Source organism: Nyctibius grandis, chromosome 5 (genome assembly GCF_013368605.1).
Source record: "Nyctibius grandis isolate bNycGra1 chromosome 5, bNycGra1.pri, whole genome shotgun sequence".
In the NCBI taxonomy this organism is placed as follows: domain Eukaryota; kingdom Metazoa; phylum Chordata; class Aves; order Nyctibiiformes; family Nyctibiidae; genus Nyctibius; species Nyctibius grandis.
Genome location: NC_090662.1, coordinates 8,928,192 through 8,999,602, shown reverse-complemented (window position 1 = coordinate 8,999,602; position 71,411 = coordinate 8,928,192). Strand labels below are relative to the sequence as shown.

The 71,411-nt window shown below is 44.1% G+C and overlaps 2 protein-coding genes across 2 annotated transcripts; one reads left to right on the top strand and one right to left on the bottom strand.

Moving 5' to 3' along the window:
- The first annotated feature begins 26,547 nt into the window (after positions 1-26,547).
- Positions 26,548-58,802, top strand: DMTF1 (cyclin D binding myb like transcription factor 1). The gene is made up of 17 exons (XM_068402225.1): positions 26,548-26,697; positions 33,509-33,625; positions 34,125-34,244; positions 35,207-35,301; positions 36,050-36,164; positions 39,254-39,330; positions 40,753-40,910; positions 41,735-41,767; positions 42,931-43,040; positions 45,438-45,666; positions 47,353-47,504; positions 48,995-49,210; positions 51,573-51,658; positions 52,337-52,495; positions 53,248-53,631; positions 56,490-56,637; positions 57,455-58,802. The coding sequence occupies exons 2-17, from the start codon at positions 33,517-33,519 to the stop codon at positions 57,562-57,564; spliced, it is 2,301 nt and encodes a 766-aa protein (XP_068258326.1). The 5' UTR covers positions 26,548-26,697; positions 33,509-33,516; the 3' UTR covers positions 57,565-58,802.
- On the bottom strand, positions 58,662-69,032 carry TMEM243 (transmembrane protein 243). The gene is made up of 4 exons (XM_068402226.1): positions 68,955-69,032; positions 61,437-61,487; positions 60,441-60,545; positions 58,662-59,298 (listed from the first exon to the last, which is right to left on the bottom strand). The coding sequence occupies exons 1-4, from the start codon at positions 69,030-69,032 to the stop codon at positions 59,176-59,178; spliced, it is 357 nt and encodes a 118-aa protein (XP_068258327.1). The 3' UTR covers positions 58,662-59,175.
- Positions 69,033-71,411: the final 2,379 nt, after the last annotated feature.

The following is a 71,411-nucleotide window of genomic DNA, read 5'->3' as shown; positions in this document are numbered from 1 at the left end:
GCAGAAAGATGCCTCTCTAACCCCAAAGACGATTACAGAATCACAGAATCACAGAATCAACCAGGTTGGAAGAGACCTCAGGGATCATTGAGTCCAACCATTGCCCTGACACCACCCTGTCAACTAGACCATGGCACTAAGTGCCATGTCCAGTCTTTTCTTAAACACATCCAGAGATGGTGACTCCACCACCTCCCTGGGCAGCCCATTCCAATGTCTAATAACCCTTTCTGAGAAGAAATTCTTCCTAATGTCCAACCTGAACCTCCCCTGGCGAAGCTTGAGGCTGTGTCCTCTTGTCCTATCGCTAGTTGCCTGGGAAAAGAGGCCGATTCCCACTCCACTACAACCTCCCTTCAGGCAGTTGTAGACTGCAATAAGGTCACCTCGGAGCCTCCTCTTCTCCAGGCTAAACAACCCCATCTCCCTCAGCCGTTCCTCGTAGGTCAGACCCTCCAGACCCTTCACCAGCTTGGTCGCCCTCCTCTGGACTCGCTCCAACACCTCAACATCTTTCTTGAAGTGCGGGGCCCAGAACTGGACACAGTATTCAAGGTGCAGCCTCACCAGTGCCGAGTAGAGAGGGACGATCACTTCCCTAGACCGGCTGGCTACACCATTCCTAATAGAGGCCAGGATGCCATTGGCCTTCTTGGCCACCTGGGCACACTGCTGGCTCATGTTTAGCTGGCTGTCGATCAGCACCCCCAGGTCTCTTTCCGCAGGGCCGCTTTCTAACCACTCTTCCCCCAGCCTGTAGAGCTGCATGGAGTTGTTGTGGCCGAAGTGTAAGACCTGGCACTTGTTCTTGTTGAACCTCATGCCGTTGGTCTCGGCCCATCTATCTAACCTGTCCAGATCCCTCTGTAGAGCCTTCCTACCCTCCAGCAGATCGACACTCCCACCCAGCTTGGTGTCATCTGCAAATTTACTGAGGGTGCACTCAATCCCTACGTCTAGATCATCTATAAAGATATTGAACAGCACCGGCCCCAGAACTGAGCCCTGGGGAACACCGCTAGTGACCGGCCGCCAGCTGGACTTTGCCCCATTCACCACCACTCTCTGGGCTCGGCCATCCAGCCAGTTTTTAACCCATTGAAGGGTCCACCCATCCAAGCCCCAGGCAGCCAGTTTGTCTAGAAGGATGCTGTGGGAGACAGTGTCGAATGCCTTACTGAAGTCTAGATAGACTACATCCACAGCCCTGCCCTCATCTACTAAGCGGGTCACTTGGTCATAGAAGGAGATCAGGTTGGTTGAGCAGGACCTGCCTTTCATGAATCCATGTTGGCTGGCCCCAATGCCCCGATTGTCCTGCATGTGCCATGTAATGGCACTCAGGATGATCTGTTCCATCACCTTGCTTGGCACCGAGGTCAGGCTGACAGGCCTATAGTTCCCTGGATCATCCTTCCGACCCTTCTTGTAGATGGGCGTTACATTTGCTAATTTCCAGTCAGCTGGAACTTCTCCAGTTAACCAGGACTGCCGGTAGATAATCGAGAGTGGTTTGGCAAGTTCATCTGCCAGTTCTGTCATTACTCTGGGGTGAATTCCATCCAGGCCCATAGCCTTGTGGGTGTCCAACTGGCACAGAAGGTCACTAACCTTCTCCTCCTGGATTACGAGGGGTTCACACAACCACCCGCACCTGACTTCAGGCTCTGGGGGCCGAGTCTCCTGAGGACAACCGGTCTTGACATTAAAGACTGAGGCAAAGAAGGCATTGAGCACCTCTGCCTTTTCCTCATCCCCTGACACTACACTACCCTCCTCATTCAGCAAGTGGTGGAGGCTCTCCTTGACCCTCCTTTTGCTGTTAATGTATTTGTAGAAACTTTTTTTGTTATCTTTGACCATAGCAGCCAAATCAAGCTCTAATTGAGCTTTGGCCTTTATAATCTAATTAGGAACCTCAGACATAATTTCATGCATTTCAAAATAAATGGCTATGCCTGACTGCAGAGGCACCGCTGTGACCTTGCAGGGATTTCTTTGACCATGGCAGGACATGGCCAGGGGAACAGAGGACAAAATCTGGTGTTGCTTTAGGCTGGGTCAGGACACTAGACAGGATTATCTCAGAGGCTGAAACAGGACTCAGTCAGGAGGGTGAGGCAGTTCACCACGAAGGAGATGAATTAGGAGTGAAGTGGCTTCAGAGACCAATGGTCTGAGACAGCTGCAACAAGGAGCCAAGGCAGGGTCACACTGGCAGGGCTGACACCGGTTTGTGGCAAAGGCAGGGAAGAGGAACCACCTTAAGAAGACTCAGCAGGACCTTGTTTTTGGTGAAGCCCTCCTTCCTGAGCATCACCAGCACATGCTGCTGTGCTTGGGCTGGTGTTGTGGCCCAACAGTGCCCTTCTGTAAAGGGACTGTGCTCTAATTTGGGCTGCCCATCCATGTATGGATGGATTTTACTTAGGGTCTGCATTATGGTGGAAATGTTTGCTGTTCCCTAGGATTCCTAAGGAAATGAGAGATAAAACAGTGATAAAATCCATTACTTGTACCCCAAAAAGAAAAAAGAACAATGGACGAAAAAGCTAACAAAATTGCAAAATACCAAAATGTATTCCAGAGCAAGTCATGGCACACATTCCTTGTAATCTTGTTTATCTCAAATCTACTGGCAAGATACATTTGTGCCCTGTTAAAAATACTCACTAAAACCTGCATGATTTGTATGTGTTCTTGTGTTTCACAGTATACATCAAAACACATCAAAAACTGTAGTGTAATGTTGAAGCTGGCAAAGTCCCTGTCCCTTTCTGTAAAAACAATTAATTCCTTTTTATTATTGTTGAAAACCATTTTTTTTGTTCAGTAAATTATGTAAATTCTGGCTATATCAGTTTTTATTATCTGAAATTCAAAAAGGCTTCAGAAAACATATTCTAAATTACTAAAATCCCAGGTTCCCAAAACTTTAATATTCAGATTTCATATATTTTTCTGGTTTTGTCTGGAAAATAAGGAGTTAAAATCAAACACATGTGTCCTACCCAACTCTGGAACAAATAAACCTTTTAAAGGAAAAGAGCAGTTAATACAATTTATTCCCTTTACCCAGTTAAAGAAAAGCTAAATTAAATTCATTTGCTAGATGAGTTACAGTGAAAAGCAAATGCCAGATGGTTTTCCCCAGGATTTGTTAACCTATACTAAGTAATAATTGAAATAAGATGACTTTTAGATTATTCAGGCTATCTTATTTTAAAAGCATGTGGATACGAGTACAGTTTAAATCTTCGAAGATACGAGCAATCCTCCCCTTTCGCCTATGCACGATGTGCATGATGAGGAAGAAATGGCCACCCCTTTAGATTACAATGGAAATGAGATGTCCAGCTCCTACCTTCAAAATATCATCTCCAGTACCGTTACCACCCTAAATACAGGCATTTTCAGTCATAGTCATTAATGTGATGGTTACACTCATTAATGTGGTGCTAATGTGTGCGGTCAACACGCTGGAGGGAAGAGATGCCATCTAGAGGGACCTTGACAGGCTCGAGAGCTGGGCCTGTGCGAACTGCATGAAGTTCAACAAGGTCAAGTGCAAGGTCCTGCCTGTGGGTCAGGGCAATCCCAAGCACAAACACAGGCTGGGTGGAGAATGGATTGAGAGCAGCCCTGAGGAGAAGGACTTGGGGGTGGTGGTTGACGAGAAGCTCAACATGAGCCAGCAATGTGCGCTTGCAGCCCAGAAGGCAAGCCGTATCCTGGGCTGCATCACAAGCAGCGTGACCAGCAGGTCAAGGGAGGGGATTCTGCCCCTTTACTCCACTCTCCTGAGACCCCACCTGCAGTGCTGCATCCAGCTCTGGGGCCCCAACATAAGAAAGACATGGAGCTTTTGGAGCGAGTCCAGAGGAGGGCCATGAAGATGATCAAAGGGCTGGAGCACCTCTCCTATGAAGAGAGGCTGAGAGAGTTAAGGTTGTTCAGCCTGGAGAAGAGAAGGCTCCGGAGAGACCTTATAGCACCTTCCAGTACCTGAAGGGGGCCTACAGGAAAGCTGGAAAGGGGCTTTTTACAAGGGCATGCAGTGACAGAACAAGGGGTAACGGTTTTAAGCTGTAAGAAGGTAGATTTAGATTAGATATTAGGAAGAAATTCTTTCCTGTGAGGGTGGTGAGACACTGGAACAGGTTGCCCAGAGAAGCTGTGGATGCCCTCTCCCTGGCAGTGTTCAAGGCCAGACTGGATGAAGCTTTGAGCAACCTGGTCTAGTGGAAAGGTGTCCCTGCCCATGGCAGGGGGGTTGGAACTAGATGATCTTTAAGGTCCCTTCCAACCCAAACAATTCTATGATTCTATAAGCCAGCAAAAGCCCAAGAAAAACACCCTCTGAACCATCCACCTGCTACAGCATTTAATACCCAGATATCAAAATATCACAGATCAGGCCAGAGTAGTTTTACTCCATTTCTTTCTTTCTTTCCCATTTAATTGGTACACTTGGCACTCTCTCAGTATTGCCCACTTTGCAGCTAGTTTGTACAGTAAAAATTACGCAAGGTGTGCGTATCAGTGAACCGAGGTGCCTGGATTGAAAAAGTCCTGCGTCCTTGCCAAGACAAATAAGCTGATCAGATGTAATCATGAGGAAATTTTTAGGAATGTCATCTTTAATTCCTATGAAATATACCTTTGGGTTTCCCAGTACACTGAACGCCTTCCTATAAAAGCCTCAGGGAACACACAGAAAATGCTGAGGTTATTTCAGTCTATAAATGACTGTAGCCTCATGAAGACAAACTCCCTGTTTTCATTTGCGCTGACTGCAGAATTGCTTCCCAATCTGCCTGGAATCTAATAAACCATTCACATCACCTTTTTTTTCAGTAGACGAATATTCATGGTGATGGTTGGCAATTATAATTTGTAGGATGTTAAATTTCTGGCAAAGTTTGCACAGAAACAACTGGTTCCTTTTTAATTTTAATGATCACACATCTTCAAGGCACTTGTGGAAACTGCCTACAGGAATTCAGAAGAGCACTGTCAAGTAGTGAAACTCAAAGTATGCAGAGCGTGTTGCTACGAAAGATGCAGGTGAAAGATTTGATAGGAGAGAGAGAAAAGGTTAGAGGGGAACTCCCTCTTCAGTTCCTCAGTTCTTTTTATCTTTCATTTTGTGTGTCCACAGAAATCGATGCAAGCAAAGTTTGGGAGTAGGCAGAGCTGAATTGTCATCTCTGGCCTCTTTGTGTGTCATTCTGGCGCTCCCGGCTGTGCAAGCTTTCCCTCATTTGGCAAAATAAAGCCTGAGCCATCTTCTCCTCTGGGAATAAAGCACAAAGCTGAACATCAGGCTTGGAATAGCTGCACACCAGGCATGAAATTTCTCTTTGGTATGAAAGCTAATTTGTGTAGAGGGAGCAGCTGTTCAAAAAGCGATTCTGCCCATCTCTAGTCATTGGAGCATTGACGATGTGAGTTGGGTGATTCAGTCCTTTGCAGATGAGGTTTCCAGTGGGGTGCCAGCTCTGTAGATAACCTACAGCTTCCTCGAGACCAGCTCTGCTGTAATCCTATTGAAGTTAGTGGAGATGCACAACACTGAAAATGACCCTCCGATGCCACTGTCCTGAAGAACCTCACCTGTTCCCATCTTATTCTTATGTAGTCTTATTTAAGTGTAATTACATTTATTACATTGGAAACTTCCTCATTAAAAATTAAAATAATGCAATGGGAAAACAAGTACACGTGCTTTTATTCGGGGCTGATTTTTAAATCTCAGATCTCCTTTTACAGATCTGAGTATCACAGGGCTTTTCATGTCAGCTCAGGTTCTCCATGATTTTCTGAAGGCCGAGATTTTACCAATATTTTGACCCTGTAAAACATCCCAATGGCATTAAAACACCTATGAAACTTAAACAAAAGTAGTGAATGAGTTTTCTTCCATTTATCCAGTATGGCCCCTTCAGGTATGTCAGGGCTCTTACAGGATCTGGATGGCTCATACTCAAAGATCAGGTTCAAACACAAACCCGCCTTTTTTTTTCCCCTTCTTTCCCTCCCTCCTTCTAAATTGCTAATACTCTAAATAGGATATAAACGTCTGGACTGTGAGTGTTCACTTCAGGGTTTGACACAAAATTAAACTATTTTGTCTGCCAGCAATAGAGTGACAATCCAGCCATTTTTTGCAAAAAGGGGAAGGGAAGGGGAAGGGGAGGGAATGGTAAAGGTAAGGGTAAGGGTAAGGGTAAGGGTAAGGGTAAGGGTAAGGGTAAGGGTAAGGGTAAGGGTAAGGGTAAGGGTAAGGGTGGGGAAGGGGAGAGGAGAGGAGAGGAGAGGAGAGGAGAGGAGAGGAGAGGAGAGGAGAGGAGAAGAGAAGAGAAGAGAAGAGAAGAGAAGAGAAGAGAAGAGAAGAGAAGAGAAGAGAAGAGAAGAGAAGAGAAGAGAGCATCATGTCATTAACTTTCATCAGCATGCATAGGTATTGTTGGCTAGGAAAGCAGTTTTTAGTGCCTAAAAGTTTGAAAGTTGAAGTAAGATGATGCATTACCGCAAAAGTTGCTTGTAGAGCTCACGACCATCTTTGCTCCAGATTCATGAGAAAAGACTTAGTATTTTCAATAGAAATCCCTTGCTGGATATGTGTCCTGGAAATGGAAACCAAATCACTGTCCTTCGGCCAGCAGGTACGACTGGGTCAGGTCACAACTGCCTGTGACTGGTAAAGGAAACAGAGGCAATTGTGCATGAAAGATTGTCAGGGCAGAAATTAGCAGGGTATAGACAGAGCACCAAAGAGGCTTTGCAACTGCTTGTTTCCCATTTCTTTTTCTTGACTATTTAATACTTTTCTGAAACCCTACATTGACAGCACATTGAATTATTTAGCTGTTAACTATTTGTTCACTTGACAAATGTATTGATGTAACACGTCCTAAGTCAAACCATGGGCTGCCTGGAGCTAAAAGAGATCCTGCAGGTCTCTTCAGGTCTGTCGAAGGAAATGGAAATGTGCAATTGCATTCTAGCAAGGATATTCCTGACGAGATAGATTGATTTCTCCATATACAACTAACAGAACTCTAATAAAAAAGGAGTGGCATTCTGCAGCTCCTGAAATCACAGCTCTTCAAGTTAATTCTGATTCATCATGGAGATTACTTCCTTAATCAAGATGAAAACCATTTCTTTTAACGCATAGGAGCCGCAGTGCTGGGTGTCCCCAATTCTTCACGGTTATAAAAGATGTATGTGTAAGGGTTTGTACCCTTCCACAGAATATTTATAGGGTAAAACTCTCAGCTCAGCTGTAGACAGATATTTTCTGAGGTTGTGAAATGGTGGAACTGAAATGCAGGCACCTAAAATCCCAATCCTATCTGCAACTGAAAAAAAATTAGACACGTAATTAATCTAAGTAAGTCTGGAGAGCATGGCTCGCAGCAAGAGGGAAAAGATACCCCTTTTCCTCCATTTATTCAAAGAAGGTTAAAAGGCACTTTGTTCACAGGTGTCTCATTCACAGCCTGTACGAGAAACCTATTTTGGTTTCTAGGTGGTTCCTTCCCCCCCAAAAAAGGCATAATGAGAATCAGCTCCAGCTGGAAGCTGATGCTAAATGATTACACATTAAAAATAAGATAAGGCATAGAAAGGTGACAGGAAAGGTGGGTCATGGAACAACATGTGTCGGGTTGTGTGGGTTGTATATTACCAGAAATCTTTAAATCAGGGACAGATATTATTCTGAAAGGTGTGCTACAGCTGAAACAGAATTTCCCACTCCATGCAGAAATTACTGAGTGGGATTAAGAGGTTTGTGCTATGCAAGAGGTGAGTTAGCTAGAGGCAACCACGGGCCCTTGTAGCTAAAACCTGATTTTGTGATACTGCTGAAAGTAGGTGTGCATGCAAAATGATACCGCTAACAACTGGCACATGAGGCCTCAAAATCTAATCCATAAACTCTCATGGAGCAGAAGATGAATCTCAGCACAGCATTCACCCCTCCAGGAGCAAAAGGCTTGGCAGGGAGAATAAGAAACCTGCCAGCAAAGGCTGTTTTCAGCACACTGGATACTGTATGTTATGGTGACTCTTTGCCTACATCTACAAGTCGAGAAATTCTTTCTCTCTGCCTCTCTCTCTAAGCACTGTGGAAAGGGGAAGTCGATAAAACCTCCATTGCAACTATTACAAAAAAAGTTCAAACAAAAGCCAAAGCAAACAGCAGCTGGCTCAACAAATATGAATTTCAGGTAATGGTCATAAACACCAGGCTGGAACTGTGGATGCTAATAAAGTGAGAGCAAAGGTCAAATCTTGCTTTATAACAACATAGTTTGGTTCAAAATGACAAATAAAACAAAAGCTTGGTCCACAAAAAAAACACATTTGATTCTGTGAGTAACGCAGACAACTCTTCCCCACCCCAGCAGTCCCTCAGCATGTACAGGAGTGGTGCCTCCAAACAAACCAGCCACAGAAAGGCACCTGGGAGACTGAAACTGCTGCTGATCCTGCTGACCAAACTCCCTGTTTCGTAGCATTCCTCAGCCTGTTGATTCGCATCTGCCTGCCATCTCTCCTCTGATAAACAGATTGTAAACTGTTTGGAGCATCTTTTTATTCTTTCTTTGTGTGGTGGGTCATACAAGGGGTTCTGGTCTTGGTTTTTACCCTTTCAATCTATGGAAGCAGTTGTACCAGTAACAGATAATATTTCATGCTGAATCGCTAACGTGCAGAGCCCCTGGCAATAAACAGAAGAACTCACACTGGTATCCAAGCATTGGTGTTTAGGGAAGAGATTCAGCAGTTACACAGATACCGAGGATATTCACTCATAGCAGGTCGAAACCCAGGCAAGGTCAGTCTCAGTGAGGTCACTGCTGGAGCTGGTTTCTTCCTCATCTGCTTGTGTGAGATTTCGGATGCAGCTGTGCAGACACGCCAGGGGCAGGATGCTGAGCCACACGGAAGTCGATACTGATCCAGACTCTCAGCTCCTATGCGAAGCATGAGCCCCCAGATAGCTGTAAGTAATAATAATCAGATTTCATGCTTATCACAAGAAAAATCCCATAATTGTCCTAATAGCTCTATAAGCAATTTCTCCCATTGTCTATTTCTTTGTTTGCCAGTGCAGTAACCTGAACAGAGATGGCCAGGAAATATTTTTTCCATCATGTGACATTTGGGGTCTATTGTCAGCTTGCTTTCTGCACCATGGAGGGAGCTTATTTGTGAAAAGCTAGAGGAAAAAAAACATCGGAATAGCCAAGAATTTTGTACTAAATGTATTCATTTGGGCTGGGGGAATGTGCCTCTGAGTCCAAACCAGTCTTGAAACTGGCTGCTTCCAAGGCAGAGAAATCTCTGACTGACCCAAGGATTATTTAATTGATTAGACAAAGTGTAAAAGATCTCACAGGAGAAACTAAGAAACACACCAAGGAGCCAAGAGCCGTGGTGCCCAGGGTATTCAGGAGGTGGGCTGAGGTCCGAGTCACCACTCTGGGTCAGGATTCAAGCCTGGTGCTGTCACACACCTACTCCTTCATCTATCATTTTTGTCCTGTCTCTGCCACAGGGAAATTTTACTTTTGAAACTCGGAGGCAAAGACAGCTGGAGGTACAGAAGCTCTTCTCCAGCTTCCTGTGCTCTGATGAGGATTGCAGCTCCCAAATCGTGATGGGCAAATGGTCACACAGCCATGCATCCTCCACACAGTAACCCACATGTCATTCAGCCCTGAAAATGATCGCAAACTGTTAGAGGGCAAAATTAAAGAGGCAATTTCCAATTCAAGAAAGAAATTAATACAAATGTTTGCTAATCATGTAGTTTGGGGATATTGCATCCATGTTAATCAAACTTCATGGCATTTTGAGACAGTAAATAATGTTCTCCTTATCTCAAAAATGGAAACCGTGACAGGTTCACAATGATGACAGAGAAGTAAAGAGGTGCTAAAACACATGACAATATGACAGTGCTTGGACTGACATTTAAGATCAGTCCTGCACCTTTGAGTGGAACTAAACTCTGCAATAACCGTGTTATGAAACTGTGCAAACCTGCAGAGGAGCCCAAACTGGGATATGTGACACCATGAGAACAGCTGTGTTACAGATGATGCCCCAGAGGCTGATGTATTTTAAAAGGACAGCTCAGACTTCACCTTCTTAGAGAAAGGAAAATAATAATATTTTTTTTTAAAAAAAGGATATTTTTGTTTAGGGTTTTCTTACTGAAAATAGAGCTTAAAACTTTTTTTTTGTGATCAAATCCAAATATTGTTACCAATAATGGTTTTATCAACACCTTTCTTAGAGAAAAGCCTCATTTTTGGAAAAAGGGTGAATTAAAAACTGAGTAGTTCTAATTTTCGACCAGGACGAGGCATAAGCACTTCATGCAAGGTTAAGCAGCAATGAAGAAGCGAAGCGAGGAGACAAAACTGCTGTGTGTGTGACCCTAGCACTATACCACGCTTCTTTCCACGTATTTACGGTACCCAGGGATTTCCTATATACAGATTCAGGACAAAATTAATTTGCACAGAGCTGTTCAAACCAAAAGGTAATGATGACCTGCAATGAGCAAATAGAAAATAGAGCAATTTGTAAAGAAATCTGTCTCTCATATGCTGCTGGGCTGTTGGCGAAATGTTCTTTTAGGGTTTTTTTTTCCTTGTGATAAACACACTAGATCTTGACTCACCTTTATCCTATTGCCAAAGCACAAAATAGATATTTTTGTTAATTTACTGAGACATTAATTCTCTTTGCAATTTTTTTGACACTAACCAATTTAGTGAAGTTGCATAGAAATAATTTCTGAGAAAACACATCATGCTTTTGTCACTTCTTCAGTGCTTTCTCAGCTCTTCATTCACATAATGGAGCTATTACACGCTGCGAGGTTAAAAAACAGCTGCATAGAAAAAACCTGAACTTGACTGGCAGACTTCATGAAGGTCACAGAGCAAGAGGGACTTCACACACAGCATTCGGGGAAAATATCTTCTCCTACTAAATTTAGACAGGGGTCCACATCCAAATCCCTTGATCTGGATGCTACCAAATCTGGGAGAATAATAGATGTAATCTCTACAAGTGGCCTTCGCTGCCTCTCAGCTTTGACTTCAGATATGAGCAGCTTCAAATTTAGGAAATATTCAGAGCCGAGTTTGGAGCACACTGGAAATCTGCACCTGAAACCTACTTTTTAATGCTGGAGTCTGACTTTCTTGCTACCAATTAACAGTGTCTTAGAGCTCAGGCAATTCCATCAGCCTGAAAGAGCAGGATATAACAGGCTAGATCCTCTCTAGCGTCAATTATAAGGGCTTCTATGGCCAAATTGTCATTAGAAAGGGAAAGACAGAGGAAAAAGCCATGAACCAGTGTGCAGCATTCTGCATCAGACCTTAAAGACTAACTGGCCTGACTCACAGCTGCTGCCGCAGCAGGCAGCAAACAGCTCTGACATCAAAGGCACAGTACAGAAAAGCAAAAAAGAAAAAAAAAACAAACCACAAACAACTAAATCACTGATTTCAGCCACATCACTGCATATATATTAACACATTTATTTTTTCTTTTATTAAATTAAAAACTTCAATATTTACTGTCAATTGAAATATACTTCTCTTGGCTTTGTCTCCATATTTTTCCATTTACTCTTTACAACTGCCTGTGATGTCTAACACACACTGTGGGGGTACATGAATTATTAATAGCTATCTTTTCAAGAGGCTGAGGTGCTATGAAATACCTGAAAGTGACAATGTTACAATTGACATTCTTTCAACTATGCACTCAGTCTGGGCATTTTTCTAAGTGTTTTCATATATGTAAACAGAACTGAATTATTTTCTGAAAGAATTAGGAGTTGCTAGGCTTTCTGATCATAGGGCTGTTTGCCATAGCTGTATGAGACACAAGAGACAATATTTCTCAACGGCAATTTGCAAAGAAAAGTCTAAAAGGGATTTGCAGTACTTGTGCAAGGACCTCAGATTCTGGCTCTTTAAATTCTATGACTCCCTGGATTTCAGCCGCTCTGAAAAGGGTCCTAAATACCCAAATATCGGTTAAAAAGTTGTATAGCATTGGCTCCCAAGATAGATGTTCCTGATGTAAATTCATAGAACCAGCCATGACTGAACTTAAGAATATACTTAAGTATTTACACGCCGGGAATCCTGAAGGCTGATATTTTTCTCAGCAGGACTGTGCTGAAAAAGGTGAAGATCCTGCAGATGGTGAATGCACATGTTTCCTCCTGCTCAAACAATCACAAAATCATAGAATCATAGAATGGTTTGGGTTGAAAGGGACTTTAAAGATTATCCAGTTCCAACCCCCTTGCCATGGACAGGGACACCTTCCACTAGACCAGGTTGCTCAAAGCCCCATCCAACCTGGCCTTGAACACTGCCAGGGAGGGGGCATCCACAGCTTCTCTGGGCAACCTGTTCCAGTGTCTCACCACCCTCACAGGAAAGAATTTCTTCCTAATATCTAATCTAAATCTACCTTCTTACAGTTTAAAACCTTTCCCCCTCATTCTGTCACTACATGCCCTTGTAAAAAGTCCCTCACCCGCCCTCCTGCAGGTCCCCTGGAAGGCTGTTATAAGGTCTCCCCGGAGACTTCTCTTCTCCAGGCTGAACAGCCCCAACTCTCTCAGCCTGTCTTCATAGGAGAGGTGCTCCAGCCCTCTGATCATCTTCGTGGCCCTCCTCTGGACATGCTCCAACAGCTCCATGTCCTTCTTATGTTGGGGGCCCCAGACCTGAATGCAGTACTGCAGGTGGGGTCTCAGGAGAGTGGAGTAAAGGGGCAGAATCACCTCCCTCAACCTGCTGGCCATGCTGCTTGTGTTGCAGCCCAGGATGCGGTTGGCTTTCTGGGCCGCAAGTGCACATTGCTGGCTCATGTTGAGCTTCTCATCAACCATCACCCCCAAGTCCTTCTCCTCAGGGCTGCTCTCAATCCACTCATCGCCCAGCCTGTATCCATGTTTGGGATTGTCCTGACCCAAGTGCAGGATGCTCACATCATCTTAAAGAGAAGAAATTGCAAGAAGTGGATCTCAAGACTATGATCTTAACATTGATGTCAGTCGACTTTCTTTCCAAACTAGCTGATTGATGACAAAATACTTTAATTGGCATATTGTTCGTTTGAGGGGAAAAAAATTGATTTTGTAGTTCCTTTTTCTTCTTGTCAGTCCTATAAGCAGAGATGCCTTTTTTCCCTGCAATGTAGATTTTTCTGATCCCTGGTGACATGCCTCATCAGCTGTGGAGATAAAAAAGAATTTCCTACACAGATAACCCAGACTCATCTGTTACAGGCAGGCCCAGGTGTCCTTTCACTGTTCGTTAGATTGATGGCTAAAACTGTTTTTTAAATGATACAATGCCTCATCTTCTGCCGGTAGCTTTGCCTCCTTATCAACGCTTGAAAAGGCTGTGACTCCGAGTTTCAGAAACATTTTGGATTTAGTGAGAGAAGGAGATGGAAATACAGATCCTGCTTCTAGCTGAAATGTGCCTTCCGAACTTCTTGTTGTCACCAAGTGACCTCTGCCATCACCAGCACCTCCTTCTCCTGTGTCCCACTCCTTCTAGATGACGAGTTGCACTGAAAGGTGCCCTGCCACCAACCACACACCACTGTTAAAGCTTTGTGCTCGTTTAATTTGAGAACAAATTCATGTCAAAAACAAGTGAGCAGATGAAAAGAGAAATTATAACAAGAACCAGGATGCAGGTTGCAGTATAGCAGTCACTGCTACAATACAGGAAACCAGCCATATGTTCGCGAGTGTAATATTTTGTGCTTTATTTTAATTCTGGCTGGCTCAAAGTGGTTAGAAAGCTTTTAGAAATGAGTTCAAGGAATGAGTTTGATATCTGAAACATAAATCCTGCTCACTTCACTAGTAAGAGTGGTCCTACTGGCTAACTCCATCAGTTTAAACTGAAAATCTGTCGAAAAATACTGGATAGATTCTGACAAGAGTCAGCCAGGTGGGATAAATCCCGATTTACAGCAGTATAAATCAGGAAGATATGACCCACCTGGCAGAATACAAAAAAGCACATAACTAAAAGATCTTCCAGATGCATTCAAATCCCTAAGAGGATTACTCCTTTCCACTCATAAAAGTGAGAGGATAATGTGTTTCAGTCCTATAGAAAAAACTGCCACTATCAAAATTATCATAATGAAGAAACTCACAACAACACAAATCATTTTCATACTTGAAGCGAAGTTTTCTCCTTGGATGTGATTCGATTTCCAGTGCAGACAGCATGCTGACATTTGCTAACGGATTAGCACATCATTCTGCATCACATCAAACCCACCGCAGCAGCACAACCTCTGGCCCCACACATATGGTTGCTATTTGATATTAATGTGACTTGCATGAACGCTGCAGCTGTGTCAGCCCTAGGTGAGCTGGCACGTTTGTTAATGCCTGCCAGAGGAGAAAGCTGCCCCTGTAACTCGGACTTGGCAGGGGAAAGGGAATCTCAGCCAATGGAAAAATCCTGATAATAAAGTCTAGGATTTGTTAGTTCGATCCCTTTTTGAGCTGGTTGTGAGCCGAGTCCTGCAGCTCTTAACTGGGGATCTCTTTGCCATGCTCCCCTGTATCCCAGACTCTGGAAAGGCATTTCAGTTTCTGCCCAGCACTTACTCCTGAGCTGGTCCCACTGAAAGGTGGGTGGTGACTTCACACCTTTCACCGTAACCACACGAGTTCCCAAATTGCTAAAAACATACATCACTGAGCTTAAAAACAACAACCCAAACCCTACGGGGTCAGAGTGCTCCACAAGGATGCACAGCTATGTACCCGTCCTCATGTACAGACCAGGCTGGGAACTAGAGGACAACTCGTGATTAGGACAGTCCTCGGGCCGTATGTCACAAAGCTGATTGAGATAGAAGAAAGGAGCAAGGTTGGAGTATCCACCATGCCTTTGGTGAACAGATCCCTAAAGTTGCTTTCATCTCACAGAGTGAGAGTAGCTTAGAGGTTGCTATCAGCAACCAAGCTAGACAAAGCACTGCCCCGGAAACGAGGAATTTATCTTACAGCCTGAAGTCTGTGCCTGAAGCACAACTGCATTGGGTTTGCAAGGCAAGGGTTTGGTAGCAGGGGGGCTACAGGGGTGGCTGCTTTGAGAAGCTGCTAGAAGCTTCCCCTATGTCCAACAGAGCCAATGCCAGGCAGCTCCAAGACAGACCCACCGCTGGCCAAGGCCAAGCCCGTCAGTGACAATGGTAGCGCCTCTGGGATAACATAGTAAAGAAGCGGGGGGAAAAAATGTGTAATTGCAGCTGGGAGAGAGGAGAGAGAGTATGTGAGAGAAACAACTCTGCAGACACCAAGGTCAGTAAAGAAGGAGGGAGAGGAGGTGCTCCAGGCATCAGAGCAGAGATTCCCCTGCAGCCCATGATGAAGACCATGGTGAGGCAGGCTGTCCGCCTGCAGCCCATGGAGGTCCATGGAGGAGCAGATATCCACCAGCAGCCCATGGAGGACCCCACATTGGAGTAGGTGGATGCCTGAAGGAGACTATGACCCCGTGGGAAGCCTGTGCTGGAGCAGGCTCCTGGCAGGACCTGTGGACCCGTGGAAAGAGGAGCCCACGCTGGAGCAGGTTTGCTGGCAGGACTTGTGACCCCGTGGGGGACCCACGCTGGAGCAGTCTGTTGCTGAAGGCCTGCACCCCGTGGAAGGGACCCACACTGGAGCAGTTTATGAAGAACTGCAGCCCATGGGAAGGACTCACATTGGAGAAGTTCATGGAGAACTGTCTCCTGTGGGAGGGACCCACACTGGAGCAGGGGAAGAGTGTGAGGAGTCCTCCTCCTGAGGAGGAAGGAGTGGCAGAAACACCATGTGATGAACTAACCACAACCCCCATTCCCCATCCCCCTGTGCTGCTGGTGGGGAGGAGGTAGAGAATTTGGGAGTGAACTTAAACCCGGGAAGAAGGGAGGGGTGGGGGGAAGGTGTTTTAAGATTTAGTTTTATTTCTTATTATCCTACTCTGACTTTTGATTGGCAGCGCATTAAATTAATTTCCCTGAGTCAATTCTGTTTTGCCCACGGCAGTAATTAGTGAATGATCTCTCCCTGTCCTTATCTCGACCCACGAGTCTTTTGTTATATTTTCTCTCCCCTGTCCAGCTGAGGAGGGGAGTGATGGAACAGCTTTGGTGGGCACCTGGCATCCAGCCAGGGTCAACCCACCACAACATCCCTTCACCTGAGCTGGGGGATCATTGATGGAGCACAGCCAAAGGGCAGGACTGAGCTGTACTGAAGAGCTGAAAGACTTCTTATTGCTGAAAGTTGAATTCATGGTCCAGTTTCTCATTTGATAAATCCATAGCTGTCAGCTACAGACACTTCAGGGCAAATTCGTTGCATAAGAAAACAACGTGCTGTACCCCCAACTCTGACCTTGGCAGATAGAAACGTGAAGAATCAATTTCTCACTCCTTTGAAATGTGGATGTCTGTAAATGCTGATTGTAAACTCATTTTCCATGAGATCCATGTCCTCATCCTTTCCCTCCACTATGTAGAAGAAAAGTATCCAAAATGCAACAGAGAGGAAAACTGGTTATATGGTACAGGTAGGATGTACAATGCACGATGATGGTACATGGGCAGCTCCTGCTCCATCAGAGCACAATCCAAGCAACTCAGAACTGAGGTTTGCAGTAAATCAGAAAAGACAGACAGACAGATAGCCTGCATCTGGATGGGACAATCTTCCTACTCATTCACTCTCTACAGAGCCACATCCTTAGTTGGTCTAAATCTGCACAACTCGACTGACTCCACTGCAGTGGAGTGGGTTTACAGCAGGGAATTATTCATCCCTAGAGAGGTAAGGGTTGTTGGGACCATGGAGGAGCAAGTCCATCTGTAGGCTGAAGAACTGGATTTATCCTTCTGACTTCTGCAGAAACTGCTAAAGCAAAAGGCTTAATGAAGAAAGGGAAAATTTAGGCACAACGAATTGAATTAAGTGTGGGGGAAAGATCTGTTGCATCGTGTAGTCCTCCCACCAAGGCAGCGACAGGTACCAAAAGCAATTAGTTTTCCAGAAAATTCATTTCACCTTTAATTCAGAGGCAGAGAGCCGACAGCAGAGTGCAGACCAAGGGGCTGAACAGCTCACAGCCACCAGCGAAGGATTTAGATCTGGTGGGTCTTGAACAATCCTTTAAATGCCCTGGAACACATATTTTTAGCTGTGGGATTCTGGAGACTGCTACAGACAGAGGAGAGGGGCTACTGAAAATGCAGATGTGGAAGCCCAGCCTGCATTTTCATGCTGGACTCAGGGCTCCCACTGGTGACTGAAGCTACTGATGGCAGTTTCACTGGTGGAACAAATTCAGGAATCGTGCCCCCAGCGAGCAGCTTTAAATTAACCTGATTATTTCATCCCAGCTCTTTGACAAATGAGTCTGATTTATTTAGCTCATTTAAAACAAGTCCATTTTAATGAAGTTATTTATATAGCTCCTTGATGCCATTAGCCAGATTACATGCTGTCCAAAGGGCATAATGCATGATCTCATTTCCAACTTAAACCCCTTCCATTTCTTTCATCCTCTAACTTAAGTAGCAGGAGTTCAGAACATATGTTCTTCCGTTTTCTCTCTAGACGGCAAAAAGTCATTTGACAGCTGCCAGGTAGTATTATCTGCTCATTTAGTCACTTTTTTCTCTAGCCTAGGAGATCAGATTAGAATGTGAAATATATTTCTGCTAAATTGCTTGGAAATACGGGCCTCTTGAAGGTCCAGAAACATATCACTGCCACTTTTGGAAATGGGTAGTGTTATCCGGGCCACTGCCCTGTAAACTGCCAAATTTGTTTTACTGCTTTGATTGCTTCTGAAGACCATTCTCAACAGTTTTTGCACATCTCTTATAGGAAAAAACAGATTGATTGTGGCTCGGGTTTCAAGCCCTACCCTGCAATGAATTTTCCAAGAGATTAACTTCCTGCACTTCTACTCAACCTCCCCGACATCAGTGCATCGGCATATGGGCACAGAAGTCCACTCTATAAAGCACTTGGCATGTCTGAGCCTTGCTCCGAACACATCAGAAAAACCAAGACGATGGACATGGGCACTTCAAATCACCACTGAAATTGGGCACGGGCACTGGGACTTGCACTGAGACTCCTCGATTATTTGTGACTTGAGGTGGAATTGCAGTCAGCAAGATAAATATATGTGAAGAACTTGGTCATGCAGGATTTGACTGATGTTATTGATGTTACTCAGGAAGTGTTGACTTTCAAAACTACTACCTGAGGCCTAGATATGCTTAAACATCAGAGGTCTCTCCCCGGCCCTTCTGATGTAAATGCAGACGTTTCTCGAGATGTCAGAGGAGAGAGAAAAGTGCCTCTGGGCATTTCCAGAGGATGATCTTGTCTACATAAATTAGCCTCTGTCTCTTCTTGAGTGTGAAGCATCCACAGGAAGTGTCAGGCACCTACATCCTAAGAGGACCCATCCACGTGGCCATCACCCCAGAACAGGTCTCTAATGGACTGGTTTCTTATTAAAAGGAAAGAACATGAGAGGAGCACTGGTGCTCACTTCTTTTTGCATGAGAGCTGCTGGCACAGCCCCTGTCCCGGGAGTGGGCAGGCTTGTGTCCAGGCTTCTCCTCAACACGGGGCATGGCTCCATGGGTATGTTCTCCTCAACAGCGAAGCCATCTAAAGAAGTTTCTAAGATACTCCTCCTGCAACCACTTCTGCTCACATGTGCTGCAGCCCTGTCCTGTGGCTTTGTAACAGCTTTGTGGGTTTGTGCCGAAAACTGGGTCACTGAAAAAATCCAGGACAAAGCAAAAAACAACAAAAAATAACTCTTTTGGACATTTTTCTTAACCTAGATCATTTCAGTCATGTTGCATTCTGGTAGGGACAGTGAAGGCTGGGGGAGCTGCTCCCTCTCTCCTGACGTGGAGCCAGATGATGAGCCCAGGGTAGGAAGCCTGATGCGCAGCTGGGCAAGACAAAACGGGGGTCTCACACCCAACTCCCTGGACTGTGTAGGGCTTTTACATTGAACTGTTACTGGAGAAATCCGAGGCTAGTGACAGAAATCCTTTGGCTTCAAGTGTGCTGGCTGCCAGAATTGGGTCTTTCTTTTTCTTGGTGTTTCTGGTCTTCAGCTCTAGCATTTTCAGCTGCTCTCCAAGAATATGGGTGCAGGGCTCCAGGGACCTCTCAAGCAAAGCAAGGAGACATGTGAAGAGTTTAAGCACCTCTTGGACAGCAGTTCTAGAAAGCAGATGAGGTCTATCAATGATTCTTCGGCAGCTTTTTAGACATTTAAATTTAGAGATTAAATAGGCTGATCCCACTCTTCCCTAATTCATCCAAATATTATTTTTTTCAATAGAAAAGGGTTTGTTTAGGGTTTTTTTTGTTTGCTTCCCAGAAAGAAACCACTGAGAGAAACCTTTAATCACACTGTTTTAATCACACTGTACATTGCAAGCAAAACAATCAGCAATGGGACACAGTATCAAGCAAGTGAGATAAAAAGGAACATTAAAAACTGGGGCAGAAGTAACCCTCAGAGATCGTGTAGGTTGTGTCTCTGGTGTATCTACTGACAGAAACTCCAGACTACTATTAAAGGGAGGCTGCAAGACCAGCATGGGCCCAAAAGGCAGGTTTTATAAACACAAGAAAATCCTGCATCAAGAGGAATAATGCCATGAATGGCTTTTCTTCCAATGGAAAGATTTGGGTTTGGAGTTGAGTTCTGCCTGCCAGCTCTGTGCTAATCCAAAGAGAAAAAAATAAAAATGGCCAACACGCTTCAATAGTCGAAGTTGGAAGCAGAACAACAAAGAGGCGAAGAATTTCATTTTGTAGTAAACCAAATTTAGGAACAAACCAGAAGGAAAATACAAAGTAGATGCTGCTTGCTCACAACCCCTCCATGAGCCAAAGAAGCTGGTTGCCAGTTCCTGGATATATATCGCAGCACCATCTGCCAGCAGAGAGTAGAATTACATGATCAATGGTACTTTTTGCCGGAAGACTTTGTCCCCTTCAAATGCATGGGAGCTTTGTCATTGCTTTCATGGCAACCAGCATTTGGCAAACACTGCCAAAAAGCTAAACCTACCTGAAAGCTAAATTAACCTGCAACTCCAAAACAGGATGCGTTTTTCCAGTGTGGAATACATCACTCTGCTCCCACGGCTCCTCGGAGAGTTCACGACCATGACCATACAGCTCCAATTACTGGAATTTTATGGGTGATGTAGGCCAAGCAACCAGCTCTCATCCCCTGTGTTGTCCCTCCCTCCCCTACACAGCTGCTGCTCCCCTGGCCACCCATACCTCCTGCACACACAATCTGTGTACAGTGCCACACAGAAAACACCTGTCCACTTCTGTCTGTCCCTCCTACAGCAAGAACTAAATTTTGCCACCCTCTCCTCATGTCTCCCCCTGCCATCAACGCCTTTGATTTCGGTGGCGCACAGTAAGTTGCTTCCCAACTGGGATCCATCTGCTCCTCCCATCTGCTCTGTCTTTTTCTCTCCCTTCTCTTCCGCCAGTGATTCTGTGAGGCCTCATTCCTTCTCCTCTTCTACTGCCCATACACCCATCTTACAGAAACCGGTTCCTCCATCCTATTCTCTTGGATATCCCCTCCAGCCACCAAATCCTTTATGGATAGTGAATTGCACAGCTCCTTTCCTGCTATACTCACTAGCATCCTCCCGATGCCACTGGCAACTCAGACCCAGGTAGACCCTGATGGCAGCTTGCCCTCTTCTCAATGTCTCTGGGACTCTGTTCCTTTTCCTTCTTCATATTTAGCTGTAATCAACACAAACATTGCTAGTCTCAGGTTAGGCTCAGTGGGATCGCTACTGCTATGACCCCGGCCTATGAGGAGAGCTGGGCACCTCTAGATGGCAACCCAGGTAGTACGTGTGCTTGCCCACACAGCCTAGGCTGACTGTGATCATAATTTAGGTGTCTCACTAGAGGTTTCAGTAAAAAAAGAAAGTAAAATGCCCTCCTTCCCAGCTCCACAGATTGTATCGAGGCTCCTGAATATATTGACATTCTCTAACATTTTCCAGGATTCTGACAGAGGGTAATATCTTAAAGGTCTTTTCCAAACTAAATTATTCTATGATTCTAAGCAACACAACAGGCATTCAAAGCATATCACCAGAGGCTTTCACGGTGGGTCAGTTCATTACAGCCTCACTCAGGTGCGAGTAAGGAAATATATGAGACTGTCACCAAAGATAAGGTCTCGAAATGAGTGACCGCTCTCTATAGGATTCTTTCTAGGCCAGGTCTCCAGGTAATAATTTTTCTAATAGGAGATTCACGCCACAGTGGAGAAGCCACACAAGCTTGCACCATGCTCTGTTATTCTTTCTTTGGCATCTCTCCCTTTCATGGGAGATCTTCAGAGCCTGAGCAATCCTCCACAGCCAGCACCTACCAAACTGTGAGTGTATAAAAGAACATGTGTTATATAAATACTAGATTGTTTATCTAGAAAAATATAATTTTTCTATAAATAGGTAATGACTATATTTGCTATACCCATATGTAATTACATACATATCTATACAGATAGAAATCTATGTAAATATGAATAATCTCATAAACAACAGGAATCAAACTGTTTGCAGGATGGTGCAGTGAGAGGTGTCTTCCCCTCTGGGTTTGTTCCCTCCACCTTGTGCCAACTACTACCTCCACTCAGAAATTCCTTGCCCTAGAGTATAACATCTCCATGTCTGCAACAGTAAGATACGGTTCCTTGGGGAAGGATGAAAAAACCTGTGTACAAAGGCTTAGTCAGGGGATAATCCGCAAGAGAGAGTCCAGCTCTTCTCTGTGGATTTGCCTTTTGCTTGGAGTAAAATCTTTATGACTGCCATGAAGATGCATTTTTGGAATGTGAATCCTGAGCTGCTGCTAAGCACCCTGACACCTGTCAGTGCGACTAGGAGTGGATGGAGTTACAGCAGCGGACGCTTGGCTGGTCAAATCAGTAGTTCAGCTCTACCAGCCCAAAGACACAGAGCGAGCATCTCAAGATAAGTGGGCATGACAGATAAATCATGCAGCCAAATGAGGAGAATCTCCAGAGCTGTGGATTGCAACGAACCAGGGAAAAAGGCACAATTTGTGACAGCATCTTTCCATGAAACCACAGACAAGAACAGTAAACCAGTCCAGGGTCTGAACTGGGACCAGTGCACCAGAGTGCATTAAGCAAGGCACATCCTACATCCCAACGCAGAGCAGAAGGACCATTTCCCTGTGAGCACCAAAGCTGCTTCTGCTGCCAGTGCAGAGACATACAACCGAAGACCTCCCTGGTGAGATCCAGTCCACTGAAATTAGTAGTTCCTTCTGCATTTAATCATTTCATATATAACATGAACTTCCAGAAGTCAAACCTGTTGAGATCCCCATCTTTTCTGCAGCACAGGGAGTAGAAAGCCCTCTTTCCTCAGAAGCAGGAGGCACAGTGGGGCACGGTTTGAGCAGCCAGGGTCTGCAGTTGCCCTGCATGGAAGGAGGTTATGGGCTGCACTGGGCCACTCACAGGTGCTCCGGCCAGCTCTGAAACTGCTGTAAATGAGACATTGTGTGTCAATGGCTGTTCAAGGGAGTGTGTGGAGCCCCTGCTCAGGCAGATTTAAGGCAGAGAGGCAGCTGCAAAATGAGGAGATACAGGTACAGAGACAGGTGAAGGGAGAGACAGCTGAGGAGATGCTCCATGCCAAAGGCATGCACTCCCAAGGGACAGCAGTCATGGGCAATACACACCAGGGCAGGGACACCCCTGAGGGACTGCAGCCCATCAGTGACCCAGGCTAGAGCAGAGGACAATCATTAAGAAGCAAAAAGGAGCAGAAGAATGGGAGGCGGCTGTTCGTCTCAGAACAAAAATACTTCACGTATCCCTGGGAAACTAAAGGTAGGAGCCCAAAGGACATCCCAGCCAGAGGTGCCCTAAGAGGTTAGATTGATCTGAAGCATAAGCAGTCTGGACTGCCTGCTGGGATTTGCAGGGCTTCAATGTTTAAAGCAACTTACATAGGTTTTAGGCAGGCTGATCCCAGATGGTTAACATGAGAGAGAAAGACAGAAATAGAGTTGTACAAAATATCTCGTGCACCTCTGCTAATTGCTCTGACTTCACATCAGAGAGATCCCTGTGTCAGTTCACCCGTGCTACCCACCCATCCCTGCAACTGCTCCACCAGCCTTTAAGGCCCCCAGGCCCATAGCTGCACATCACCTGGGATGCCCATCTCCCTAAGCCGAGAGGCAGAAGGCAGTAAGCGATGCATTCATACCACAAACCACGGATTTGATAATATAACCAAGATCTATGATTTTCTCTTCCAGCTACATCAAAACCTGCTCCAGGGCTTCTCATATTGATTACTACACCTCTCTGTTACCTACTTCATATTTACATCACACACACTCTTACAGGTCAGTTCGAAAGCAAGCTGCTACGGCCAGCCACACTGCTTGTCATCTTGCACATCATCCACCCTGCCCATCTCCCAGTATTTAATACATATAATTCAAGGCCTGCTCTAATTTCTTCTTTTTGCTTTTCTTCTCTGGAATCTTGCAGATTAAAACATTTTTTTTCCATTAAGAAAAAGGATCTACACCAAGCTTTCAGTCTTCTATACTTCCTGTCACCATCCATGTAATCAGATTTAGGATTATTAAGAGTTTATGCTTTGCCTTCAGGATTTACTGAGCACCATGGTGAGTCATCAGCAAGTCGACAATCCTCCATCTCACATCTTCTTCTTATCAAGCAGTGCCACCTTCTCACTTTTCCCCTAATGCCAGATGAGAAGTGAGCGTACTGTACCTACAGAGCAATGCTAACTTAGCTTTAACTTCATTGCAGCAAAGGGAGAAAAGTTCCATCTCTGGGAGGCAGCGGGTGGGTCCACGACACGTTGCAGTAGGGACACCTCGTGGCTACCAGCAACATAGGTCCTCTGGAAGAAAACTGGATGGATGGGTAAAAAAACAACTGCTACTTTAAAAAAAGGGATTGTTAGGCCCATAGCAAACTCCGCATTTGATTCTTTCATCAGCTTAAGTAGGTATATACGCATGTAATTGTTCCATTAACACGAGGCAACTCAGGATGCATGAATCTCATTTGCTCCACAGAACAAGAGTCTGTTACAGAGTAAGATTTTATCCTGTTCATTAAACACCAGAGAACTCCAGTCATCGATTTTCTACATATATCTTGAACTTGATATAAAGTAAATGTTCCCGAGTGTGGTTGTATCATGTATCTGTCAGGAAAATGATATTATTCCCATTGTACAAACGGGGAATAGGGCACATACAGGGGTCATGATCCCAAAACTGTACAAAAAGTCTTGCAGATCTCTGACTAAAACACAGGACGGTGGCATACAGTTCCCAGTGCCCCACGCCACAAAATGCTGCCACGTGATCTGGCAGCAGCGGTTTATCATCATCATATCTCACTACCACACATCCAAAACCAACAACACTATGTAAAAGGAGGCACAGATTTTGCAGTTAAAATATTGTTTTCTACAAGGTACATCCACATAAATAAGATAAAAAGAGAATAAGAAGAAAGCCTTTATAGCCAGCATGAAAAATGCTCATAACTGAGGGGATAACGTATGGGGAAAATAAGCATGGTATGGAAGGAGTCCTCTTCATGTTTGCTGCTTACTACATGAGGTCTTTCTAGAAATTTTCATGTGACGAAGACATTCATGAAATGTTAAAATTATTGCTTCCTTTCTGAACAGTCTGAACTCAGCCTCCTGGTTATGCATTTTGGTACAGCTCAACTAAGTGATATTCCATTATTTTTAAAGCAAGACCACAGTCGCCTTGAAATAAAAAGGCAAAACAGAGGTGTACTTGGAAAAACGTAAATGTTGGGTCCCCGCCTCATTTGCTGCAAAAATTGGGGAAAAAAATCAGGGAGCTGCAAGAAACCATGTACTGGTGAATCCAACAGCTGTACGCAACCCTAGAAAAGCTAATTGTACCTCTGGTTTGGCCAAGGAGAGCCTAAGGGCACTGGGCACTTCAACCAAACTTTTCCCTGGAAGTCAACTACTGGACATGGAATTTGAGATGCCCGAGGTTTGACGTCTCGGAAGACCAAGTACACAGACACCAGAGTTAATTTAAGTATGCTTCAAGCAAAACGGATTATACAAATCCTGCTTTCAGCTCTCATCCCAGCTACCTTCTTCTTGTCCCAGCTGTGCTTTTCATTTCCACTCTTTCATCACCTCAATTTTATGTGCAGTCTCTTCCCTGCCCTGCCTTGTCTCCCCATTACAATTCTTAGTCTTAGCCCCTGTTTCCTTGTCCCAGCTACAAGCCTTTGTTTTACAGGTGCAAATCCCCACCCTTTCTTCATTACTGTTTTAATCTAGAATAAGAGACAGCGAAACTGAGCTTTACTACACTCCTTTCCACAGAATCTCCCTGGGAAGAGCGATGCAGGGAGGACCCTGTTCGCCCCAGCATTCCTAAGCTGCAGCATGCTCAGGGCAAACAGAGCAACCCAAAAACTTATGGACAAGATGCAGTTGCCTAACCGTAGTCATCTAGCCCCATCTGAGATATCCTACACCAGATGGGGCATCTGTCCTGCCTTGCCTCCCTCCAGTTGCTGCTTCAGGAGCCCACAGGGCTCCTGAAGGTCATGCTGACACGGTGCCCTGCAGGCATCTTCGATGCTTTTAGGGTTTTAAAGTATTAAAATGCACCAGATGTTTAGGACAACTGAATCCTGCCTGGCAAACAGATTCTGCTTCTCCAGAGGCTTCAGGATGCCTACAGCCTGTGAGGAAGGTTTGCAGAAAAACTGTTTTCAGGGGACGAAAGCACATTGTAAAGCTTCCAAGGTTTGGGGGAGGATGCATCTGGAGGTCTACCACGTCAGGGAAGTAGCCGGAAAGGGGCTTTGTGGTAGAAGCGTAATGAGGTTTTTACACATAAAATTGCAGGCAGGGGATTCCGCGCACCCTCTTGTCCCAATCTACTGTTTGTCTGCGAGGGGGCTCAGCGGGTGACTTTTTTTGCCAAGGGTCAGGGCACCTGCACACACCCACTCTGTGAGGTGACGAGCACCACGACCTGCATGCTGCTAGACGCCTGCTTATTCTCGTTTTTAAGGCTCATTTTTTGATAACGCCATTTTTTTCCAGGTCGTTAGGCAGGAGGGGAGTGAAAAGCGAGCCGTGAAGGAAGCGTGGATGAAAAGAGGGACTTTTCCTCAGGGCCGGGCACAGGGGGGGCCCTTCCCGCCTCCCGCAGCGAGGGAGGCCAAGGCGCCGTGCGCTTTGTGGCACCGCCGCCGCGGCCGGCCCCACACCGTGCGCTTTGTGGCGCCGCGGCGGGGCGGAAGCGGCGGGCGAGCGGGCGGCGGACCCTTCCGGCGGGGCTCGACGCGGGCTGCCTGCGCCTCGCCCCGCCGCTGCCTCCGCCTCCCCCACTCGCCGCTCGCTGCCGCTCGGCGCCTCCATCCTGGTACTTGGGAGTCTCCATCCTGGTTTCTCAAGTGCCCGGACCCAAAACAGGAAGTAAGTGCGCGGGGGCCCTGCGGGCTGACAGGGCCGGGAGCGGCCGGGCGGCGGCAGCGGAGCGGAGCAGGCTGAGGGGATCGGGAGGGGGAGGCGGCCATGTCCGGCCCCACGCCTCAGCCGCGGCCGGACTGGGCTGGGCCGGGCCGGGCTGGGCTGGCAGTGGATCTGGCAGCGGTCTCGGCCAGCGCCGCTGCCCACCGAGAGGACGGGAAAATGGCGGCGGCGGCCGGGGATCAAATGGCGGCGCTGGCGGCTGGGGGGCAGCGGGGGGCTGAGGCGGGCCCTGAGGCGCGGAGCCGCCGCCTGCGGGGCGCAGCGCCCGCCCCGGGGGCAGTGCTGGGGGCTGGGGCAGGGCTGCCAGGGCCGCTGTCTCCCGGCGGCTGCCTTCCCCCGGGCCGCGGTCCGTTGTTCCCCGCTTTGCCCGGGTGCTGCCGGGCGTCGGGAGCGCTGCGCAGACGGAAATTTGGACGGGGACGGACGGCAGAATCGGGGAAAACCTGGGCATGACCACACCGCGGCTCCCTTGGGAGGGCGGCGTGCGGGGTTTTTTCCTTTTTGTTTGCTATTTCTGTTTTAAACTCCTTTTCCCCTTACCTTGATGTCTGTAATAAAAGGCCACCTGCACGAACGCGTTTAAATCTGATTTCTCTTCGCTAGGTCAGTGGTTGGGGTACCCTAAGCTTGTGGCTTTTATCTGTTTTGTTTCATAATCTTTTTTTTTTTTTTTTCCAGCGAGAGTTGTGATTTGAGGTTGCTTGGGGCTTTATTTTTAAGAGGACTCTGAAATGCGTAACTCTACCAACATCAGGGGTTTCATCTAGAAGCGGTACCAGGCGCTTCTGCACTAGAGTTACACTGTTTTGCTAAAATAAAGGATTCCGGTCGGACAAGCCTTTTTTTCCTTTTTTTTTTTTCTTTTTGAGGTCTCTGTTCTTGGTTGTGTACTTGGGCACAGTGAAGCTATTACACTTACACTAGCTACCTCTTTAGCTGACAGATAGTATTTGTTTGCATTTATTCACAAAGAGTTTCCATTGTTCAGCCCCACCTGGCCACTGTAAGTTATATGTTGAAGTAATCTAGAAAATGCTTCTTGTTTGCCAGCGCTGCTCTGGCCGTAGATGTAAGTTGGCTTCTTGACAGCATAGTTAAAATCCCGTTGGAAAACCGGGAGATGTAGGCTTTGCAACAAGATGGACACATCTCATTCAAATTCTAATTTCCATCAGTCCACATGGTTATAATAATGGTAAAACTTTGTGCTTGTTTTCTAGACACTTACTGAAACTTTCTAGGTGATGTTTTATGACTTCTCAAAAAGACTGAACATTAATCAAAACTCCTTAAATAGAATGCCTAAAAATGCTGATTTTTGGCATAACCACTCAAAATTATAAAAGGTGGGTGTGTAGGAGGCTAAGACCTCTATGTTTTTGTACTGTATTTTACATTTTATGATAGTCCCTTATTTATGAGTATTATTTCTGTGCTCATCTGTCCATCAGAAAGCAACAGAGCTATGGCTTTGCTTATCAGTCTTACACCTTGTACAGTTAGGATAACAATCAACTTTTCATATTTTATTGCATGCTAAATTTCTCCATGTTGTTTATAAAGGTGAAGAAGTTACTGGAATGCTTAGAATGAAATTGGATTTACATGAAAGAAAAAGAATATTTATTTTAGTACGTATCATGCTTATCAAGATTTTTATCCATAGTCATAACCTTGTACCTGAGAGCCATTCTCTATTACTGAAAAAGCAAACTTACAACTTTCTTTTTTCTTTTGAAAAAGGTAGGACTTAGCTCCACACACACCCCCCTCGTGTGACATTTAAAGTGTGCTCAGTGCTTTTTATTAAAATATCAATGGATAGGCTAGAATTCATGGAGTTCTGCCAAATTTGGATCAATGCAAACGAGCACAGTTTGTCCCATTGAGTCTCCCATACATTCAGTTTCTGTGATGGCCCACTTCTCTACCACTGACGAGTCACATGTAACGGTTCCTGAAGGACTGTAATCTCATGCTGATACAGTTTAATAAATCTTTGTGTGTCTCAAACTGGGGTCTTTGGGTCCTTCTCTTTGATCTCTGTCTGGTTTAGTCCCCTCTTGGGTCAGGTGTTGCAGCTGTTAAAGACACTTCCTTTGTCGTGGATTTTTAGACCTGAGCGGAGCCCATTTGGTGTGGAGGAAAGGTTTTATTGTTGAATAAAGGCATAAGAGAATTGGGCACTAGTTAAATAGTAAAAACTACTCATTGTGTATTGTAAATATTGACTACATAAGAGCCATGGTACAGAATACACTAAACATTCAGGCTTCCTTAAATGAGATATATGGGGTCCTGTAATGACTTTGTTTCCTTTCTGTTACTCTTGAATGAATGCCTTGAAATCCCAGTGCATCCTGTGTGATTGTTCCAGTTAAATCGATAGTTGGAAGCCTCCCTTAATAAACTTCAATTTTTGCTTCTTACAGGATTTAGTGAAATATACTTTTACTTTTTGCCAGTGCAGAGAACACAGCCTTTAGTACAATTTCATGTAGAAATTTTTAAAACATTTACAACAGTCCACAGAAGACTAGACATAACATTCAATTAATAAGTAGGCAGTAATGACAGAATTCTGTCTGCAAGGGTAAAAATACTATTTCTGAGAAGTGCTTAATTTTACAGCCCGCAGAATAAATGAGCCCATCTGGCTATGAAGATGATTTAGAATTACAGGAATTTTGTATAAGAATGTTCGGGGGTTTTTTGTAACTTGTTATAAAATCAACTTTGTGTGTTTTTTTTCTGCCTAAATCTTATGCATGTTTCCCAAATAAATAAGAACCGCTGTATTATGTGGCTTTAGTGGAAAATTTGTACTGGAATTCTATATTAAGTGATTCTTGTAGGCAAAGTATTTTCATGTCTGGTTGCATGTTGAAACCTGTTTAAAATCATAATGCACCTCTTAAAAATGTTGGGTTTGGTAAATACACCCAAAAATCTAACAAGGATTTATTAAATTTACACTGATTTCTAAGGTGCTATCTTAGAAATTTAAGATTAGGCTATCTTCACTGCATTTCATAATACGCATCCACGCTGTTAGTGTATGCGCATCCAGCAGTGTTCCCTTCCCCCACAAGCTGACAGCCTCCTTCAGAACATAAAATATTAGTGGTAGATTGTTATCTCTATAAAGAATGTGTTTGAATCAAGGATTAAAGAAAAGTTGTGGATCATGCATTTAAAATTAAAGCAAGCTTTTTGTTTTAAATAGAGAGGAGTGCATTTTCAAAAGCATACTCAGTGAAGTTATGAAAAGAAGGTGATATTTTGGAGGTGATGAGGCTACTCAGTGTCATAATTCTCACTAAGAAACATTGGCTGTCATTAACTTTGTATTTAACTTTTCCAAGAGTAGACATGTAGTGCATTTGCAGGTGTCTGTATTAAACAGAATTTGCGTGGCACATCCTAAAAGACCTCTGCGGTGGTACAGCGTTGTTTAGCATGGCTTCGGCTGTCACCCCGTGATAAATGAAGGACATCGGGCGAGTACAGTGTCCCTGCAGCCAGCATCGAAGCAGCCTGCATCAGAGGGCGTTGTCTCCTGCAGCAGCACTGTGCTTTCTCCACTGAGCTCACCATAAACTCCGAGTGGTCCCATCGTATGTTGTATTTGATGTATCTCCTGCATACGTGGTACTTCCATCATTGTTTATGTGTAAAGCAGTGATTTTTATAAGATCTAAGGATTGTTTCCTGTTCACACAGAAGAACCACCACAGTTACTCATTTTTTTTTCACTTTTTGGTCACTAATTCATGTCTTCATGGGTTTGCACTCCTGTCCTGGTGTGAGTGTATCTTGAAAGAACAAGTTTGTTTCCTTCCTTCAGTTTTCTTGTATTTGTGGAGTCTAATGAATAAAAAATAACCCTTATGTTCTTTGCAGTCAGTTTTCAGTTGACATCCAAGGCCATATCCATTAAAGCTGGAGTTTTTCCTGTCAAATCAAGGATTTGGCTTTTCTTAAGTTTTTTTCGAGGCTTGGTTATGATTCTTACGTTTACTCAGAAAACTTGAGATATGCTAAATTTCAAGTATCTGCCACGGAACATTATCGGTATTTTCTGGAGAGCTTGCACTTACTGGTGGGGTAAACCATTCTTGGGAGATGGGCAAAAAGCAAAACCCTGCTCAGTCCAGGAATAACATTGCAGAGTGCTGCTTAGGAAATCACCGTTCCTTGAACAGTGTGCTGTGCACAGTTCTTTTGTGCTTTGTAAGGAGTACCTGGGAGCTCAAGCAGACAAGTGTAGACTTCTAACTTGATCAGAAGAATCAGCACTGCCATTAGATGTGGTCCCTCAGCTGTTGTCTATGTAGTCCTGTTGCAGCTCTTTGTATGGAAGCGTTAGGGTAGCAGCTATTGATTGTGGTGTATCTTCCTCCCTACCTCTGATGGAAATGCCCGGTTTGGATGTACGAACCCCTTCCGTGCTCTGTCCTTCTCTCTTCTAACATGGCAAACTAGCAAGGGAGGGAATGCAAATAGGGAACCCTCATTACTCTGTGTTTTTGACTTGGGAGCAGCCTAATCCTATAAACATATTCTTTGATTCTCAGCAAATCCTGAGTAACTGATGAAAGAATGTCCCAGCTACGCTATCTCTATTCACTTTTCAGTATTCTTCCAATAAAAAGAAGGAATGGTCTTCTGCTGTGGATGGTGCTAAAATTGCCGCTGCTTCTAGATCAGCTGTAGGTGAAGTACATGATTGACATAACGTGTTTTATAAAAATAAATCTGTCTTTCAAGCCTTTATAGTGGTGAGGAGAAAAATACGTGCTTTCATCTGATTATAGAAAAAGAAATGTTTTTACTTTCTGTTCACTATAATTAAAGAAGAATCCTCCATGACATCTCAAGTAACTTTGGGAATTTTTGCTACAGCATTCCCTATAGTAACAGTTATTCAGAAAGTACATATGAACATGAAAAAGGGAATCTATCTATTTCCTTTGGCCCTCCAGAATTACCCAATTTGTTCGCTCCCAGAAAGTTAAATGAATAACTCAAAACTGAGTTGAACAAGTTACAGTCTGCTAGTTTAGCTATAACACTTCGGATTTCTTTCTTCATGTTTTAGGTTAAGGATGCCTCTTTTGGTTCTTAAAAATCAGTACTGTAGCTGTGCAGCAAACATAATTTCTCATAAAGGATAGGGCAGAGGTTGTAAAACTCAGAAGTGGATGAATCCCAAGTAAGTTATTGCCTCCTACACTTGCATGTGGCAAGGAGCTGTTGCTGATGGTAGATATGAAAGTAAATTTGAGAACCGTCTGATTTAAAATGTTAACGGTATCTGAAATTTTTTGTCATGTTCAGAAGGGTAATATCACTTCATTCTAGGAATCAGTCACTACATGTGCTTAGAGATGTGCCAAATCTTCATCAAGCTTGAGAGGTGATAAGTAATTTTATTGAAAGACTGGCAGTAGTTTTATCTTTCCAGGAAAACACTGCTCTTGGGAATCTTCGATACCAAAGAACATGTTTCCTGAATAAAAATCGAATCATTTCCTGCTGAAGCAATGTTGTTAACATTACACAGGGGATTTAAAATCCAGGTTGCAAATTTGACATACCTATGGGTATATGGGTATCCCTGCCTGGTACATGGAAGCTTTGTAATGTTATTGTTATTTATTTTTTTATGCTATAGTCAATTATTTTTTAAAAAGTTAAAATTGTTGATAACAGTATTTTGGCTTTAAAATTAAAGGTACAAGTAATTTTTTTCTGTTGTTGACATATGAGAAAACACATAAAAAGGACGGAGCACTTCAAGGAGAAATAGATCATATTTTGTTTTTACAAAGCTCTGCCAAAGACAGTCACCAAACCCAGGTGCTCAAAACTGATGAGATCATTGCAAAGCTTCTGGATATTTTACACGTGATTTCATTTAGCTTCTGCAGCAGAAAAAGTTACAGTTCTTTGTATTTGGCGGATTAGAACTTTTTTTGTGGGGTTTTGTGTTATTTCAAAATTAGTAATAGTGCTAGTTTACATTGAAATTCTTATAAGCTTTGGGTTTCTTTGTAGTACTTTTGTAGTGGAAATGAGATTATCAGAAGCACTTTGTATTGCCCTAGTTCACTGAATTCAGTGTATACTGCTTATCCTGGATAACTTCTTTTCTGAGTAATTTTTTATACTGGTGATTGCCTGCACCCAGTTTTTCTGTACTTCATGTTGTTTCAATGGTAAAGAAAAAATAGTAGCTTCACAAGTTAGTTATATGTATGGAAGGAGAATAAAACTTTGCAACTTAGCAATCTATAAATAGTGCAGCTATGAGTAGTATGACACTACAAAAATATTTCTCAGTCCTGACTAGTTTTAGGTTATATAATAGTAAAATTATTAAATGAGCAGTGGAACAAATATTAGTGAGACAGAAAATATTAGATGTGAACAACTAATAGCCTAGGTTTGTGTTTAAAAAAAAAAGTAGTAGTAGATTGGAAATGCTTCTGAATAGGGGGTTTAGGTACTATTTTTAACCGGAAAAGTAGCTCTGAAGGTATTTGATGTTACCCTGTGCGATGTGTAAGTGTGCAGGAAAAGCAAAGGCAGGTGAATGTCTTAAACTGTGAAATCGTTCGTGTGAAAGAAGAGACAGGCATTCGTCATTCTCTGCGGGAGTTTATGCTGGTTGTTTGAGATAAAGGAAGCAGAATTACAGTCAGAGTGGCAGTCTGACTGCAGAAAAGTAACCTGTGTATTGCTCTTTCAGGTTTGAGTATGAGCACAGTTGAAGAAGAGTCTGACACAGTGACAGTAGAAACCGTGAACTCTGTGACTTTGACTCAGGACACTGAAGGGAACCTTATACTTCATTGCCCTCAAAATGGTATATAATTGTATTGCACAGTATTATTTTCTTATTTTTACATTGATCCTTCCCTGTCCCCAAATTCTTTGTGCTGCTTGGATTCTGGTTACTGTGCAGTGATTTGTTCTGTTTCAATTTAAAGAAGGATAAAGTGTCAAATTAGATGTAAATCACAAAATTATGTATGTATGTGCCCAACAAGGATGTAGCTGTTCTGATTTATTTCCATGGAATTGGGTTCTTAGAACGAAGCATGTACCTAGATTTGTGAGACTTAAGGATGTAATGGACTGTGGATGGAATTTACAAAGAAAATCTCTCAGAAAATCTGTGTTGAAGAAAGCATGTGAACTGTTATTGCCCATAACTTGGACCAAGTTCCTGGGCAGTAGTAAAGCACCAAACCAACCTGTCGCATTTACCTCTACCTTTTGTTTTGGTCCACTTTGTTAACAGAACTTTGTCCAAAGCTCCACTTTGTTAACAGGAAGTAACCTGCGTATGTTTTTGTTGTTAGAAACTGATGAAGTAGACTCTGAAGACAGCACTGAACCTCCACACAAGAGGCTTTGCTTGTCAGATGATGATCAAAGCCTTGATGATTCCACTCCATGCATTTCTGTTGTTGCAGTTCCAAGTAAGTTCTTTCACGTTTATGTACTCCTGTAGCAAATGTTTCTGTTGGTAAAGGTGCAAAGTGGACTCTTTGGATCACATTACAATATTTTGCATGTTTTATTTTCAAATGTTATTAATGTATTTAGGTATCATCTTTACCTCTCAGAGCCTTGGATGGTTTTGCAGCAATTGTTATCTATACAGAACTGGCAAAATAAACCTGCCTTACAGATAGAGGACTGCAGGCACAGGTGCATTGAATTAAGTTGAAGGATAAGTGAATGAACAACAAACTAGATGCTCTCCTGCAAAGAGCTATTAGTTTTTTTTAATGATCAAACAGTATAGTTAGTGTTTCCATGTTTTGTGATATTGAGATGCATGGTCTTTTTAAGGTAGAGATTGTTGTATAAAAGGTAGGCTGAGTACTGAATTAGTTTTCAGGAAGTTGATTGAATATTAGATAGTTCAATATAACCTCTCAAAGGGAAGTAAAACCAGATCTAGCAAGTTAAAATACCAATTTCCGGTACCTAGAGTGGCTCTTTATTTGGTGGAACATAGTAGAAACTCCTTAGAAGTAAAGGCATTATCATGTTGAAGTTGAAGGAAAACTGGGGAAAAAGAATGCAGCTGAAAGATTTGAACATTGTCCTTTACTAATTGGAAAATACTGAAGATAGGGCTGGAAAGAAGCATTAATACAGTAACAAGTGTTTGCACCAAATAAAACACCTTTATTTGTATGTTTCACATTAGGTCTTTAATCAAGTGTAAAACTGAAGGTTTCAAACCCCATATTTAAATTTTATGAAGAGGAACAGTTGATAATCATATTGATGATTTTACTGTGTCAACAAATAAATACCAAATAAGGCCTCTTTAAAATTTTCAGTGCAAAGGTAGCAATTTATAAAACCTATAGCATGCATAAAAAATGTTACAGGAGTAAGGTATACAACTAACATATCCCTTCTGAAGTTTCAGAAAATGATCAGAGCTTTGAGGTGACCATGACTGCTACCGCTGAGGTAGCTGAAGATGAGATTAACGAAGGAACTGTTACTCAGATTCAGGTACAGTAAAACTTAAGAATTTACCTATATGATATACATTTTTGTTTAAGTTGAAATGAAGGGGAAACAAATAGCAAAAAGGGCTTCTTAAATTAATATGATTAGTGTGAAACTAGTGTATTTGAACACAGATGTTCGCAAAATGTTGTTCTATAAAAGTGCAATTGAATCATTTTCTATATGAAAGAGGTTATTTGTAGTGTAACTTCCTGCCCAAAGAGCAATACAGTAAACAAATGTAACCCTCCACTGATAATTACTTGCTCTGTGGTGATCTGCGTAGAAGACAAGTTTATCTGTTATTTCTGTCATTCTTTGATTATAAATTAAGCCTTATAACAGATGTAAATATGCTTTGTCTTGTCACCCGTCCTAACAGCTACATACAGTTCTCGTTGTGAGTGTACCATGTTTAAAAGTTCTAGACTGGAGATGCTGGACATAGTCCTCTTTCCACCAAAGCCAGTGAGACTCTTCCTATTCACTGTACATGAAACAGGATGAAGAATGTTATCTAATTAATTCTCACAATATCTATATGTTAAGATGCTAAATCTTACTCAGGTGTTTTAAGAAAGGTGAATGTACTTTTTAATGCCGTATCTAAAAAGTGGCACTTTCTGAGCAGTCAGCAAGGTAATTAGGTGTGGTGGTTTAATTTTCCTTCAGTTTATGCCTCCATGTTAAATGCAAGGTGATAGAAAGAACTGAAGATCTTACTGGATGATTTCATATTGGTCTTTTCAAGATTCTTCAGAATGAACAGCTGGATGAAATCTCCCCAATGGGCAATGAAGAAGTGTCAGCTGTTAGTCAAGCCTGGTTCACAACCAAAGAGGATAAGGATTCTCTAACAAATAAAGGTAAGGTATTTCAAATGCAGTTCCCTAACCCTGTAAAAAGGTAAGCTATTCCAAATGTCTCAGAACATTTTGCAGGTTGCATAAAGCAATCTCTGGCCTGGCTTTTTTAGTGAAGATATTTGAGAAGACTGATTCTAATAATGCTGAGAAATCTAATGCATTAAGTCTTCACCATCCCTCATACACTTTGTATGCAAGAAGAAAGTTGGAACTCCAGATACACTTGGATAGGAAGAGGGGCCTTGCTTGCAGTGGTGATGGTGATTCTGGTGCCTGTGGTAGAGAACTGCTGTAGATAATGCGTGTTGGCACAGAGGGGGCAGACAGTTGTGTTTATTCCGTTTACATTTCTGCCTGGTTAGGAGATGGGAAGCTGCAGTCAGAGGAGAGTACACCAGGAAAACAATTAATCTGTGCTCAGGTTGATGTATCTTCCTCTGAGTGGGGCTTATTAATCTGGCTACTGTGTTGTAATTCATATTAAACAGTTTCTGGAATGGAGTTACTTCAGAAGAAGAGGGATTATGCAGACCAGGATCTACTGAAATAATCACCACTGCTCCTAAAACTGCCACCCCATTGGCATTCCTCCCTTTCAAAATGTACCTGCGAAATCATGTAGTAGTTGCTGAACTTTAGGGCTTCCCCCTACCTGCCCTCCTCAAGGAAGTGCCTTTCTAAACCTAGAGAAACAACTTAGTGTGAAATGAAGACATGTTGTCTCTCCAGTTTCCTTAGTCTCTCTACTATTTTTCTTACCCCGACTTTGCCTCTTTCTAGGGGAAAAAAAAATTAAAATCTTTTTCAGTCAGTCCAAAGCAAATGCCTTTTGTATTAGAAGACTCTAGAGAAAAAAGTAATGGTTTTCTCTCACAGAAGCAAATGATCTCTTACCTAGTGAGTTCTACTCCAGAGAGCTGAGTGTACTGCTGAGTCAGTGAAAAAATGTGGGTGAGGCACACAGAACCTGGGTGTTGGATATGGAAAATTCAGAGAAAGGGAGCTGAGCAACTGTCAATGACCATTTCACTCACTGATCCCAAGTGTGCACGAACAGTTGCTTCTAACAGCCAATAAATAATTTCTCCCTGTTTTCTCTGACCTTCTTGTTTATTAGATTTGTAGGGCTTCAAAGCTGTTCAGTCCAAGGACTGGGGCAGAAGTGGAATAGCAAAGAGATCCCTTTGCATCACAGCACTGAGGCAGTGAGAAATCATGTTGCTACAGTTGCTGTGCTCTAGGGTGAGAGGAAGCACAGAGATTATGATCTTTCCAGTAGCTAGTGGTGAAGGACTTTGGTTGGGAGCAGCACGTTCTCAGCTGTGACTGGAGGAGTACGTACTGGTGATTTGGCAGAGAAATGAGTGTTTTCATATGACTTGGTGGCCTCATGTTTGATGTGTGTCTTGTTAAACGTATTAGAAACTTACTGCAATTGTTTCTTTTGTAGCTGTCTCACAGATATGTCAAGTGACCATACATGACAAGTGGCATTTTCAGTTGTGAATGAATGAGGGCGCTAAATCTGGTAATTCTAATTAAGAGATGAATAATTTGGGGAAGACATTTCCACTAACATATATCTAGAAATATATTTGAGAATCCATACTAGCTGAACCTTTCTTGAGGTCTCCATGCTCTGTGGCAGAGATCCGCCGTGAAAGAATCCCACTATGTGTCTCCTTTTACTAGGAGTGTACTAGGAGTAGCTGGGAGTTTGATGTGTGTTGCCTGAGCTCGTAATTTTATAGTAGTCTCCACCTGATAATGCTTTCTTAGAAGACCTGTGGACAGGTTATAATAATGTTGGCACTGAATAGGCAAACACGTGAAGTGCAAAATATACTTCCTTTCCTAAAAGAGTTGTGTGTTACAGATTATTCCATGCGCAGAGTAGCAGCGTCCCTTTAAGTCAGTTCAGATGCTTTGGTAGAGGTGTGAACCACAGCTACAGTAGTAGGTTATTGTTCTGTCTCTGTGGCTTTGGAAGAAGAGATTGAAGCCATCAGGCACAAGGGAAGAGTTTTCTCTAATCAGTTCAAACGGAATTAGTAATAAAGCCTGTACTTTTCATTATAATTGGATTTGAGTAAACAGTCTCTTTGGTGTGTCCTGCCTCTCAGCTCTGGTAATTACCAGGCTGAGAAGGAAGTACGCTGATTTTTCTGAGCAGAGATGGGCAGGTAGCCAGCACGCACCAGTATGTAAACTGGGTCACCAGCATAAGCTTAATTATAAGTGATCGTTAATATATTAAGTATAGTATGAGCATGAGGGGAAAAAAGAAGACTATATATAAATTCAGAGTGGGAATGTTTTAATGTTTTATTGGTAGACCTCAGGTTTGAAATTTTCTCTCTGAATAGATTTGATTGGATTTGCTTTTAAAGCTTAGCTGGCATTGTAGTTACTAAGGGCATAGACAGAGACAAAACATAATGTTTGTTTCTGCTGGTTTGCCACTTTTATTTTGGAAATAAAACACTCAGCATGAGTCTTTATCTTGACTGTGACCACTGGGCATTATTCCCAATACAAAAAAAAAAGAGAGAGAGGGACCAGCTTGTAAAAATTGATTAGGTAGAGCATTTATGTCTATGAAAAGCGCTCACAGTAGGTAGCACTACTCACATGTTGGGAAGTGATAAGGTGTATAAAACAACCCCCCCGTTGTTGCCAATTCCTCAAGTAATATTTTGAGTCACATATTAAGTCCCAGCTTCTGGAATCATTTGAACGCATGGAAATTTCAGCTGTCAGTTTAAAGACAGAAATTTTCTAGTTGTGGCTTAAAAGAAAGCCTGAAAATGTGACTTGACAGCACAGACGAATCCATGTTCTGTTTTTTAAAAATGGATGTTTTTGAAGAGGGGTCTGACTCACATTATTTAAACATTAGTTGACAGTTACTGAGGATTGTTTATCAGTTCTGAAATAACATCTGTTGAAAATCAGTTCTGGTTAAAGTAGCTAAAATTACTACTCTCTTTTCTTTGTTAATTGCAATAATGAGGGTCGTGTTTTTCTGATATTTTTGTTAATGTTTTGCTGACTTTCACTTCAGTATAGTTTGTTGTTTCTATTTTCAGGACATAAGTGGAAGCAAGGGATGTGGTCAAAGGAAGAAATTGACATTTTGATGAGTAACATTGAGCGTTATTTAAAGGTATGTGTTATAGAGTATGGTATCTGCTAGTTGGTGTAGTGATGCAGCTCCTGCTAGGAACTGTCTTTTTTTAGTACTTCCCAGAATGTGCAATAAGCGATTCTGATCAGTTCATAGTAGAAGTGGTGATTACCCATTTGAAATACATAAGGTAATTGTATCCTTACACAGGATTTGAGACTACTGAATGTAACATTGCTTTTAATTTGCAAACTGAATATAACCCATTTTAAAATTTCACGTCAGGGTGCTCAAGTGGCTTAATCTCTTTCTCTGAATACATATCACTCATGAAATCTTCGGTGAAGACAAAGGAAAAAAGTTGCATTAGGAATGGAGATAATTTTCCTTACCAAGCGTTGAATACAACTCCCAGACTTCTTTGATGTCATATCTGTATTTGTTTACTACACTAAGAGGATGCCAGTGTCGGCTTTCTTCCCCTTAATGTATTGTTGTCAGAGTTCAGTGCAAAAATAGGCATGCAGTTAACAGGCTGACAGTGATAATTGCCCATAAGTCATATTGGTGGTAGGCTTACAGCTGAGAATATTTGAGCTGAGCACTTACAGCTGAGAACATACAGCCTGGATATTACAGGTTCACCAGCCTTTATTTGTGAATCAAAAAAAAAGCCCTTAATTTAGTCTTCATTGGTATAAAAATCCTCAGTATTAGCTGTAGAAAGTGTGCCTGCCCACACGTGTATTAGAATTTCTGCCACAAAATCATTTGTAGGTAATATTTTTTAAATCTAGAGATGCTTTTTTAAGCTAGATAAATAAGTTTTCTGAGTCACTGATAACTCATTTGATTCATTGTTTTCCCATTTATCTGCTTTCTTGTACTGCTTCGAATAATTGACATATAGTGTTTTTCAGTTCAAGCTGAAGTTAAACTGAAGCTTTCCTTTTCTACTTAACTCCAGTGCTTTTGTATCAAATTTGCTTTTAGTTTCCATCAGAACAAGGAGAGTAGTTTAACTGGAAAAAAAATTGCTTTCAGATAAAAAATATCTAAAATTATGTAATAATACAGGATGTTTTGACAACCTTCCACTGTATAATCCCAGGATAATTCCACCAGAGTATATTTTCCGTGATGTTCTACATGACGCTTCAATTTTTGATCTTAAAATATACATTGCACAGATTTTTTTAAATGTAGATGAAAGTAAAGCTTTTGTGTCTACCTGGACTCCAGTGTAAAAAAAACCTAGTGTTCAAGGGTTTGTCTTTGAGGTAGCTCATTCATAAATATTCAGTTTAACTTCTGGACTGTAGTGTTTGAGATAGATAAAAAGTTGCTTAGTAGTGTGCTAGGCTGCAGTGCATAAGTGTTCTACTTCTTGATTTCTGGGAGACTTTATCTAAGGTGTTTTGTTTGTGGTTTGTTTTTTTTTTTTTAAATGCTTTCTTCTAGGCCCGTGGAATAAAAGATGCCACTGAAATTATATTTGAAATGTCAAAAGATGAAAGAAAAGATTTCTACAGGACAATAGCTTGGGGTCTAAATCGGCCTCTCTTTGCTGTCTATAGAAGAGTCCTTCGCATGTATGATGACAGAAACCATGTTGGAAAGTATGAAAACCTCTAATGCTGCATGGTTTTATTGGTATCAGTAGGGTCATGTATTTAATGTTTGACATGTTACATGTGAGACAGAGGATTCTAGCCGAACACACCTAGCTCTTCCTAATCATGTCACCTCTGCTGAATTCTGGTAGATCAACCTTGACAATAGTTATGTTAAGTTGATGGTATCCACAACTTGAAAAAAACAAAACAAAACAAAACAAAGGTGCAGAGAGGATTCTGATGTGATTAGAAGACTTGAACACAAGCATGGATCTGCTGAGATGTAGTTTCTTTCTAGAACTCTGATCTTGAGCTAATTGATCTTCATCCCTGTGCCCTTAGTTTGCCCATCTGTAAAGCAGTGGGTGTGGCGCCATCTGGAAGTGCTGAAAAGGATGTTAGATTTTAGTTTTTAAAGGTAGTTGAAAATTAAAAATACCATCACAATGCTGATTTTTTTTTTTTCATGGAAGGTCAGCCTTGTGGTGATTGTGACCTGAGACAGGAAGGAAAAAATAGCTGTTCATTTGAGAGACTAATACACAATATTCTAAGTATGTTCTTAGTAGTAAGATAACTGAGAATGAGGAATTTTGCTGGCAAATGAGAGGAATCTTAGACCAGATAACCTTAGAAATGCACTAATGTGGAAAATGTTGTTTGTTCTTCACGTTCTTTCGAAGGATTCAGTCAGGTTGTTTCTTGCAGCTGAAATTCCTTAATCTCTTGTTGTAACTGGATGTGTACTATGTGGTTAGTAAAGCAAAAATATTTATGCTGTGTGCTTTCTGTTTAAAATAATGTCTTTTTATTTACCTGTTTCTTAGGTATACTCCTGAGGAAATTGAAAAGCTTAAAGAGTAAGTCTTTTTATTAACAAGGTCACTCTACTTTATTTGTATTTAGTAGCTTGAGTAGTTTTTACAGGTTTTGTTATATGACATCACTGAAAAGTTACAAGTAAATTTGACTGCTCCAACTCTTATCAGAAAATAGTGGTCACTAAACTAATCTGTAGATAAATTAATCTACATTTGGATTATTTTTTTATATTCTCTAATGTGTATTCAGGACGTAAGCAATATGCAACAAAGTTCTAAAGCAAGCCTTGTGTTGAAACTAGTGATGTTTCAGATTTTTACAAGCCCAGTCAACATTTGCGGTTATGTTTCTGAAAACCAGAAATTCCCTTTCTTTAGGAAACCTGAGCAAAGGTTATTTCTAAAGGAAGTGGCAGGTCAAGAGTAAGATCTCCCCTATGAAGTATTAGAGGTACATAAATTGTCAGTAAGGCTCTTTGATTTTAACTATGAACCTGATAGATCAAAGGGGATGGGGGCTGCAGACTTTATTTCTTCTTGCAGCTTTCCACAGTTGAGCAGTTTGAAGAAACCATGCTGGACTGAAGAAAGGAAAGGAATATTTTTCATTGTGTAAATGGATATGTTTGAATCAATTTAGCTGGTTTGTGTCATTCGCAAGGTGCCTGTGGTTCCAGATGTGTCCAAAGTAGTTATGGCTCAACATGTTAAGCAACCTGTTGTCCTGTGTGGGAGGAAAATAATAGTTAAAATTATGAACATGATTATGCAGTGTTTTACCTCATTTAAATTGTAGGATGCCTGGGTTTTCATTGAGCATTATTTAGATTTCTCAATTTATCTCTATACAACCTGAAAATCCTTGAGAAACTTGTGTAGAATGAGTGTTGGCTGTTTATCTAAACATTCATATTGTATTTAACACAATAATTAAGCCTCACAACATTCCTGCAAGACAGTTACATATTAAACATTTTATAAGTGAGTATCCTCTGGCTTAGCTGGCCCAAATGGCTTCTAGAAACACATACAAAAATTAACAGTGATGATAGAAAATATGTTAATACTGTAGTATCAAAGTGGCTCCCCATTCTGTCTTTAAGCCTATAAACTGCACGTTTATCCTGGTTTTATTAGACCATATTTGATATTTTGGTAATCTCATAACTGGATATAATGCTAATGAGCACGTTTCTGTTTAGGCTGAGAATAAAGCATGGTAACGATTGGGCCACAATAGGAGCTGCACTAGGGAGAAGTGCTTCGTCTGTAAAAGATCGATGTAGATTGATGAAGGATACTTGCAACACAGGTGAGGTAAATGCTGGTGTCAGTAATGGATATTCTAGTTAAAACTCTGTCACCTTTGCCTTTGTTAATGGTGTTTTCAGAGATGTGTAACTCTGAGCTGAGGAAATTACAATGTGAAATCTGGGGACGTTTTAGAACGTATTTGGTATAGGTTTCTCCAGTTTCACTTCTTAAAGATCAGAACACTCAGTTTATTTTTGCAGTCCATTATGTGGTCTGGATGATCGGGTAGCGAGGTGGATTGTGAACTGGCTGAAGGAAAGAAGCCAGAGAGTGGTGGTCAATGGGACAGAGTCCAGTTGGAGGCCTGTATCTAGTGGAGTCCCTCAAGGGTCGGTACTGGGGCCAGTACTATTCAATATATTCATTAATGACTTGGATGAGGGAATAGAGTGCACTGTCAGCAAGTTCGCTGATGACACAAAACTGGGAGGAGTGGCTGACACAACGGAAGGCTGCGCAGCCATTCAGAGAGACCTGGACAGGCTGGAGAGTTGGGCGGGGAGAAATTTAGTGGAATATAACAAGGGCAAGTGTAGAGTCCTGCATCTGGGCAAGAACAACCCCATGTATGAGTACAAGTTGGGGACAGACCTGTTGGAGAGCAGCGTAGGGGAAAGGAACCTGGGGGTCCTAGTGGACAGCAGGATGACCATGAGCCAGCAATGTGCCCTTGTGGCCAAGAAGGCCAATGGCATCCTGGGGTGTATTAGAAGGGGTGTGGTTAGCAGGTCAAGAGAGGTTTTCCTCCCCCTCTACTCTGCCCTGGTGAGGCCGCATCTGGAATATTGTGTCCAGTTCTGGGCCCCTCAGTTCAAGAAGGACAGGGAACTGCTAGAGAGAGCGCAACGCAGAGCCACGAAGATGATTAAGGGAGTGGAACATCTCCCTTATGAGGAGAGGCTGAGGGAGCTGGGTCTCTTTAGCTTAGAGAAGAGGAGACTGAGGGGTGACCTCATTAATGTTTATAAATATGTAAAGGGCAAGTGTCATGAGGATGGAGCCAGGCTCTTCTCAGTGACATCCCTTGACAGGACAAGGGGCAATGGGTGCAAGCTGGAGCACAGGAGGTTCCACTTAAATTTGAGGAAAAACTTCTTTACGGTGAGGGTGACTGAACACTGGAACAGGCTGCCCAGAGAGGTTGTGGAGTCTCCTTCTCTGGAGACATTCAAAACCCGCCTGGACGCGTTCCTGTGTGATATGGTCTAGGCAATCCTGCCCCGGCAGGGGGATTGGACTAGATGATCTTTCGAGGTCCCTTCCAATCCCTAACATTCTGTGATTGTGTGATTTATGCCACTGGAGCGTACTTTATTGGTGTGGATTAATAAGTACTTTCCTTTGTGTTTAATGTTTATAAACATACACTATATATTTGATGTCAATTAAGAGACAGATGCACTTTAGGAGTAAATTATTGGTTTTTTTGTAGTCTGTATATTCAGATGGAAGGAAAATTTAGTCAGGCTTCATGTAATTACTGTATACTAAATTGTTGTATGGTTAATTTACTTCAACTAATATAATTCAGGTAGCTTGGACCAGTTTGCTTTGGTCAGTATTTTGATAAGTTCTGTGTGGCTTCGTTCATAGAATCATAGAATCACAGAATGGTTTCGTTTGGAAGGGACCTTAAAGATCGTCTAGTTCCAACCCCCCTGCCACAGGCATGGACACCTTCCACTAGACCAGGTTGCTCAAAGCCTCATCCAACCTGGCCTTGAACACTGCCAGGGAGGGGGCATCCACAGCTTCTCTGGGCAACCTGTGCCAGTGTTTCACTACCCTCACAGTGAAGAATTTCTTTCTAGTATCTAATCTAAATCTACTCTCTTTCAGTTTAAAACCATTCCCCCTCATCCCATCACTACTTGCCCTTGTAAAAAGCCCCTCTCCCGCTTTCCTGTAGGCCCCCTTCAGATACTGGAAGGCTGCTAGGTGGTCTTCCTGGAGCCTTCTCTTCTCCAGGCTGAACAACCCCAACTCTCTCAGCCTGTCTTCATAGGAGAGGTGCTCCAGCCCTCTGATCATCTTCATGGCCTCTGGACTTCCTCCAACAGCTCCATGTCCTTCTTATGTTGGGGGCCCCAGAGCTGAACGTAGTACTGCAGGTGGGGTCTCACAAGAGTGAAGTAAAGGGACAGAATCACCTCCCTCGACAGGAAGAGAAGAGAAAGAAACTGGCAGCAAAACAATGGAGCTATGCGTTTGTTAATCAAGAATGTATATAATATAAATTGTTAGTAAGTTAGAACAGTTGTATCTTCTTCACAAGTCAATATTTGCATCTGGAATAAGGTGTTAGGCACTGAAGGTAAATGTCTGTTGACGTGTTACGGATCAGAACAGAGAGCATCTGCTGTTAGTTGAGTTGGAGGGGTTTTCTGTCTTTCAGGAAAGTGGACAGAGAAAGAAGAAAGAAGACTAGCAGAAGTAGTACATGAGCTAACCAGCACAGAACCAGGTGACATTGTCACACAAGGTGTATCGTGGGCTGCTGTGGCAGAACGGGTCGGGACACGCTCTGAAAAGCAGTGCCGCTCTAAATGGCTCAACTATCTCAACTGGAAACAAAGTGGGGGCACTGAGTGGACCAAGGAAGATGAAATAAATCTGATCTTGAGGTTTGTTGTTTTAATTACATTTAAAGGTTCGTAATACATCACGCTAGCAGGATTCCACTGGGGTCCATTGTGCTGGTTTCTTAGACACTAAAAACTCTAGAACCTTCCAAAAATCACTGCTGTGTTTAAAGTTCCCAGAGATTTATTATTGAACATATTTTTTGTTTTTTGTTTTTTTAGTGAATGTTAGTGTTCGTGAAAGGTGTCAGATTGAAAACCCTGGAGACTGAAGTCTTCTTTATTCCACAGAAAAGGTACAGCACAGGCAGCGACCGTGCAAGCTTCCCACACGTTGCACCACCAATGCGCTTTAACCCTTAACTGGAGGGTAGTTCAGTCTCCCTGCCCGTTCAGTCCTTGGCCTCTCTGCTGAGATGGCCAACAAGGGTCAAGTGTGGTGGTGGTTTCTGTGATGTGGACGTCTTGTCTACAAAGAACTAAACCGAGACTGCAAATTAATTTCATGTAGGCCACCAAATACTGATTGGATATCAGCATCTTTGACTACATTTGAACTGACAACCTGGTAGTAACTTTGGAAATCTTTTGCTCTCTCCAGTCCTCCTCCCATTTTGAATGCCTTTAACTCAGGCTTTTTAGCCAGTGGATTTTTATGGGTTGATAGTTTTGGGTGGGAATAAAAACCCAAGACATACAGGGAATCTAAACATCATTTACAAAGCAATATTCACTAATTTACTGAAGCTGTTTGACTTGAACTCAAAATGAGGAACTTGATTCCACATTTCAGAATGTGCTGGTTATCTGGTTATAATTCTTAATATTTCTGTGCAAATGGTATCTGGTTTGGTCTGTCCAGATATCCTTAATCATCCTGCAGGGTAGTTTGGTTGGTTTTGGTAGCTTTTTTCTTTTTTCCCTTTTTTGGGTTTTTTTTTTTTTTAGCTAGCCAGAATATTCAGTGCTATTTCTTGCTGTGTGAAAAGAACTTTTCTTAACTTTCACAAAAATATTTTGCCTCTCACTGTTCACCTCTCTTTCATATGCTCCAGGTACAGATGAGCTGGAGGCAATTCAGAGATATTCATAGTATTCAAGGAGATCCTGGTAGAATCCAGTGTGTGCATAACATCTGCCAAAATTATGTGAAGACTGTCTCTTACCTGATGGGATTGATTTATGAGGAACTGTTTAATACTGTAGTTAACTTCGTCTACTTTGGCTAAGAAGTATCTGAGTGGAGGCAAAAAACTATGTTAAGGATGGATGATGAGTGTTATTTAGGAGAAAACAGAAGTAAATATCATAACATGAAATTAATTAACTGAAAGTTCAGAGTGAATCTCAGGAAGTATTTCCTGCTTTGGAGATGTGTGTGGGGAATGGTTTTCCAAAGAGAAAAGATGCAGGTACCGTCATTTGGAATGCTTCACAGTAATCTGATCAAAGTCCTAATGGATATGTAAATAAGGTAAATAATCCTGCATGGCAAGGAGATGGACTGGATCATCTAACAGGTCTAGTCCATCTTCTGTTGGTTACGATTCTGCTTGACCTCTGGCAGCGTGGAGCCTTGGAAGCCTATGTCGATTCATGAGCTCTGGTGGGCTATTCATTAGCATGCCATTTTGCTGCTGTTACGTGTGACAAGACCGGAGATCTGCAACACCCCGTGCAGTCTGGAGGGTAGTTTCTAACAGGTGAATATTTTCTGTGTCCTGCCAGGATAGCGGAACTCGGAGTTTCTGAAGAAAATGACATCAATTGGGATTTACTAGCTGAGGGATGGAGTAGTGTCCGCTCACCACAGTGGCTTCGGAGTAAATGGTGGACCATTAAAAGACAGATTGCAAACCACAAAGATGTTTCATTCCGTGGTAATGTACTACTTGCACACTTCTCTTCTGAAAGCTCCTTTCACAAACATCAGAGGAATAAGGCTGCATTTTGTGGTCTACTTACAGCATTGCTGGCCAAAGAGCACCTTGCTCCTTTGCTGGAAGTTACTGGCCCCTTGGATCTGCTGGCTGAATTGCTCCTACAAGCAATCCTTAAGTGTTTCAGTTGAAACAAGCCAAGCGGATGTATACAACTAAACTGTAGATTTTGCCAGCTCCCCTCGCTTTGGCTAAAGTGAGAGCATGTATATGAGCAGCTCAGCTGGCAGATCTCAGATGATGGTGATCTTTGGTATGGAGGGCAGTGACCTCTTCAGGTGGAAGAGGTATCTGCAGCCTAACAGTATCACCACAGGTTAGATCTGTTACCTTTAGAATGTTAAAATCAGTGTGACGTGCTAAACCTTAGCTGTAGATAGAACAGAGATCTACTACTAGCCGCACAGTGAGGAGGAGGGCAGGAATCGGGAGTATAAAGCTCCCCAAATACATCTCTCATAGCTCTCATCCTTGGTCAGAGAAACTAGCGCCCGAGCCACAGGGTATTTCAGTTGCTGTGACCTTTCATTCAGTCCTCATTTTCTCTGTCTTGGGGAGAGGGGAAAAAAATCTGAGAGATTAGTCATGTCATAATGAAAGGTGTAATTTAATGGACACTTTTACTGTGGTCATCACTGTAGTTATATATTAGTCATGCCTGGAGGCTGCAATTGAGAGTGTAGCCCTGTTATGCTTAATATGGTATAAACCATATGTTAATAGACAGTTGTTGCATCAAATAATTCATAATATAAATACACCATTGAATCAACAGGCTCCACTCTCTTTCCCCAGACAAAGTGTCATGCTGTCAAGGGTGGGAGATGTTTAAGCAGTTCACTGTATTGAATGCTAGAAAAGCAGAGGCCTCAACTTTTGTAACCACGTACATGTCAACCGCTCCCTCAGTGGGACCGAAGTGACCATAGGGAGGAAAGGTGGGCAGTGTTATTGGAGCAGTGGGCCACTTCATGCACAGACGATGAATTGCAGGATAGCCACAGCGAGATTAATTCTCTCTTGCTCCCTTCTGTCAGCCTCTTAAACAAATCCACTTCCGTGTTTTGTAAGGCTGGAGGGTTTATTTCTGATAGCAGCACTACACAAATAGTGATGCTGGCACTTGACTGTAACTTGCGGATGTACCATACATGTTTTTAGAGAGGTCCAAAATGTTATGAATTTTTCTTTTTTTTTCCAAGCATCCTAAAATGTCTAGGTTCCTTGAGGAAAATCAAGTTCACTCCAGTAGTTGACTATAAATGTGTTTTATGTATGTGCTAAATTTCTAGTTGATATATATCTATAAATTGTTTAGGTTCCAAATTCAGAAGGATTTTGTTTACTTTTTTAATCTTGGATAAATCTCACATGCGGCATTTCAAATGTGCTTCTTCAGCATGCTTTAGCATGGGTATTCTTTCTCTCAGTGCTGATAAAGGGTCTTAAACAACTCCACGAGAACCAAAAAAACAATCCAGGGTACCAGCTTTTGGACAACAAATCTGGAAGTGGATTACCAAACACTAATTCCAGTTCGGGGGTTCAGCACGTGCAGATTCGAGTGGCTCGCTTAGAGGAGAACGCAGGCAACGCACCAAGCCCTATGGCAGCTTTGCAGATTCCAGTCCAGATTACACACGTCTGTAAGTAGCTGAAATGAACGACTCGCTGTCCTCTAATGAAACCTAAAGCTTTCTTACATTAAGATGGTGAAGGAGGAGAGGGCATGTCTTAAAGAATTTTATTAATTCTGCTTTGGTCTTGCCATAATTTAAGATTAAGGATTCCTGGATTCCGTTTGCCCATTGCTAACTTTTTTAGGCAAACGTAGGTGTTACTGTGACAGTAGTACCAAGAAGCTGCAATTGGAGTGCCTGAACATAGCGGTTATATATGTCTGTCTGTGCATGGACACAAGAGCTTGCCATATAATGTGTTCTTTCAGAAGGCTTCAGTACACAAGCCTCTTAATGAAGATGCAGTATATATGTGTATTCCTTAAGTTTCTTCTGGTAGCTCTTTTCCAGAGCAACTAACATCATGTACAGGATCTCCTTTTATAAAATATATACACTGCCGTGCCTAAGTTCTGATGAAGGACACTGAAGCAGGAAGGTATATAATGTTTTTTGTAGTCCTGCTCTGTATTAGGTAGTTATTTCTAGGCACAAACACTCTGGAAAGCACTTGTAACCAAGTCACCCTGATGTTCAGCTGATGATCTGCTCTAACCGCTTTATATTTTTAAGGTGGTGCTTCCCGTCCTCTTAAGGATGAACTTTGCTCATTATCAAACATTTATTACCTGGTCTACTTTGATATTAATGCTTATTGCTTGTTTTTGTTACTAATCTTATTAAGTAACTCCAGTCACTCCAATCAAATCACCCCATATGCAGCCTGTCATCTCCATTGTCTACTATTTTGCACTGTTTGTCATTTGTGAATTTGATTAGGAGAATTTAGTCCTTCAGCCTTGCTGATTACAAAATCAGTTTATCAGGCTAAGAACTGATTTTTCAGACTATGACTAGATAGGCATTTGGTAAACAATTTTCTGTTTATAATGTCATTAGATTAGCCCATCTCAATCTACTTATTAAGTGCCGTCTTCATTTTATCCGGTTTATTTTTTGATTAGAATATCACGCAACGCCAAGGCAACAATTTTTTATCTGTAGTAATACATCAGTGGTCTCAGACTTTCAGCCAACCTTGATCAAAGCTGCTGGGTTGTGATGAACAGGCAAGATGTGCTGGTGCTCTGTAACCTTTAGTCCTTTCTGAATCTAATCCTTGCCCCTGTCTGTCTATCAAGCCTTTTTCCCCATTTTAGTCTGCTTTCCTGAAGAATTTCTGTTTGTGTAATCAAAGTGAATTTTGTATTGTTTCTTTCCCAATCCCATGAGAGCTGAACCTATTAGTGCCTACCCCTTCATTTGGTAGAAGGCTCAAGGTTTCAAAGGGGTAACTCCTGTATGCTTTATGAACATAACTGCCCAGGTAACAGACAGGCCACACTTCACAGCTGTATGCTACTAGGTGCCAGGAAATCTGCAGCAGGAAACCTTGAACATGCCACTACAACAATACAAGCTTCAAAATCGGAGCTTGTATCTTCTTAAAATTATTCTACTTTGAAGCCACAGAGCCTGAGATGGCCAAGTTTCCAGTGCTTGGAGCACTGCTGTTGTTGTGTAGGTCTTTTGCCCTTTTGGTATTTATGGAATTACTGGATAATCCCAGGCAAAGTATTAATTTGTCTCCAGCTTCCTGGAACCTGTGATTTTTTAAGAGTAAGTAAAAATCATAATTATGGTTCTGAATAGGTTTTTTGGTATCTTACAAAGCTTTGGGTATGAGCTGTTTAGACCTGGTGATCCTGAATGTCTGATACGTAAACTGTTTCCAGTGCTTCTCTTTGTTACTTTTAGAATTAATGGACATAATTGCATAAATAATTACACACTTGTAGTAAGACTACTTACAGCTTTTATACATGGCAATCATAACAGACAGGGTAGGCAAATATCTTGGGGAACATCTGATGTTTTGTCAGTGGTGAACATACCATGGAGGGCAGAAAAGGTTAAAAATACAAAAAAAAAAGAGGTCCGTGGGAAATATAGCAATATTAAACCTGACACCAGTTTAAAACAAGTAATACACAATCCAAAGGATATCATTACACCAGAACCTCTTACAAATCTCATTACAGAAAGTAATTAGATCACGTCAGATAACTTTGCTTTTTTCCTTGTGCACTAAAACCATTCTTTCTTTCTTTTGCTTTTTTGTATTGCAGAATGCTCTCTTTAAATAGTGTTGTATCTTTGGTACCAATTAGAGAACCTTGTCATTAGGACTGCAGCCAGTTTTCTTTTTCCTCTAACTGGAATTAACAGTATCCTGCTATGTTGTAATTATAGTACGTTATGCTCTCTGCAGGGCTGAAACATTTCGGTTTACATACTTTCTTTTTTCTTTTTTTTCTTCCTTTTGCAGCCTCAGCTGATTCCCCTGCTGCTACTGTTGACTCTGAGACAATAACACTAAACAGTGGAACACTACAGACCTTTGAGATTCTTCCAGTAAGTAACAGGGAACTGATATTTGTTACTGTATTTTTTCTGTTAAGCACAGCTACTTCTTAGACTATGGAACTGTGCATTTCCCCCCAAAAAAATAGTTCTGAAGTGGGAGTTAAAAGAGATCTAGTTCAAAGATCTCTTAAACTTAAAAAAGTTCAAAGCAAAATGTATTTCTAAAAGTAATTCATTAGGGCTGTGGAGTAAAATGTGAACTACAGTTAAATGCTTTAAATCTGTCTTAATGCGTTAGTGCTATGAAGTTTTCCTTTGTGCTCGGGGTTTTTGTTGAAATCTGACATAATGGAGCCAGAGGAAGCTCCCAGCAAGTAAAGACTCTCCCAGTTCCATTGTGCTGTAATTTCTAGCACAGTTTCTCTTTCATCTCAATGTTAAGAATAAGTTGAATTTGTTCCTTTCTTACCTGCTGTTGTACAGCATAATACAGTCCTGCTTGACTCTTAGCCTTAATGTTGTCTTGGTAGCCTAAGGCTAGAGATGAGTTTCTTTCTAATTCTTGAGTGCAGTACAGCAATCAGTGCAGTAGGGATTGGATTTGTTTGTTTGTTTTCCGGGGGAGTTACAGTTAGGCTAATTCATGTAAATAAGCACGCTCTGAGTGCTCGGTGTGGCCCAGGAAGGCAGTGTGTTTGGGTATTAAACTTGTGTGGTCTTTTGTAGTCTTTCCATCTCCAGCCGACTGGAACACCAGGTACATACTTACTACAGACAAGCTCAAGCCAAGGCCTTCCTTTAACGCTGACGACTAGTCCTACCATGACCCTAACGGCTGCTGCCGCTCCAGCCTCCCCAGAACAGATCATAGTTCATGCCTTATCGGTAGGTATTTTGGGTGGTGAAAAGACTGGAGTTGGGGCTGTGGGGGGAGAAGAACATGATAACGCAGGCCCCTGTTTGTGTGTGTGTTAAATTTGCAAAGCAGTTCTTAAGTCGTAACAGTGTTACTTTGCTTAAAATACTGAAGAGTGAGAATTCCTTTTTTGGTATTGCTTTTAAAAAGCAACTTCAAGTTGCTTCAAAATTTAGCTTAGTAAGAAATCTAGTTCTTACTGTGGCTGAACATGATGTCTCCATCTAGTGGCTTGCTCCCCAGCAAAACAAAATACTACAGTTTCCTGATGTTTTCGGTTACTCTCACAAATGAACGTTGGTGTTCAGAAAACTTGTATAGTAGTGACAATATTACTTTTTATTAGAGGGAGGGAAGGGGAAGCAGAAGCAAACTGGAGATTGAATAACAAAAGTGATGCAAAATTCAGGGAAAAAAACTGATCTTGTTCATCTACGGTGATCCTCACCTGAACAGTTGCCACTTTCATATTACGTATTTACTTTATTTGTGACTTAAAGAACAGTTGACATCAAATTCAGTCTACAAATTCATCATTTAAGGCCAGGAAAGGTCAACAGATGGTCTGGGCTGACATACTATTTATGTAAAACTCTAAATTACACTTAGTAATGAGTTATTTGAATCCTTTTGCTTTTATTTGCTGAAAGATTTGAAGATACTTGGAGGAAAGGCTTTGACATTTTTTGTTTGTGTCTCTTTTTGCAAATACTGCTTACAGCCAGAGCATCTGTTAAATACAAGTGACAATGTCACAGTGCAGTGCCACACGCCAAGTGTCATAATCCGCACCGTTGCTGCTGAAGATATTTCCTCCTCTGTCACTCAGACAGAACTTACTGTTGATGCAGATATTCAGTCAGCTGACCTGACAGATCCTCCCGATACCCTAGAAACAAATACTTTCCCGCATGATATCCATCAGTCCAAGCTGAGTGATGAACAGTCAGCCTACAATGAAGATGATGCCTCCAAATTCAGCAGCAGGAATGGTAGTGAACTGATGGATGGAATTATAGTAAGAACCGTGGGGGAGATTTCAGATGCCAGCCTGAAACAAGAAGAGGCTTCTCACTCTGATTTACCCAGCACATATGTTACTGAGGTAAGGGAGTGCTTGATACTTGGTATTTTCCCCATTTCTGCACGGAGAATGATTTCCTTGCATCTTTGACCTTTATGTTAAGTTATTCACATGAAATATGTCAGTGATTTCATGTATATCGTCGTTCTACCAGTATTTTGTTCAGATCCTCTATCCTTGAGCTTCATTAATATGTTATGGGTGTGAAAGTGATAGCATTTAATTTGGTTCTAAGGCTTATATTTGACTTCATCTGGAGCATTGAATACCTCACTAGCTGTGGAGTTGCTTCAGTACTCAGGGTACTTTTGCATGATGACTGTGGGAAGCGGGAATATTAGTGGCACCAAACAGTTGCCTTCATCTGATTACTATTTAATGCTGTTGCTTTAAACTAGGCTGTTAATTGTCCAGTGCACATATTTTACAGGTAGATAGACTGCTGAGCAAGGGAGGTGAGGTAGAGTATTTAGTTTTTGCACTGTGAATCTAATAACATATTTTGAGGTGCACCACAGTTTCCATTTTTGAGGACTTCTGTTAAACATACTACTCCAGTTAAGTATCTGTTAAATTGGAATTTGAAGCATTTAAGCTGTTTCTCTCTCTGGCCTCAGTTTTATTCAGCTCCAACACCTGAGATGCAGAAATGAGTTTATCCAAATGATTTCAGGCATTTGGATTGCTTATACTAAATTCCACCATCTTTCAGTTGCTGGGACTATGATAATGAGTAAGTCAAGGAGAACAGAGATGCTAAAAAGAAGATAACTCTCTTTAGTGGGTAGAAAAGACCTCTTTCCTTAGAAGCTTGATTAGGTTAGACTGTGGGAAGAGATGAGTTAGATTCAAATACCCCATCGTGTTCTCTAAAACACTGTACTGTACAGTTGCTGTAATTCTGCTTTATCAGTCTTGAAAATCCATTGTTGATACGCTTTGACTGTGTTAGGCTTTGTCTTTGAAAAAAGTTTATAATAGACACTGCATATCCATTATGCCCTTTTACAAAGAGGAGGATCTTTGTACGTCTCAACAGTGTGCTACTACAGAAGTGTTTGAATCCTGAACACATCTGAACCTGGGGATTATTCTTCCATTTTCCTCTTTCTTGTCTCATGTTTGACATAGTTGTGATAAGATTCTCAACAGCTGAGGCAGCCTGTCAGCTTTCTACTCTCAGTTTAAAATTTCAGCTTCTCAAGGTAGAATTAGTAAACTTTTGCTATAAACCTAATTCCTAATTAAGCTTTGTAGAAATGGCTTATGGCTAGCAGTTTATAAAGAGGTACTAAACTTTTTTTATATACAGAAGAAGAAACTGAGTTTGTAATTCTAATTTGCCTTACACTTCTAGACAGATTCAAGTTTGACGTGTATTTAAATTCTAGGAAATCGCAAACTGGCTGTGAGTAATTCTAAGTGAAAAGTTACTCTAGAAAGACACGCCTAAATTTTGCTTTCTTTAGGTCAGTGTTATTTTTATGCACTTGCCAGTGTTGTATTGTCATTGTGGGTGTGGGTAGTGGGACGCAGGCAGTCATGCTGCAGGGTTTTATTATTTCTAGCTGGGAAAGGTGCCCATTTGCCACAATGGCTTCTTTAGTTTTTCACGCCTCCTTTTTCCAGTTTCAAGTTTTGTGGCACACTGCTTATCGTGGGCAGGTTCAGCTGTGCTCCCTGCAGAAAGCTGCTTTTGCAGGTCAGGCATACTGTCCCTTGCATGAATGGGTACATGTTTGGACCAAGTCTAATTCACTGAGCTGCAGCACAGGTAGTCAACTCCTCTTCAGCAGCACCAGGGAAGGCGTTTTCAGGCAGTTGCCTTTGCAAAAACATCGTGAAACTATGTAGGGAAACAAGTCTTCCTAAAAAACAAGGTGGAGGAACTTTGGGATTTTGTTGAACAGAGAGCTGTAACCTCCCAAACATTTCCTGCTCCCTGTGAAAGCAGGAATAAATCCAGGTACCTTTCATTCTGCCAGCAACATTTGCTAGCCTTCTGCATCAGTGATTCCTGAAGCTTGAACAAACCTTATGCATGTTACACACAAAAACTGGAATCCAAATATCTCTGCTGATTCTGGCAGTACTATCTAGGATGTCTTTTCACTGCGTTTGCAGAGCCAGGAGTCCGCCGGAGTGTGCTGTGACACTGCGTAGGCCAGCTGTGTTACTGCCATTTCAGCGCTAGCACTGCAAGAGCCAGCACTGCAAGGCAGCAGCTGTTATGGAACTGCAAGAGGGTGGGAGCATTGACAATTTGTACATGGAGGGAATCGGTGTGTTGCCAGTTTTTTGATATAATGAGGCTCAGCTAAAATAGTTTGGAGCCACCCTACAGTCAGCAAGTGACAGGGCAAGCAAGGCATAGCAATTGAAATGGGTCTTTTGAGCTCTGTGTCCAGTAGTTAAAACTTGACACAGAAGCAGGAGTTGTGAAACTAAGTATTAAGTGCAGGTAAAGCTATTGCGTTTGTGGAGCTGGTAAGCACTATAAAGGTATTGCTTCAGTATCTCAGAATATGTAGGCAGCAAGTAGTGGAAAAGCTTAATTATTCCTCTTTATAGACAAAATGTTTGATGTACAAGAGAACATTTTATCACCACCTTGCAGTCTCTCCTTTCCTCTCCCCCTGCCCTCATACTGCTCACAGGGTAGAATTCTTCTCATCTTGTTTTTAGATGCCTGAACTAGGATGAAACATGCCCTATAAATGCTGAAGTAAACTAGCTCAGATGGTGACATTTCAATTTAATGAGATAAAATTCATCCAGGGAGTCTATTGCTTATTATGGAGTATGGCTGACCAAAGCAGGTTTTTCTGTTCGTGCTACCAAGAACGCACTCTCATGTCCTGGTGTTCTGTGTTGTGCAGGACCTGGGTTCTCCAACGATAGAAGAACAAGTTGATCAGCCTACAATAGATGATGAGACTGTGCTTATTGTTCCTTCCTCTCATGGTTTTATCCAGACAGCAGATGATATAGACAGCGAATCAGTCCTGCCCCTGACAACTCTAACAGGTACGTCAGTCCCTTCATATGGTTGATGCTGCAGCTAGGATTCATTAAAGCAGTATGTCACTTTTGAGTTCCTGTAAACAACACTTTATAGATCCTTACTTTCTCTTAAATAATTTTCCATGTCATTGCTGTGAAACTTTTAAGTTGGTTACCCCACTTATATCAGTAGAAGTGGAAGAAAGTCCCACTTAACCTTGTGGGAAAAGCATAAGAACAGCAGCTGCTTCGCTTGCTGAGCTGTTTCCATCACCCTTGAGCCTTGAATTAGTACACACAGGCTAATGAGTAACTCTTTCTTCAGTGTGCATTTCTTCATGCTTGGTGCTTGAATGAAAGTTGTTTCTTGAGAAAAGACCAGAGGCATCAGAAATGCACTTGATGCCTCTCACGGTGAGGAGCTGAGCTATTTGAGGGTGTGTTTGCACAGCACTCACCTGGAAGGGCTCGCTAGCTTGTGCCATGTTTCCCAGTGTCAAGAGACATCTCAGACTTGGAAGCAGCACAGATATATTGTCCTGCTGCTGCACATAACAAATACTCCTTTCTAGAGGAAGGGTTCTCTTTGCAGAGCTGTCAGAGGGTCAGCACTAGGTCTGATATAGTCATACCTGAGGAATCCACATGAGTCACACCAGTTGTATCCATGTTAGTCATTGGTTACCTTGAAACTAGAAACTGAGAACTGCCTAGTTTGAGCAACATTGCTTAAAATTGGTTAAAATGCCAGACTGCATTTTCTGTCTCTTCAGTCTGTATTTTATATCTTGTTATAACAGCACAGTAAATAATAGTTCTAGTGTACTATGTCTCTTGACAGATCCTATCCTACAGCATCACGGAGATGGGTCACACATTATTGGCTCGTCGTTGGGCAGTCCTGACTCAGAAGATTCAAAGGATGTTGAAGATCTAGTGAGCTGTCACTGAGAAGCAGTGACATTCCATCATGTCCATTTTCTATTGACCATGTTTGCGTCGTGAAGTTAGTTACAACCCTGTGCCACATTTCCAAAGACAGCAATCAGTCCGTGTCCTTAAACAGAGACTTCCAGTTTGAAATGACTACAGTGCACTTTCTTTGCTCAGGCTATTTACCTCATTTGTAAAGGGTTACAGAGCAGCCAACCGAAGCCTGATGTACTACATCTCAGCTGGGGTGTTGCAGTGTTTTAAAGAACCTCTGTTGCAGTGCTCACTGCTAGGATCCACGTGGTCAATTCTGATCTGACTTGTTACTGGTGTGCTGAACTGCACATCTGGAAAACTGGACAGAAGTCAAGGATTGTGGACTGTAGCCTCTTAGTGCCGCAGAAAGAACTAGTTTGCACATGTTTCATGAAGAATGGGTGAGGATTTCTGCACTTATTGACTCTTGTAATACATGGAGTAAGAGACTGTTACATGTTCAGGGAGCATGGGCAGCATCATGAAGAAATGGTCTGTATTCCCATCTCACCTGGCTTGTTAGTACATCTACAGCATAGGAAGAAGACACAGATGCTTATGGGACTTGCCTGGTCTGCTTGTTCCTGAGGAGTCCGTTGCTGGCAATGGATAGAGCTCAGAAAGATCACTTGTGGAAAATCTTTTTTTTTTTCTTTCTTTTCCTTCATCACTACAGCAAGCTGAATAAAAAGGGAAGGGCTATGAGAAAGGGAAGCTACCGGGACCCACCAGCCTCCCCCCACAAGCTTGTAATTTCCTTGAAGATTGTTGTGAGTAGGCTGGAACATTTGTCTCTCTCACTGTTTACATGACACTACCAGCCACCTCTCCAGAGGTGATTTATGCAGCAAGTTAGTAGATGGGGGGTGGCGTGGAGGTAACAAAGTCTTGGAGAAATAGCTCTGTGAGAATTTGGGTATAGGGCCCCAAGGCAAAGGAAGCCAATTAATTCCTACATTCAAGGGTTTGAAACAGACACTAGGCTGAGCACCAGCCTGTTAGCTAGGGATCGAGAGAAAAAGCTATAGAAACTAAAAACTCATGTATAAATTATTTTATTTATTTCTGTAATTAGCTCTTCATAATCAAGAGTTGGTCTTTTTCAGTCTGTGGTTTTGTTAATGTGAAAAATAAGTTGTAGTTTCAAATGGTTGCCTAGGGAACAGAAATAATTGTATATTAAGTTTAAACGAAATAAAGAGTATTTGTCTTACTTAACTGTAAGATGCCATTTATTTATACTGCTAGGTCCTTGCAATGCCGCAGTTTATTTGTACAGTAATAAAAAAATGCAGTTTTTTCCAAAATGAAAAAGCTTGTGCCATTCTGAAACGTCAGTACAACTGGAATGTTCATTAAGTGCAACAGTAGCTCTTCAAAAAAAAGCAGAATGTCACATGGCAATAATTCTCCCCACCAAGAGGGACATTACATATACATTTACATGAAAATCATGTACTGATTTATCCTTGCACAACCCACTTCTTTCCTCTCAGGCTGATTGTCCTCACTGAAATGTCTCAAGTAGAGCTGAGAGCTGAGCTGAAAGTGGTCTGACACGGTAGCATCATCGCTGGGTATTCCCAACGTCCATCATTTACCCACTTCATGGAAGTACAGGTTGGCACATATACATAACATGACAATAGAAAATAATATATAGTAAATTAAGTTCCTAAATTTAGGTTCCAGGTCTCCTTGTCGATACCAGTAGATCTAGAAGAGAGAAGGAGTTTGTATTACTTCAAAATGCCACGTACTTCTGAGGAGACTTTCTATGGTAACTGAACTGACAACTTCTAGACCTTTTTTTTTCTTCCTGTAAAACAACCCAGCTTCCTCTGAGTAGAGAAGACTAAGTGCAGAGTCCAGCTCATTTTCTTAACAATTAAGAAATACCACCTGTTTTCTTAGCGTGCTTGTGGAGCACACAAACAAGAATTTGGCAAGGTGTTTCTCCCCAAAACAAGGCTGTTTGTGAAACTAAGGTGCCAAGTTAGCTATGAAGACATGGGTTGTCTTGTCAGCTTTGTTGAAGAGGGGGGATGGGTTGGTTGGGGTTTTTTTTAACACTCCAAACTGGCTACATCCTGGTTGATGAGGACAAATGTCAACTTCCCAGCTTACCCAGCAGTGAGGGGCAGGGGCTCAGGGCCGCAACCGTTCCAGGTCACAGCTGGAGGAAGGAGACTGCTCCAAGGATGAAAAGGTACAGCAGATGAAGGAGCCACTGACATCCCTGCCCATGGCAGGGGGGTTGGACTAGATGATCTCTGAAGGTCACTTCCAACCCAAACCATTCTATGAACTCTGACCTGACAGTTCCCTTTGCCAATGCTTGGGACCAACTCTCTGGGGATGCCACAGCTGTTGAGTACAGGAACCTCTGCTACTAACCCGATGAAGTGCCACGTGCTGTAGCTTCCTGCCACTGTAACTCATCCCCTGTGCCTGAAAGGTCACCAACTTCTGCAAGTGCCTGGCTGTCCCCACCACTTCAAGTGTTTTGCTCCACCCCTGGTCTTCTGCAGCGCAATCCATCTCTGCATTCCCATCTCACTGCTCTGCTCCCCAGTTTCCTACTTGATGTCTCCACTGGTGGAGGTGGAGATTGTCACAGAGGTGACAAGTCCTGCATCACAGCTGGTCTGCAGAAGGTGGCTTAGTTCACACGCTTACTCTGCAGTAAATATGAAACTGGTTACCACTCTTTCATTGTCAACTTCTTTTATGGAGGCAGGAAAGCTTTTCTAGGAGACCGTAAAAAAGAAGGTGGCACCATGTAAAGCAGATTTTATTCAGATTTCATCCTCAGTCACAGACTCAAAAGCCTGCACGGCAAACATGGTGGTACTTACAAGTATGCCAGCAGAAATGCAACACAAGGAGATGCAGAAAGCAAAAAATATATTCACAGGTTTTGGAGGTAGTTGCGGGAAGACAAAAGCACTGATTAGAGTGACCTGTATGGAGGAAAACAAAGATGAAGACTTTGCCCTCGCCTGCCATCGGAGCTGCAATGAGAAGAGGCTCGCCCCGACGGCTGGCGTGCCACAGTGCTCGCACCCAGCTCTGCACACCCCTCCCCGCTCTGTAACTCCCACCCCGTGAAGAGCTGGAGGGAAATGTAAAATTCTGGAAGAAAATTGCTTTGACGCAATGCAGACTTAAGAGGGGTGAAAAAAAAAATGAGGAAAGCTTTGCTACTCTGGCTTGTGGCTGGAAACCATCCTCCAAGTACCCATAAAGCCAGCAGGCACGGGGGTGCACGCTGCCCGTGTAGGAGCATCCCTGCAGCCAAGCTTTCCGCCAGCTGGCACCTTGGCTCTCCCTACCACCTCCCTGCACCTTGGCTCGCAAACGGTGCTGCCACCACGGACTGCAGAACCGATGCTCTCCAGTCGCGATGGCGTTGGGTTTGTCTTTAAAGCTTGGGGAAAGCTTAGCTCAAGATGAAGTGACAAACTTTGGAAAAACTCCTATAAGCCATATAGAGGGAAATAAATCATAAGCAGAAGGAAATAAAGAGAAACAAACACGTTCTCCTGGGTCATAAGCACTTTGTCATCTCACCCAGCCTCATGTTCAGCCAGGAGGGACAATCTGCCCATGGACTTGGGGCTTTTTATTGCACAGCCAGATCTTAAAACAGGGCATGAATAAAGGCATTCTGCTTCTTCCCCTGTTGTCAAAGAGTCTCAAACGACAGTCGCGCCCCAAAGTGACTACCTGGGCCCCAAACTACAGCCTGTTCCGTCAGTGAAGTTTCACAGCCCATTTTGGGGAGGAATTCTGTTTTTTACCCCATCACCTAAGGGAGGCACAAAACACAGGATGGGATGGGCGATACTTACTACAAGCAGTAAGGACGTTAAGCCGCCAACAACTAGATTGATGACTCTGTCCTGAAGAAAAGAGAGGACGGTTACATGCACGCCTTGCCAAAAAAAAAACAAAACCCCACATAAAACAGACAGGTAACCAGCAACGCCCAAAGCACCGCATCAGCCAGGACCCATGTTATCCCCAGCACACCCAGCAGCACCATCAAGGCTCCCTGGTCAGCTCTGCCATGCAGGAAGGTTTCCCTTCCTCTGGTTCCATGGACCTCAGGGAGGTTGTGCTGGCCAAGTCCTTGTGCAGCAGGTTTGCTCATTTGCAGTTGGCTTCTTCGCTACGTCCCAATCGATCACAGTTGTGCAAATCCTTTTTAAAAATTTTTAAAAAGTGGGAGTGAACAGGTGGAGGTTATAAGAAAAAGCTTATTTTAGCCTCAGTGCCTGAGAATTAATAGCTTGATAGTGTCGTAGGTGGAAATCTGTGGGCTGCTGGCAAGGAGGTGAAGTGTTACCTGCACCCCAGATGTTCCCCCCTAACACCAACAGATGTGAACACGTCTCAGGGTGGCCCTGCTTGGACAGACAGATACCCCACCAGCTTCTTTCTGCTGCTCCCCATCAGTATAAAACAGCGGGCTGGGAGGACACAACCTTTCTGCACCTGGGTAGAGGCATCCCTCGGTGTCACCATTGCAGTCCCACCCCGGATGGCGTCAGGGCAGGGACCGGCAGTGACACTGGGCTGTGTGACCACAGGCTCAGAGGAGCGCCCAGGGCAGGACCCCGTACTGACGCACTCATTGGAGTAAGAAATGACTTGATGCAAAAGGTGAACGTTCCCATCCCAGCCGGGACACCTGCCTCCTCCCTTTCTTCATGGTGCTGCTCTGAACATAAACATCTATCGCCAAAGTCGGACTGGGCTGCACGCATTCAGGTGTAACACCCCAGATGGCTGGCTCCCCAAATTAAATGCTAGAACAGCTACAGCAGAAAAGATGTGCAGAGAGAAAAAACCCAGAACTGCAATTAATTATACTAAGAGTCATTAAATAGGTATGGTTAAGGGAAAGTGAGGAAAGAGTTTGAGGGGTGAAAGCATCTTGCCCAAGACATCCCAGCCAGCTGGCAGAGCAACACAGGTTTCCCTCCACCTGGACTTGCACCCTTCTTCCCTCCTAGCATTACATTTTGGAAGACAATTTGTAGAGGGAGAAGCCCCAAATCACGAAGAAGTAACGCATGGCAGCAGCAGGGCAGGAGAAGAAAGCAGAGAGCAAAGAGGAGGAGGCAGAGAGCAAAGCATGCTCTTGCAGGAGACCACCAGCCCTGACCTGAGGCTCGGTGGAGCTCAGGTGCCCGAGCTGTGGTTCAGCAACAGGCAGATGCTGTGCCCTGGTCACGTTGGTCCTCAATGGAAAGGACCACAGCAAGCAGACTCTTTAAGACCTCTTCTATTAGTCCCCAGCTCCTCTATGTAAAACCAGACCATTTATGCTCCTACAGCTCAGAGGCCCCATGCCGCAGGGGCACAGTGGGCACTGGCTGCGGGCGCAGGGGCACTGGCTGCGGCAGTGGGAAGTGACCCACCTCCATAGGAGATTGTCACCAATAGCCCCGGCGCAAGGTCCTCACCAGCCAGGCACAAAGCCCTTCTCCTCACCAGTGTTCCCACACACAGTGTCGCCAATACCACAGCAGCCTCTGGGAGCCATCTACGAGGTACCCACCACTGACACCAAAAAATGAGCTAAGAGAAGAACTCCAGGCCAATAACAGAAGCAAGAGGGCGAAACGCAAGCACACTACCTCCACAAGAACATATCGCGACAGCTCAGCTGGGCTCCTCCACCTAAGCTAAAATAAATTAATTAAAAGCCAACTTTAATCTAGATGGTATGCGAGAGGGTCCCTACCCCCAAAAACAATTCCAGTATCAGGAGAGGAGAGCAGTTCTACTCTGCCCTTGCCCTGCAGACCCAGCTGAGCCCACCAAGGCAATTTGACAGAGGGGTTCTGGGGTTTGCATTCGAGCTCAGCTCCCCAGGAACAAGAGGGGTGGCAGGAGGTGAGCAGCTGGATCCCTTCTCCCTGTGTGCCGTGGGGAGAGGGGTTTTGCAGAGCAGAGGAAGGGGAGGGAAAGCGGAGGAGCCGGCTGCAGAGCAGCGGTGGGTCACCATCCCGTACAGCTGACCCGGTGAGCACGCAGTCACAGCCAGCTCTCCGCAGAGAGGCTCGGAGGGACGGACAGACGGTCACATACCTACGGACAGGATCCACCACCCAGAAACTCAGCCATTATTAGGTTTCTCCTAATTAACTGGAGACTTGGAGGGTGGCAATTTTAAGATGGGGAGAATTCACCCATTTTGCCAAGACGGAAACTGGTCTGCTGGGAGAAAATCACAGAATCACAGAATCAACCAGGTTGGAAAAGACCTCAGGGATCACTGAGTCCAACCATTGCCCTGACACCACCCTGTCAACTAGACCATGGCACTAAGTGCCATGTCCAGTCTTTTCTTAAATACATCCAGAGATGGTGACTCCACCACCTCCCTGGGCAGCCCATTCCAATGTCTAATAACCCTTTCTGAAAAGAAATGCTTCCTAATGTCCAACCTGAACCTCCCCTGGCGAAGCTTGAGGCTGTGTCCTCTTGTCCTATCGCTAGTTGCCCGGGAGAAGAGGCCAACTCCCACTTCACTACAACCTCCCTTCAGGTAGACTGCAATAAGGTCACCTCTGAGCCTCCTCTTCTCCAGGCTAAACAACCCCAGCTCCCTCAGCCGTTCCTCGTAGGTCAGACCCTCCAGACCCTTCACCAGCTTGGTCGCCCTCCTCTGGACTCGCTCCAGCACCTCAACATCTTTCTTGAAGTGCGGGGCCCAGAACTGGACACAGTACTCAAGGTGCGGCCTCACCAGTGCCGAGTAGAGAGGGACGATCACTTCCCTAGACCGGCTGGCTACACTATTCCTAATAGAGGCCAGGATGCCATTGGCCTTCTTGGCCACCTGGGCACACTGCTGGCTCATGTTTAGCCGGCTGTCGATCAGCACCCCCAGGTCTCTTTCCACCGGGCCGCTTTCTAACCACTCTTCCCCCAGCCTGTAGCGCTGCATGGGGTTGTTGTGGCCCAAGTGTAAGACCCGGCACTTGTTCTTGTTGAACCTCATGCCGTTGGTCTCGGCCCATCTATCTAACCTGTCCAGATCCCTCTGTAGGGCCTTCCTACCCTCCAGCAGATCGACATTCCCACCCAGCTTGAGGTGGGTCAGACTCCGTGGTGACCGTGGTGCATTTCTCCCTGCCTGTTTTACGGGGTGCAGGAGAGAGCATCACTCTGGCACAGGGACCTCTCATCTCACACTGCCGAGCGATGGACATCGCGGCAACAGCTGGACCGGGTCCGGATGCCGGCAGCAGAGCAGCTCTGCCACGTGGCAGCCAGTCCCTGCGGGTCAGGGCATCCCCTTCCCCACGGTTAAACCCACAGTCACTAAAATTTTCCAAATGCGCTGCCGGCAGAAGAAGGTATTTCAGGATCCGGGGATTAGAGCCACTGATCCTGAAATCCCAGGCTCGGTAAAGCAGCGAGAGGCTGTATTCCCCGGTGCCCGCTGACACTTCAGCCCCAGGCAGCTTAGCACAGCAAAAAGGTTAAAAATACACAAGCAGAGGCCGAGACGGCTAAAGGGATTGGGGATGACGGAGCCTTTCACCTCCGCGCCCTGTCCGAGCGCGCAGCCCAGCCCGGGCAGACGCTCATGGACACCAGGCGCACAGAAACGGGCTGGGATGAGCCGTGTATCCTACAAGCCACGTCACCTGGCTGGCACAGCCAGCTCTTGCGACCAGCACAGCTGATTCAGGGAGGATTCTTCTCCAGCATCACCGTGTACTATGATAGCTGCTAGAGTAAAAAGACCAAAAAGAAAAAAGGCAGCGTGCACATGGAAACAGTGAGCGTGCAGGCTGCTGGAGGTCACCTGTGCCACCGTAGGTGCTCACATATGGACACTAACTTCCAATACAGCCCAGCGATGCGCTGATGGGGATCCCTGTTCCACCAGCCAGCAGCCAAGCTCTTCACCAGACAGGCGATTAATTCTGTGTTTCAGTGTTGCACAAGCTGCATTTCGAAATAGGAGGGTTTTGCCCTCTCCTCCTGCTCTGGGCAGGGTGTTGCAGGGGCTGGAGGCACCGGGCTGGCCCCAGGGAGCTGCTGCAGTGCAGAGGTTTCCCTCCAGCTGCCTCTGGGCAAGGGAGACAAGGTCAGGAAGCACCAAGCCCTCACAAAGCGGGAGGGCACAACCCAAGATCCTCTGGAATCTGGGTCAGGGTTACTTTAAAAAACAGGGAAACTGAGGCAGGCCTGATGGTGTATCCACACCGCTGTGCCTGCAGCATGGGCTCTGACAGAGCAACAGCTTTGCTCTTCGCCCCGTTCCAGCTCGGCACCTTGCATCCTCCAAGTTAGCGGCTTGCAGGCTGAGCCCACAGGGAACAAGCTCCCAGGAGAGGCTTGGCCAGGACTGGGGAATGGGCTGGTCCCCTGGAGGGTGGGTACCTGGTGGCATCTCTGCAGGCATGACGGAAAAGCCATTTTTGTGCCTTACATCAGCAAGTCCAGATGGTCGGCAGCAATCGCAGTGAGACGCCAGCCCGCTGCAGCCATGGGCGATACCTTCATCTAGTGCCAGGTCACACTACGTGGAATAACAGACCGTAGATGCTACACGTGAGAAGAGCTGTGCTCAGGGCCACGCTGGCCACCCTCCCGCTGCCAGACACACGAAAATGCTGTTGAGCCCTTGATGGCTCCTCATTCCCATCTCAAGCTGCTCAGTCTCTTTCTATTGCCTTCTGCTTCCAACCCACAGCAATTAACACCCGCCCGCTTATATTTAAATGCTCCCAGCATGGAGGAACCCAAGCACCTCCTACTTTGAACTTCCTTCCCAAGAAGTCCTGCATCTGTGATGCTCGGTCTCCTCTTTGCCACCTTACGGCTTGTGCCTTTGCATTGTCTCCTACCCGCTCGCTGCCAGCGCTGCATCCCCGGTAACCACAGCTGAATCCACAGCACTTGGTGTTCATCAGCATCATCTTGCTACACTCCCCCTCCCACCAGAGACCTCTCTGGTACCAGCTTGCCCCCAGCCTCTGCTCAGCAGCTGGCACAGGAGGGTGAGCTTGGCAGGAGCAGCCAGACCATGGCAGGGGAAGGAGACCGATGCTGCTGCCTGGCCCCCTTGTCCCCACAGCCTGGCTTTAGCCCCAGAGCCACCAGCTTGGAGACTAGAAGAGCATAAGAAGGTGAGAACAGGGCACCTCCATCTCTACATCCATCTGCACCCTCTAAGCCCCCTGATTTGGGTGCAGGGCTTCCTGAGATGCGAGCACTGCCCCTGCCCCTCCCCGTGACCTCGAGCCCAGCCAGAGCAGAGGGTCCCAGTTTGCCGGAACCAGCCATCACTCACAGAGACCCAAAAGCGGAGCCAGGGCAGGGGCAGATGCGCTCCTCCCAGCAGAACTGCTCCCATTTTACGGCCAAGTTTAGCTTCACCACTTCTGCGACTGAAGGTTTCCAGCTCTGGACCTCACCAGCGTCTGTCTCTAAGCAACCCCAATGAATTGAGGAGGAAACCACCCCAGGCCAGCACAGCGATCCTTTGTCCGTGGGACACGGGTACGGCAGGGAGAGACCATCGGCCACCACCAGTCCCACACGACAGGTTCCAAAAAACAGCCACAGGAGATGGGCAGGGGGTGACGTGCAGGACACGGGATCCCCGTTTGACCCCAGGACCTGGAATTAGCACCCCACGTTTATTACTGACTGCTCTCCTTTGCGAGCGGAGCCTCAACCAGAAAGCGACAGGGGGTCAGGCATCGAAGGCTTGACCTGGGCTAGAAAGTTTGGGGTTTGCCTGCTGGGATCACTGCCCGGCTCCAGCGGCCCATCCCAGTCCCCAGAAGTCCCCATCCCTGGAGGCTTCCCAAAATCCCCGGCCAAGGATCAGCCATCGCGACCCCCGTGCAGGGCACTGTGGTGAAGGTCCCCTTGCCTCCAGCGCTCCCCATCAGGGCTGGCACCCGCTGGTGGGGGAGACCTGTCCCCCGTCAGTTCATCCTCTCGGAGGTCCCGCCTGTCCTCCTCCTATCCCACATAATTCTTGTTCTCCCCCCAGATTTGGCTGGTATCACTTTATTTATGTTTTTATTAACCGTTATCATTTCAGCAGCATTTCCAAGTGTTTGGGGTGGGGGGGTGTGATGCATTTTTTACACTTTTATGAATAACTCGGCACAGTTTCAGCCTGCACCCCTCCAAACCCCACACTGACGGGTAACCTCTCCGAACGGGAGACAAACCCCAGGCCACAAACCGCCGTCACGCCGCTGGAAACGGGTGACAGTTATCGCCATTCCCGAGGGATCTCGACGCCGGGTAGCCCAGGGAGCCCCCTCCCCATTACAGCCCCCCAAAGCAGACCCCGACCCACAGCAGCGCCGACAACTGCTTGGCTGAGCGGCTTATGGGGGGGGGATTGACACCTGAGGAGTCGGCGCTGCCGCACTCAGCCACCGCCGCGCACCCGGCCGAGGAAAATATAAACTAATTACCATGAGGGCACCGAAAGCAGCCCCCCCTCCCCAGCAAAGACCCCCAAAACTGGGTGAGATGCAGCTCAGGGTGCTGCAGCCCTGGGCTCCGCTTTGGGGGGCCGCAGGGCCACACACCCCCGGACGGGGCACCTGGCCGGGGTGACCCCCCCAGCTGTGCCCAAGCTCCTTCAGAGGGTCCCCCCGACCGCGGGGCTCTCTGCACCCCCTGCTCCCCGCCGGGGGCCCGGGGGAGGTGGGGATGGTTTGGGGGGATTATTTGGAAGTTTATTTCCTTGGCGGGGGGTGTGTGGGGGGGTGTTTTGGGAGTTTATGTGGGGAGGGGGTTCTTGCTGCTTTGGGGGATTGTTCTGGGGATGGGGTAGTTTTTTTATATTTGGGGTTTTTTTTGTTTGGGGTGTTTTTGAGGGATTATTTTTGTTTCGGGGCACTGATCGGGAGGGGCTTGGTTTTCTTTTCTAATTCTGGGCTTCTTCTGGAGTTTGGGGGCCTCCTTTTGTATTTTTCCATTGGGGTGCAGCTTTGTTGTCTCTTTACTGATTTTTGATGCTGTTCTGGGGGGGGGGGCTGGGAATATTCTTGTTTATTTTACGGGTGTGTTTTTATTTGTTCGCAGGATTCGGGCCGGCTCCCCTCTGTCGATCGGTGCCTGCGGTGCTCGGTGCGGCTGCTGAGCCCGGGGGGGCAGCCGGTGTTCGGGGGGGCTGGGGGGAGAGGGTCTGTATCGGGGGGGCATTTACATTGCGGGGGGAGTTACTGCTGCATCTCCCTGGAGGGGTTTGTTTTGTTGGAGAGGTTGTTTGGGGGGGGGAAATTGGGGGCCCCTCTGGGCTCCGGGCAGTGTTTTTCCCCTCCCCCGGCCAAGCGCAGCCCCCCCGCCGCCGCCGCCGCAGCCCTTACCCTGGCCGAGGTCTCCCCGAAGAGCGGCCGGTTGTCGGGCCCGCCGGTGCCGTAGCTGCGGGCGGCGAAGCCCTCCATGGCGGGGAGGGGGCGCTGGGGCGGCCGGCGGGGGGGCGCGCCCTCATGCTGCGCCCCCGCGCCGCGTCCCTCCGCGCCGCTCCGCGCCCCGACACGCCCCCCGCGCCCGGCCACGCCCCCGACACGCCCCCCGCGGGGAGGAGTGGGGCTGCGGCGGGGCGCGACACCTGCGCGTGGGGGTGCGTGTATGTGCGCGCGTGCGCGTGTCCATAGGCGCACGTGCGTATGGTGATGCCGAGGGTTAAGTGGGCGCGGCGCGGCTCCGCGGGACCTCCGCAGCTGCGGAGTCGCCAGCCCCGGCCCTGGGGTGGAGAGGAGTTCAGGTCACCGGTCTGTTCTTTATTGTATTTATTTATTAGTCAACAAAGCCGCGTTATTGAGGCAAATCTCATTATTGACACTGAAAGTGTGATCTGGAGAAATCAAGATTTTATTTTATTTTATTCTATTTTGGACTATTTTAGTCTATTTTATTCTATTTTATCCTATTCTATTTTATTCTATTTTATATTTTTTTTTATATTATTTTATTCTGTTCTATTTTATTTTATTCTATTCTGTTTTATTCTATTTAATTTTATATTATTTTATTCTATTCTGTTTTATTCTATTTAATTTTATATGATTTTATTCTATTACATTTTATTTTATTCTATTACATTTTATTTTATTTTATATTATTTTATATTATTATTTTATTTTATATTATTTTATTCTATTTTGGTTTATTCTATTCTATTTTACTTTATTCTATTTTACTTTATTTTATTCTATTTTATTTTATTGTTAAACATCTAACACTGGCAGAGCTGAAAATACAAGCTTACACAGTCTTCCTGGTCACCTACGTGTGTTATCTACATCAACTAGAGAAAAGGGAGTGATTATCCCTGGAGCTGGGATTGATGGCAGTGAAGTATTTTTGTTCCATGCATCAGCCAAAGTTTGCGCTCAGATTCACCAAGTGAAACCCCACGCGCTGCCTCTGCTTCACCTAAAGCTTGCTGCTGCTTTTTCAGAGCTGAGGATGGGTTTGCACGTGAGAAAGCCTGGGGGGGTGTGTAATTTAATTTTTTCTTTATTTTATTTTATTTTTATTTATTTTTATTAATTTATTTGTATTAATTTTAAATTTTATTAATTTTAATTTTATTTTTTCCAACTACATCACTTGGTCTCTCAAAATATCTTTCCTCTTGGATATCCCCAGACTCTCATGGCTACAACATTTCTCCGAGTGCATTTTAGGATGAAAATAAACCAATTAAGAGGCACTAAATGGCATGTCTCCCAGGACAGATTTTACTGATGTGTTCAAACTGGCTCTGTTGTTTCCTCCCGCCCCTGTTCTCCCCTGCCACACACCTCTCCACAAGTGCCCAGGAGATTTCTTGCCCTGAAAGACAAATACCACTAAATATCAGTGACATGTAGTAGAAATAACATGGACATTTCCTTCTTGCTGGATAGAAAAGATTTAGAGGCCAGATCTGTAGGTAAAAAGACCAGAAAGAAGAAAAACAGTTGCAAATATTGTCTGTGCAGTTGTTGGGTTGGGGGTCGATTCCTGCTCACCCCCAGTCATCCAAGATCTCCCTTTGGGACACTGGTTGCGGGTCGTAGGAGCTCCCCAACTCTTGAACAAGAGTCCAGTGAAACCAGTCACTTTTCTTGCGAAACCTTTCAGTCATTTTACGTGAAAAGCGATGCCGGGGCTGCTCGACCTCAGGGCACGCGCTGTGTACACAGGGTTCCGGGTGCACTTGATCTCCACTCAGCTTCCCATGGTCAACATGCTGGGAGACCAAAGCACCGCAACTTCAAAGATGAAAGGTATGAAATTCAAGCAAGGCCAGAATATTATCAAACTTCTGATGAGCTTGACTTCGTCCTGAGCTGAAGTACTGGGTGGAAAGTCATAAAGACCTCCTGTAACCCTCCAGCATTTGTTCCCACACTCACCTTTGGGTGAAGAAGGGTCTCCAGGACTCAGTGGAGAGACTCTTCATGTCATCTTGAGCCACTCGGAAAAAAAATCCCATGGAGTGAAGGACGTGGCTTCCTGACACACAAGTGCTCTTGACCTACAGAACCCTTACGGTTGGTTTTACGCTCGTTTTTCAGCACTTATATTCCTGAGCAGTCTCTGGCTCTGCCCAGATTAAATACTGAGGGTTGCGCAGGGTCTGGTTGGGGCCAAGGAACCACTGGGTGGCTGGAGGGGAGCGACTGTGGGAGTCCCTTGCTTTGCGTACTGCATTTATGCTTGGAGTTACAACTCAATGGGACAAATGGACATAACCTCCTTCCGACATCTATTGACTGATTACCAATAATTAAGAACAAATGCAAAACACAGGCAAAATTCGATGAAAAACA

Bases quoted from the DNA above. Each gene is read 5' to 3' on its own strand.
- DMTF1 (XM_068402225.1), top strand. From the start codon at position 33,517: ATGAGCACAGTTGAAGAAGAGTCTGACACAGTGACAGTAGAAACCGTG. The intron at 34,245-35,206 runs GTAAGTTCTTTC...TCCCTTCTGAAG, and splicing joins TTCTGTTGTTGCAGTTCCAA to TTTCAGAAAATGATCAGAGC. The intron at 53,632-56,489 runs GTAAGGGAGTGC...TGTGTTGTGCAG, and splicing joins CCAGCACATATGTTACTGAG to GACCTGGGTTCTCCAACGAT.
- TMEM243 (XM_068402226.1), bottom strand. From the start codon at position 69,032: ATGGAGGGCTTCGCCGCCCGCAGCTACGGCACCGGCGGGCCCGACAAC. The intron at 61,488-68,954 runs GTAAGGGCTGCG...TCTTTTCTTCAG, and splicing joins TCGGGGAGACCTCGGCCAGG to GACAGAGTCATCAATCTAGT. The intron at 59,299-60,440 runs GTAAGTACCACC...TCTCTCTTCTAG, and splicing joins GCATTTCTGCTGGCATACTT to ATCTACTGGTATCGACAAGG.